This window comes from Coturnix japonica, chromosome 2 (assembly GCF_054131305.1).
Source record: "Coturnix japonica strain WE chromosome 2, WE-NBRP24, whole genome shotgun sequence".
NCBI lineage: Eukaryota > Metazoa > Chordata > Aves > Galliformes > Phasianidae > Coturnix > Coturnix japonica.
This window is the reverse complement of record NC_140664.1, coordinates 94,526,463-94,598,551: the sequence shown is the minus strand read 5'-3', so window position 1 is coordinate 94,598,551 and position 72,089 is coordinate 94,526,463. Positions and strand designations below refer to the sequence as shown.

The 72,089-nt window shown below is 35.7% G+C and overlaps 1 long non-coding RNA gene across 1 annotated transcript; it reads right to left on the bottom strand.

The window, feature by feature from the left end:
- Positions 1 to 27,042: 27,042 nt before the first annotated feature.
- LOC146762057 (uncharacterized) lies at positions 27,043 to 42,097 on the bottom strand. Its single transcript, XR_014943723.1, has 3 exons — positions 42,003 to 42,097; positions 41,071 to 41,219; positions 27,043 to 27,620 (listed from the first exon to the last, which is right to left on the bottom strand). It is a non-coding gene; the product is annotated as an uncharacterized LOC146762057 (long non-coding RNA).
- Between the last annotated feature and the right edge of the window lie 29,992 nt (positions 42,098 to 72,089).

Below are 72,089 nucleotides of genomic sequence, written 5' to 3'. Positions count from 1 at the left end.
GTTTCTCTGCTTTTTGGTGTAGTAATTTTTCCTAATACTTGTCAAAAATAGCTACCTCAGGACAAAGTTGACCATTGCAGGAAAGGGATCCTGTCTTCTGTAAGAAACTTGTTACATCATTAACAGTGTTTATATGTACCATACATATAATACATATGCATAACCTGTATTTATGACTGCGTGTATGTGCTCTTTTTTGTTGTTTTCATTAGTACTATCATCTTAGCAGTATTTTACAATAGAAAAACTGTTAGCTTCGGATTTTCTCCTCCCATATTAGAGGGTGTACAAGATTTAAGTAACTACCAACACTGCAGCATTATTTCCTGAGAAATACTAGTTGATATTACTTGCTACCTCATTTGTCTCTGATATTTATAGATCTGGATTGGGTTTAATTCGTTAACTGGAGATGAAGAGCTGTGAAAACAAACAAACAAACAAACAAACAAACAAACAAACACACTAAGTTACTCTGATCTTGGCACCTTTGATATACAAGAACCTCTGCAACAAGAAATTGCATTCATTTTGAGTTACAGAATCTTTATGGTATTTCTTTGATCTTTCAGTCTAGCAAGTTGCATATTTGCTGTTCTTATAGACATGGCTGCATAACGTCCAGTCCCTTACTTCACCAGTTTTCTTCTCCAAATACCAAAGGTGAACTCCTGACAGCTGTAGCTTGTGCCACCTCTGTGGATTCCACTCCTGGAAGAGCCACAGTTACACTGCAGGTTTTAACCATTATTTCTTTCTCAAGTACTTGTTTAGGGAAATCTCACTCCAGGTAAATTTATTTCACAATTCTAGATATTTATGTTTTAAACTGAATGTAGACATGCTATCTGCTACAGTTTCAGTATAGGCACATGAATAGATAGGTGATCATTTGTGACATTGAAGTTCTAATGGAAAAAAAAAGACAAAACGTTCCTATAGTTTGAAATCCTGTATCATAGAAAGGAGTTCTGAGGAATCCTTATATATTGAGATGTCTTTACTCTTAGACCTGAAGAGAAAGCAATCACCTAGACTGAGTTTTGAATTTAGTTAGGACAATCAGAAAAAAAGCATAAAGTTGAGTTATCTGCACTAATGTTCACTAAGACAAAGGAGTTCAGAGAATTTCCTACATCTGTAATTTTTTTTTTCCCCATGAGGTTTATTGGAGAAATTAGTAATAGTAATAGTAATATTCATAGTCGTAGTCATAGTCATAGTCATAGTCAGTCTCGTGCGGGTTGGAAGGGACCTTAGAGATCTTCGAGTCCAACTCCCGGGATTTGAGCCTCTGTGCTGCAGAGCGGCACTTCTACCACTTGCACCACAGGGGGGATTTGAACCCCGGGCCCTGGTGTTGCAAGGCAGCATTCCTACCACTTGCGCCAACGGGGCACACTATGAGAGAAATTCTCTCATAATGAACAATCTGTGAAAGAGGATTTAAAGAGAGTTAGGTATGTGAATAATAAAAAGTTGCTCAAAAAAGAGGAATTAAAGAAAAGTTTGAAAGGAATTTGAACTTTAAAAAAAATGCTATTGATATGAATTCTTTATTCCTTAAACTGAACTGCCAATTACAAGAAAAGAGAGCATCAAGGTTGAGGCCAGTTAATAAAAAGGACTCAACTGGAGAATTCAGGGATATGCTAATCGTTCTGCAGGATAAGTATGGACATCTGATTTCCATATATGTAAGTCATCAATCAGCAAAAAAATGTCCCTAAACCACAGACTGAGGGATGTTAGATGGGTGAACAAAATCAAATGTCCTTGTTGCCTGGTTTATCACTGTCAGAGACAAAATATAGGGCAAATGGGTAAAGGTCTATTCAAAATGTTACTCCTCTGTATGTTTGTTATCAGAACTGATTTGTCTCTGTAGAATTTTAGACCAACTGAAGTAAAAATATAAATAATTTTCTTGACAGAACTATGACTTTTTCTGGGAATTCAATTCAGTCACTTAACACAGCCTATGTGAATATAAAGGAGAAAACAAATATCCTAAAATCTAGAATTGTGACTCATTATAGTCAATGCACACATGGAATTGTGATTACTAGAGGCAAGATGAAGAATCTGAAACAGATAAAGAAAGATATTTTATTGATGAAACTGTAAAAAGCTTCAGTAGCATTTCAGACCAAGTATCAAAGACTGCAAATAAGTTTCCATCCTAATCAGATTTACCACTAGCTCCACTCTCAAACCACTGAAAATCACATCAGACATGTTTTTCTTTTAAAACTAGATAGTTGGGATTTTGTGATTTGCTGAATTGATTCAGAAAATGATGCTGTTTAAAGTTCCTTTAATCCTAAGGCCATTGAATTTTTATGTAATACTGTTTTACAAAGACAATCCAGTATTTTGTATGAGATCTTATGGAGAACAGTAATTGTCTATGAGCTAACACTTAAACAAATAATTATAATAAAAAAAAATTATGAGGTGGTTTACTGAAGGTTATAATTGGATAAGTTCAAAGAACCTCCTACCTAATAGTCTCTAATTTGGTTCAGGAATAACCATGCTAGCAGATTTGCCACTCTTTTTTAATTCTCTTGCTTAATAGTCTGAACAATTGACTTGCACTGAAAGCTGACCTTGACTGTCAATAAATACATATTTGTTCTCTTCCTTTGATAGCCTTTGAATTTCCTTTGCTAAAAATTTCAGACAAAAAAAGACAATCAGAACAGACATAATTTGCCCAGAAACATGGTTTATTTCTCAAGTGTTCAGAAAACAAATGATATTTCTTATATCTTTCAATATTAATATTCTATAAATTGTTTTATTATTTAAAGGATATAGACATGAACTTTCGCTCACACTTTGTTTGTGTTTTATTTTCCTTCCCATTAGAATTTTTATGGGTTTAATTCTGGTAGACTTAATGTATTCACATAATTTAAATATTAATTGTATTAACTTTATATTATTTACATTATTAAACTACAATTCTAGTAATTTTCATACAAGATAACAATACTACATAAATTACATACTGCAGCATGGTAGCATTTTTGTGTATATTTTGAAGACAAGGAATGGCAGAACTCAAAATAGAACTGTAAGAGCATAGAATCCCTACCTTATTTTATTTTTATTTTTTAAACTCCATGGGGAATATACTGGGAGAAGCTGGCAACTAAAGATATACTTACATGATCTTGTATCCTTCCATCCAGCATAGATCTAGAAGTTCTTAAAAATACCCAAATAAATAACATAATTCATCTAGAGGTATTAAGGTTTTGTTTAGGCCTTATCTCATAGGCTGTTTTCTCTGCTTAGCTCATTTCAGCACTGAAAGGACATTAAAGTTTCATCAAAGAGAGAAACAAGTAAGGAGTTTGTCTGATATTTTCAAAGTGTAAGAGCATTTAAGCAAAGCTTAAGCTTTTTTACTGAGATGGGCTTCTGTCATGACTGATGAAGGATGAAAGAGCTCTTGAAACAGGAAAGGAGATGTCTCAGTTATGTTGTGGAGAGATTTCTTTAAAGAAAGTGTTGAGGAATCAGTGTTATTTTTTAAATCTGTGCTCTCTTCTATGTCATTCCCCTGTAATTTCATTTCATCCTATAGTATTTAAGGAAGTGGAGGGACTTGGATTTTTCCAAAATCTAGGGATTTGCTGGAAAGTTATTTTGGAAACAGACAGTACGACTTGTCATACACAAGTTCTTAAACCTAAATCAGATTAAATAATTCTTTTAACAGATCTGTTTGTATACATGTGATAGGGCTACCAATCACATCTTATATTCTTCTACTAATATCTAAACAACTTTTCTCTTGCATTATGCTCTTTCAAATTTCCTCCTCTGTGGTTTCAGTTTACCAAAGTTGTTTTGCTTTCTTCTCTGTTTAGGTTTGTTTATTCCCTTCTCCTTCTCAGCATTATACTACTATGTGTGCACAGTCACCACCACCTGGTCATCCTCTTGACTAGTGCTTCCCTATTCACCAAAGCAAAGCTAACTCTTCTCCAAACCTTACTCTATCCCTTTCACTCTATAACAAGAACTTCCAGTTTCTGCACACTAGTTAAATAGAAGTACGTGAAGTCTACCTTTTTTTTAAATTTCAATTTATTATTATTATTTTTTTTTTTTACAGGAAAATGCTGATTCAACATTATATATTTACAATAGTAATAACAATAATAATGATTGTTTTTAGTCTTCATAAATTAAATTACTCCAGCTTTTCACCCACCCATGCTTTTGCACAATTACCAACTATATATAACATGAAAGAATGGGTGGAGTTAGCCCAGATTGTTGCAAAATTCCCATGAAAAATAATTCATATGAAACTACCCAGTCTTGAAGGAGCATACTAACAGTTTGCACTCTGAAGATCTCCTTAGTTTTTTGCTGTTATTTTTTTTCCTTAAATTGTTCTCTGTGGTCATGGCTTGGAGCTTGTGTTTAAAACTGTGAACTTCTCAGCTTTACATTACAGTAGCAGACACTGATATAAATACATTGCCTTCAGACTGGTAGGATAGCGAGCCCAGTAGAAAATGCGCATCTAGTACAGAAACGCAAGAAATTCCAAATGCATTACTTCTTCCCTTCTTCTTTCCAAATACAAAACATTCAACTGCATTGGATTCTTTGATTTTTGATAACAGGGATCCGTTTCTAAATGCAATGTGCCCCAGGTTACTGTTTAAGTTTTCTTGGCCTGTGATCAGGAGCACACCTGACAGATGCAGTCTAACTCTCCTGTCACCTTCATGTAATCCTTCATGTTTTGTATCAAAGAATTCCTCTAGCAGTTGAAAGCAAATTTATCCTCAAAGGTATTTATGACAAATACAATAATTCCCTTTTAAGCAAGGATGGTTTAATCCACCAACCTATTAAGTACAGTATACCTCCAGCAAACAACCATTATGTCTCATTAACATATTGCACTTAAAAATACAATTAATCCCTTAATTGGAATCTAAAATACATAGTTTCCTCTGTGCAGCACATCTGCTGATAGTAATCTGCAGAAAGTGGTATCCAAAAGTTAATTAAGAGCAAAGTGTTCTTACATAGTAGGCTTCCTGTTCAGACACACAATGGCTTGATGTTATTGGTGCTTTCTCTGATTAAAAGGATTTACAATACATAGTTTTGGGAAAGAAGCTCCATAATTGCTGCTAATTGCCTTCATTTTTCAATGGTTGGATATATTTCACATAGATCTTGTTTGACTGTGCTAGATATTTTCCAAGGATATATATTAAACTTTTCCTCTTAATAATTCCAAAACTAGCAACAAGTTTCTTTTCTTCCCTACTGATTAAACCCCAAAATCTTTTGGTAAAGTATTTTTCCGCAGCCAGTGATAATTGCACTTAAATAGATAATAAATTAACTGTGTCATTAAATGTGCAGGTTTTTAGCTCAGAAAATATGATCTCTATTCTCTTTTGTGCAACTGATTTGGTGTGTCATTTAGGAAATCATGGGTGTCTCAGCCTCTTTTCCTCCGGTCCTTCTTTGCAGGGTGTTCACTTTTGTACATTTATCCTTTCCTGCCTAATTAAAACTAAGGCCAAAAATGCTATTAGAAAATGAATATTGCAATACAAATATATATGCACACATACATATAAACACATATAACCATGTAGATATAAATATTGTTTATGTGCCTACAAATTCTAGGAGGGATATTTAATTTAGTTAAAGTATCCTCAGCCAGCATATTCTGATGTCTTTAAGTGCCTTATGCTCCTTTTGCCTGTTTTTTTTTTAATGGATGAGAGCAAACATAAGAGGTAATTCTGAAGAAATAACTTTTTGTGTGTCATAGGAGACAAATCCTGGTCCTGGAAGATCTACATTTTAGACATCACACAGACTGATTGAAGCATAATACTAAACTGATTTTTTTTCTCATACAGGAAGCATAGAAAGGGCATTTGGAAATTAAGTTCCTTTCTGCTGAAGCTGGTGTACCTCGTATGTAATGAAGAAATGACATCAGGACTTGGTGGATTTGTATAAATCAGAGAAGAAGACACCAGATAATCTGATTCTCAAAGTCTTCAGGTACACCGTGGAATTACACTTACGAAGATTTCCATGGTGACTTATTTTGAGCTTGAGAGTTATATTTCAACATCTTACAGCATGATATCATTTTGCAAGCTATTGCAGATAGGAAGGTAGATAGATTTTAGAAGTACATTTTCAAGCAAAGTACCACAATAGGAATGCTCTGTGGTGTGAAATAGTTTGTGGCAAGAATCTATGGTCCATATTATATGTGTATTTTGGAGGGTAGAGGGTTACTTGAAGTTAGGTCTAGTATGCCTGTTGAACTGCATGCCCACTAGCAATGGTGTATTTGGTTACACTGTTTGACTGAGTATTACAGTTTAGTTTCATTGAAATAATTCTAGTGTGTGTGCTCCTATCCTGCTCAGTTAGGCAAAAGTTGACAGTAGGGATATTAATTATAAACAACAGTTTTTATCCCAGTTAGATAAATACAAAACAGACTCAATTTCAAAATATAGTTTTTATTATTATTATTATTGTTTCCCAAAAAAATGTTAGAATACTCCCAGTTATTTACTTACTGCTGTATCTAATATAGCAAGAAACAGCAAAGCATGCAAAATGGTAGCAATTAATGAACTCTTGTTCATAATATCCTTGAGAATCCAAGATATATGACACCACAGAGTAGCTATTTCTGTTTCAGTGATTCATATCTTCATGGTATTCATCTGGCTTTGGTTTTGTTACTTTTCAGCCTTAGAAGCCAGCAACATTCAAATGCATTACTTTATTCAGGAATATGTTATTTATTATGAAATCAGTCTGTTAACAGGAAACATGCTAAAATTTGAATATTTTCTATGTTAAGAACCAGACCTCTATGAAACACATATAGTTGGTTGATCTGTCTTTTAAGTTTTAAAAACTGCCCTGAAATTTTCTACCATTTACTAATTTTCAAGACATGTTTATAAAAAAATGTTTTCACCCATTCTGTTAAACCTTCACATTTTAATGAACATACTACATCTTTGGGGAGAAATAGCTTGTAGTATTATTTTTGAATTCAATTTCTAAAATAATCAGAAAATAAAAATTACTAAGCAATTAAAAGGTGCAGATTTTAGCACATACGTAGCAGGTGACCAACAGTTTTACAGAAGGTATGTGTTTCCAGAGAGGTGAGATGTTGATCTCAAGTCAAGTGAACCTCGTTTAGCTGAGAATTGGCACAAACATACTTCTTAGTCCTACTTTTTTTTTTTTTTACCCTCAACATTAAAAACTCCTCATGTTTAACAAATTAATTTCCACCTATGTAATGTTAAAATCTTACTTTGCTTTTGATTTTACAGAAGTAACACACAGATATTAATTCATATCTGATTTGAAAGAACATGTCCATTCTTGCTGAAGTACTCAGATTTCAGCCTTTCCAGATGAGATATCTGAGTGAAAATACTTCTCCAAAAAATGTTGATGTGGGAGGTTTTCCCCTTAGCGGATTTACATACAAATTAGATAAATGCACATCTGATAATATATATATATATACACAATAAAAAGATAAAGAATTGATCTTATTCATGATTTTGGATGCAAAGCAATTACTGTCAAGCATGAATCTGAATTAGTTCCAGTAGAAACTACCAACGGGAAAAAAATGAATGCTCTTCATTCATTTGCAGTGGAACAAAAACATAACTGTAAGAATTTAATCTCTTTTTCTTATACATGGAGTTTGCTATGAAGTTTTTCATATACTATATGTATATTTTCATATACATATAAGTATATGCCTTACAGAAACACCTGATGAACTGAGTGCTTCACTTGGTGTGTTGGAGGCCACATAAATCTCTCAGAGGTTTGATATTTGATTGAGAAATTCTAGAGATTTTCACAGATTTAACTAATTTGATATGTCTCAGTCTTCCAACTTAAAGTTTGGAGTTTCCCCCTCTATTTTTTATTTTATTTTTGTAAGCTTACTCTCTGTGCTATCATCCAACATTTTAATGACAATATTGAATCATATTAAATTAAAGACAGTTTCCTAAAGAGCCCGATTTGGTAACACTCTCCAGGTTGACAGTGAGCCACTGATAGTTATTCTTTAGGTTGTGTCCAACACTTATGCACAACAAACAGTAGTATTAGTTAATCTTTCAGTGGCTTACTTATGAAAATGTCATTTGCAACAATGTCAAAAGCCTTGTGTGTGACTTACTTCCTCTTGTCCTCAAGTCCTGTTAATTTCTTATACAAATTATCTGATTGGTTTGATGTGATTTGTTCATAATCAATCAGCATTGCATGCTTCTCATTTTATTCTGATTTTACAGCACTTTGAAGTGTTTGCTGTTGCTGTTTTCCAGAAGTCAGAGCTTTGTATCACATCTGTTTACTTAACATGTATACTGTGAAAGTGTATATGATAGTATGACTGAGAATAAGGTTTAACTTTCTCTTGTGACACTCAAAATAGAAATAAAGTCTACACCGACAAGGGATTTCATCTAGTTTCTTTTCCATTTATTCCTTGATGAAAGTTCAGGGTTATCAGGATGGACATGTATTTCTGTGTCTCTCTTTGCATCACTAATATTTTAGTTTAGTTTAGTTTATTCTGTGTTGTTTTTTTTCTCTGTTCCAGAAAAAAAAAAAAAAATATTGTGGACAGATTAGTACATTTTGTTCAAATATTTTAAAATTTGCTTTATTTAGTGACATGTTAGTTTAAAGGAGGGAATCAATACTACCACCAGTGCAAAATGTGCAAATTGCATACTGTTTTCTTCTTGACTTGTGTGACGTTAGAATCCATTATCTGTAGCGGGTTTTCAACAGCTCCATTACATTATCCCATTAAAAAGCAAAACAGTAGTAACCTCTCTCTCCTGAAAGCCTTCAAAGATATTAATTTACTAGTACTTGCTAATTACTTAGAGAAAAGAGATGGTGTACATGGATAAGAAACTTGTATGCCTATGTTTTAGGTTTTTTGTTGTTTTGTTTTGTTTTGTTTCTCATAGTGTTTCAAAATCTTATTCCTAGTAAGGGAAACTATAGTATTGCATAACAACCGGTTTTAAAGTAGATGCTCCATGATAAAACTCACCTCATACGCTTCCTTGCTGTATTTTTGTAAAAATAGAGATGAAAATAGTATCAATCCGAATAAATACTAAATATATTCTACTGTATGGGGAACAACTACAGTGTGAGTTTTAAGTAGGTGTTTTGCCAAAAGAAAGGACTGCTGAGGACAGAAGCCAGAAATTGGATTTCCCTCTATAGGTGTAGGCTACACAGTTTAGGTTATAAACACATAGTGATCAGATTGAGAGAAAAACGTTACCCAGCAACATCTCAGCGCACATACTTTAACTACCTATGGTAGACTAAAGTGATACTTTAACAACAGTCTCAACTTTCAGTTAGAACAGGGTAAATGTATACATCTGAGCAGTAATACAGGTAGCATTTTTATCTTGTAGCCACTTGCAGGTAATCTTTAATACTATAAGTTATGTTTATCCCTGGGAAATGTGGTACCACAGTCTAGCATAGCTTCAGATTTACTTTCTGAAGTTGATGGGCTGACAAACTAAAATTTAGTTCCCATATCAAAAGCAATATATATTTAAAAGCCTGAAGATTATAACTTGTATTTTTCCCAAGAAATCTGTTCTTGAGAAATTCATAGTTCAACTGATAAATTTATGTGACTTATCGATAGGCATTCTGCCTTTTTATACATCGTAACAACATAATAATATGAAAATATAACTTTATGTTGATAATTTTCCTATTAATTCCTTAAAACTTTGTTGTTGTTGTTGTTTTTATAGTTACCAGGCTGGGTAAAATTCATTCATGTTTCTACTAATATGACTAATATTCTAATTATCAGAACTTGTACATTAAAAGACTTGCATTGTGTAGAGAGAATATGTTATACTGTCATATTAGTGCAGCCTGAGCTATTAACTTAGGTGCCAAAAGATATCTTCCCTCTTGTTATTTCAGAGTCATCCAGGAATATTTTTAACAAGTATCTGCTTGCTGCATTCCCTTCACTTCCCATGTCATGGACAGAAATTTTATAACAGAATCAGAATTTTTTGAGTTGGAATGGACAGTCAAAGTCCATCTACTCCAACTCTCCTGCAATAAGGAGAAAGGAGAGGAGAGGAGAGGAGAGGAGAGAAGAGGAGAGGAGAGGAGAGGAGAGGAGAGGAGAGGAGAGGAGAGGAGAGGAGAGGAGAGGAGAGGAGAGGAGAGGAGAGGAGAGGAGAGGAGAGGAGAGGAGAGGAGAGGAGAGGAGAGGAGAGGAGAGGAGAGGAGAGGAGAGGAGAGGAGAGGAGAGGAGAGGAGAGGAGAGGAGAGGAGAGGAGAGAAAGATGGAGGGAGGGAGGGAGGGAGGGAGGGAGGGAGGGAGGGAGGGAGGGAGGGAGGGAGGGAGGGAGGGAGGGAGGGAGGGAGGAAGGAAGGAAGGAAGGAAGGAAGGAAGGAAGGAAGGAAGGAAGGAAGGAAGGAAGGAAGGAAGGAAGGAAGGAAGGAAGGAAGGAAGGAAGGAAGGAAGGAAGGAAGGAAGGAAGGAAGGAAGGAAGGAAGGAAGGAAGGAAGGAAGGAAGGAAGGAAGGAAGGAAGGAAGGAAGGAAGGAAGGAAGGAAGGAAGGAAGGAAGGAAGGAAGGAAGGAAGGAAGGAAGGAAGGAAGGAAGGAAGGAAGGAAAGGAGGAAGATTTAAAAAGATTAAAGAAAGCCATTTCAAAATAATTAACCTTTGGGTCTTTTCCAGATATATATTTTAAGTTTTAATCTGAAATTAAAAATAGTACATTCTCTTCATGTCAGAAAATTTGTACTGAGTGAACAAAATAAAGTTTAAAGAACAGTGTCTTGTTTTGTATTTTTCTCTTTTGTTTTTTCTCTTTACTTTCACGTTATCCCAAGTATTGGTCTCATCTTTCTAAACTGTTGTATTTGATCAATAATCAGATATTCAGGTTATCAATGCGTAGTTTGAGGATATATCTGGAATCAAATAATCAGTTAACTTCTTCACATATCTGTTTTGGTACATATAAATGTTCCCATCAGAAAACAAAAGGAAATGTGTTGTTATGTACTCCAGCTGCTGAAAACACTTGATTGTTTGAAAGATCAACCTGTTTTCACAAACCCAAATTCAAAGCTTGTAAATGCTTCTGCAGACTGGTGATATCAAAGCCCTTTGTTTGGCCTTGAATTGAAGCCAAACCACCAAGCTCCTTATACACCTCAGATTCTACTTTGGGGGGGAAAAAAAAGCATTTGATCTGCAAACATAATCAATAGTTTAGTCTGTCACTAGGGAAAATGAGAGTGATTTTTCTGTGTCCTTGAACTGGAATGATATGTCATCAGGTGCATCTGTTACTCTTCATTGGATACTCTTTCAGATTATGCTCAAATTGGCAAACTTTTGCATTGATTGAGGACACCTTTTAAGCTTTGTTGCACCCATGTCTTGTTTTATAAATCCCTGTAAGTGAAGAAGAAGCTTCCTTGCCTTTACTGCCTTTATGCTTTGAATGAATGTTATTATTTACTTATTTTTCTTTGCCTATGTTTATGCTTCTATTATCAGCTTTTGGAAAAGTCTCTTTTTGATAATACTAAAAAAAGTAACAGTACATTTCTGATTGCCATATTCCTGCACTCTGGGAAGGCTGAAATGCTTAGTATCTTAATGATTTTGTTTTATATTTTTTTTCATTATAATTTCTCAAATATGTGACACTTCCATTTAAAATAAAATACTTTAAAATTGCACCATTGCATACTAGAAGAGCTAACAAAAAAAGCAGCAAAATATTGAAAACATGAGCACTGTTAGTACCATCAGACCTGGAGATAACAAATAGAAAAAAAAAAAAAAAAAAGTAGACTTCCCTTAGAAAAAAAGTGTACTTGCGGAAGCCTGTAAAAGAAACAGCAGCAGACAGAGAGAGAAGGGTTGATACGAAAACCATAGTGGAGCTTAAAAACATTAACAAACGACAATGTGTTTCCCACTTTGCTCTGCAGTTGGCTGAGAGAGAAAAAGAAATGGATGAACAAATAAATATATCCCAGTCTTTGCCCATCCTTTGTATTCTGGCACAACTATACAAGACACAAAACACTCAGTTTCCCCACTGTACTCCCAAGGGATATTGTTTTGATAATATCTTCAAGCAATAGCTGTGATCTCTGTATGTTCATGAAAGAGCCCCTGATTAAATAATGCCCAGAATCAAGTCATAGATTGATGCTCTCAAACTGAGAAATGAAGAGTGATTATACTTCTGCTTTGGTTGTGATTAGCCATAGTGGCTATTGTTTTGGTGATATATGAAACATTGTGGACCTTCAACTCAAGCATATTAAGAAATAATTTTATATTGTTCACAAAATAAACTTTGTTATTAATAAAAGGTTCTATGTCTAAGCTACCTTTTCTGTTAATACTGTTGCTAAAAATACAAAGGCAAAAAATTTCAAATGAAGCAGAATTTCTAATAATATACTCTGATAGAGTAGTTAACAATCCATGAAGCTGAAATGTCTGAGAATGCTTTATAAAAATTTTGGTAGAAAAATGTGATTGTATGGAGCAATTAATAAACTTCATTTCAGGCAGACTGAATACTCAGATTTTACTGTTGAATAGGGATCAATATATATGTATTTTTTGAATAGCGTTTTGCTACTATTTTTATTAATTGTTTCATACATAAGGGTTTCTAAAAGTAATTTCCCCCTTTTTGGCAATATTTGTAGCTGTGCCCACTAAAATGCCTGGACAGATCTAGCTATTTATACTTTAAAAACTTATAAACAAAAATAGCTGTTATTGTGAATGGAAATATTTATTAGTAGGTGGCTTTATTTTCTTTCTAATTAAAGAAAAAACAACTAACAAAACCAAAACAAAACAAAAAACAAACAAACAAAAAACAAAGACAGAACTGATTCTAGTTTCTTGATCAGAGTATACAGCAGTGTCTCTTCTCTAGCGTATACTTTAACATAAACTTTGAGAAAGCACTCTCAGTAATACAGAATTTTATACTTATTCAAGACAGGACTACCATGACATTAGGACAAATCTTATTAGTGAATACAGAAATTAAACTGATGAAATTAAACTTTCTTTGTTGTAATAAATTCACTTGGAAACTATATAAAAGTACATTAACTTTTATTCATGTTCATACCTTGTCAAATAACAGTGGGAAGATATGGAAGAGATTATATGTTCTTTAACCTTCATATGACCCCAGCTAGTGAGGTTTGCAATGTCCTGATCTGTGCTGCCCTGAAGACAGTAATCCTACCTGCTTCTTCGAATGGAGGTGATCCTGTTAGTAGGATCAGTGACAACTCAGTGACCTAGGTCACTGATTTCTTCTGAAATAAAGCTATTGGCTACCAGTGAAGGAAATCTATCCCACTCTTTTTGTTTAGAAGTTCCACTGGTAATAAAAATTGTACAATGATTAAAAGCAATGATTGTGTCTGCTGTGCTCTGCATGGGTACCTCCTCATGCATTAGTAATACAGGTATTCAATAAAACCCTCATCTGCTTTCAGCTGACAATTATTTAACTTTTCTTTACACAGAGGCTCATGTTCTTTTTGCAGTATGACAGAGCTTAATGGAGGTGTTGTGAAATGCTTTCATTGGAGATCTTCTTTAATTATAGATGTCCTGTGTGACAAGTTCTTCTTTAGCATATGTTTCTTCACTCCAAGAACATCAGTTTAAGTCAGTGATCAAAGTGTAGTTGAGAGAAACTTAGTATATTAATAAATCCAAATTTGCTCTGCATGAACCACCACCCAAAATCTGGATTTCAGCTTCAGCTTACCTGAATAAATTAATGCATTTCAAGATGGCATTTGTGCAAGGTACAACCTGTTGGATCACTGTATATGTCAAAACTAATTTGATTTTTACTGTTTTTTTACTATTTACTACATGCTGCTTTTTTGGAATTCCACTTCTGATTGTTATCATTTCCAGAGTTTACAGCTATGAATCTTTTTTAATTGATCATTTTCATCAACATTTCAAAATTTCAATTTAAGTACTTTGTAGTACATGTCCGTATATTTCATTCTTTGCAATGCACTTTTATTTCAGAAATTTAGAATGTGTTTAAAAAACAATCCAGGTCAACTGTGAAAATCTCTTCCACATTATTCACTCAGCTATACTTAAATGAATTTAGATCAGTGTAGTTATTTTTACTGCTTAGAAAGTTAAATCTGAAGCATAGACATATTGACAAATACTCCAATTATAGTTATTCCAGCTAAAAATTTTTATTCACATATCATATTAAGAGTCACCCAGGTTAAATTTGGCTTAGATAGAGTGCACGAATCTACATCCGTTCCCTAGACCGGCACAAAAAGATGATTCATGTGAAAATGAGAGATTGCTGTCTTTATTTGCATGACCAGGGTGAGAAAAAGAGTTCTTAGCAACTTTGATTAACTTTCCTGTTTGTCTCAGTGAGGTATCAGTTCTAAAAAGAATAGAAATATTTTAATATGTGTATTCCTCATGCCTATTTGACAGGTTAGAAAGGCTGTGCAAGAAAAGATGGGAAATACTTATGGATGGAAATATATGCTGGGTCACTTTATCACAGATCATGACTGAACTTGTGTGGCTAGAAACTGATCTGGTCTTAGGAATTGTTTAGGATTTTATTTCCATTACTTTGCAGCATGTAGTGCTGACAGTAAAATACAGAATGTCATTGAAGGTCAGCTTTGGAGTTAGTCTTCAGTTTTAACTGCATCTTAACAATCGAACAGAGGTTTAAGAAAGATGTGAATACATTTCCTAATTACAATGTAATTTTATTAGCTCTTTTAGCTGTTACATTTTAGCTTTCACATCAGAGCAGCTTAAGGCTTACATGTTGAATCCACAGCTCAGAATATGCCATATATTTGAATGAGACAGAGTTCTCTGTATGTTTCATCTGTTGGATGATATATACAATTCTGAGCAACGTCAAGCAGACCAAATATTCAATGTGAATGTATTTTTATTTATGTACTTATCAACATGTTTTATTTATATTTAAGTGCTTGTCAATAAAGTACTTGACTAATAAAAGTTGCAAAACATTGACCAAAAACAAAAACAACAAAAATATTATTTCTTGATAACTTTTTGTTAAATTGTTACATAAAGTACTATGAAGTCGCAGTCATAAAAAGCCCTCCCACTCCTTGATTCCATTTTTATAGATCACTCAAAGATTCACATTAAAATAAAGCATAAGGAAGTGTAAAACAGTTGCAGACAATTTGAACTTAACTGGGCAAAGGATTTTATTCTTTCAAACAGTAGAATACATCCTCAGATTATACAAATTTTTTGCTGCTCAGCTGTCATCATCAGAGATGTACAGATTACAAAAACTGTTGCTGTGGCCTAACATTTAAAATACAAGATGCTTTTAACAAACCCTTGATGTATTTTAATATAAAGCTACTTTAACTTTATCTGGGTGTATTCCTTATTGTTGTTAAGAGTTGAGTTGAAAGCCAACATTACTGCTGAATGGAAATTCCGACAACTGAATATTTTAAGTTACATTTCTCACAAAACAAATTTGAGAGATGAAGAAAAATCATGCCTTTATACAGATTAGAAGACTGAGAGAAAATTAAATCTGAAATGCAATGCTGAGATGATTGTTATCTACATATATTTTTTATATCTCTATACATTCACACAACTTTTATCTTCATGACTGATCTGAAGCACTTTCAAGAAACAGATACAGTATCCTCAGGAGCATGTGGTAAAGGGCAATTGTTCAGTTTTGGGTGGAAATATGGGAAAGCTGGAAGGGGCCCAAAGGGCAGCTTCTTTTAAAAGGACTCAAACAGCTTTTAGTGCTCACAAAAGTTTTTGTTCTGCTTCATATTTTAAACTCAGTTTATATTCCCTTTCTAACTGGAACACAGATGTAAGCTTAATCTAGGTATTAAGAATTTTATTCTTTTTTACACAAATATGAAGTCTGACACATTTACATTTTGCTCCTCCCCACCAAACATTTTTCATTTCATTCAATATCACCTAAACTTGTAAGAAGAGGTGAACATGTAAGGAAGGGCAGAATTATAATTGTAATGATAAAAGCTATTCATCAGTCATTCACTCAGTATACCAGGTTTGCAGGAGGAAAGGGACTACAGGCTGAGCTCATTTTCTCTGTTTGCTCTTTCTCGAGACAATTTAGTGTAATCAGTCGGAAAAAGAATATGCTAGCTTTGCCTAATTTGGAAGTAAACTCAATTGAGTTGCCATATGAGATATGGTAGACCATTTGTTTTGTCAGAACTCTTAAACTACTTTCTTATTGATTAAAAACCCATGAACTGTTCACAGGTAATTACTTTATGACTTGTACCAGGAAGAGCTCTCTGTAGAAACAGTGCTTTCTATCCAGATATAGTTTAAATATTTGATCTTTTAAGTTTTTAGACTGTTTGTAATGAGAGAGATAGAGGATTATCTCAAGAGATAAAATAGTAACAAACCTAGTTAGGATATAAAAAACTCATATTTGTATGAGTTTGCCTTTCAGTTAAATTATTAGCAGTGAAGAACACTTGTAAATTTGGTACAGTTGGTCTTGTGAACACTTTTCTTTTTTATATGTATGATCCATCAGTTAATCCTGCAGAAAAAAAAATAATTGAAAAAAAATTGAATATTCTTAGATTCTTTTGAAAGAAAATGCCTTCCTTTAGCTTCTCCCTACACCAAGACTCTCTTTTGTTTCTCTTTGGCCCAAATGAGGAGTCAGAAGAATGCTAACACTTCATATTTCCCATTAAGTATATATATATATATCTACTTATGAAGTATATATATATATATACATATATACATGCTGCATAAAAATTTATGTTGTATTTTGCATTTGAAGAAATAAAATTATGAAAGCAATTAATGAATAATAACTTCTAGCTACCTCACAAAGTTATAGTTAGTCATCATAATATTTTATTTTTTTTTTTCCTGACATGGCTTTCTTTTTTTATAAGACAAAACCAATAGACCAATTTATTCTTGTGGATTAGCAAAATTAAGGAGATGTGAGCACTTTAATTAATTATTTCTCACCTTTGAATGCTGAAATGGATTTCAGCTGTAACTTTTATAAAAATAAATTATAGAAGTCTAAATTTTCTTTTTATATGGTCTCAGCTTGAAATCTTCATTTTTCTATTCCATGTCTTTTATGAAAATATGTAGACATTCTCAGTTTTACATCAGTATAGCAAACCTAATTGAGAGAGTAGTTTTGGCTCTAAAGAAGAGAATGAAATTCCATATTTTCATGTGTTTGCTCCAAAATGTAAATGTTTGAAATTAATTCATAGTTGAAGCAAGAAGTTAAATTTTTCTCTGTCCTATGAATTTCTGATTTTTTTTTCTTTTTTTTTTTATTACACATAGCAGCATCCTCATTTGTCCTTACAGTCTGCAATACAAAGTCTAAACATCTGAAAGAAAAGTACCTCATCTTGTGCATGTTTTCCTTGTTAGTGTTTTTCGTAATTCTCATGTCTGATAGTTATATTAATGCTATTGTGTTGACTTCAAAGGAAAAAAAGTACTATTTTAATAATATTTAATGTGGATAATTAGCTTGCTTAGCACCGCAATATTAGGAAATTTGGTGAGTGATTTGTTTGTATGTGTTGATTACAAATTTAAATATTTTTCCTTGTAGCTCAAATACTTTATTAAAGCTACTTTACATTTTTTCCAAGTTTCATTTTATTTTGTTTGATGAGCAATTATTACTTATGCATTTGCAAAATATTGTCATTAAATACATGATGAAAATATTGTATCTCCTTTGATGTAACATTTGATTCCTCAGATGAATAATCACTGTCTAAATGTTTTAAACTGTATGAGCCTAATGTAAGAGGAAAATGTAAATAAGGACAAGAAAGAAGGATTGGTTGTCTAAAATGGAATAAAAACATACTTGCTTTACATGTAAAAGCATTAACACAGATTAGTATTTAGAGTTTGGGTTTATATTAAAGGGAACTGCAAGCAAGAAAGCTTTAAAGGTGTAATGAAACATCTTTGTGCAGGCAGAAGGAAGACCATTCTTTACAGGTAATTATTCCATGAAGATCTTTTTCCTTGACAACTGTGCTCTGTACATGTATGACAAAGTCAAGTCTACATATTCATGATAAACTGCTTATACACATGAAAACTCAAAGCCAGAAAACTAGGTCAGGGTGAACAAATGAAGACTAGGTGTTACAAGGATTGAATGCTTTAATACATTTATCTCAAAAACAACTTAATATGAAGAAACTTGTAAAAGTCTATTCCATCTTTGTTTACATGCTTACTCTTTTTCAGTTTTAATAAGATTTAAAATTTTAAAACTTTTTGTTTAATAAAATTTAAAAACTTTTTTGTATGCTTGTTTTCCATACAAGGCACTGATAAATATGAGCACTGCTCTGAAAGTAATGTATTTTTTTTTTAAATATTGAATATTTTAAAATATTTAAAAAAATTTTTTTTTTTTTAAATATATTGATAGAAAATCAGAGGCAGATGTTGGTATGGCAGTAGAGGTTGAACCTTCCCTCCAATATTCCACTACATTTTGTTGCCATTCAACAGATGGAAGCGGAGGGTTAGCCTGACAAAATGGCATCTGATGTGGAAGTGTGTATGAAGCAAGGGTGTGTCACTGAATTCCTTCATGAAGAAAAAAATTTGTACCCATTGACAGTGACATTCATTGATGCTTGCTGAACATTTTTGGAGACCAAACAGTGAATGTGAGTAGAGAGAGGCCATATGTGGTGTGTTTCAGCAATGGTGACAGTGATATGAATGACATGTTCTGGATGGCCATGCTTATCCATGTGAATTGATGTATTATGGCCAGAGAATGGAGCTGTGTATTAGCTTCAATACGCTGGAAACAATGCTGGCAGTACTGCAATATCTCAGAGTTTGGGCCAGGTGTATACCATGAATGCTCTCACAGAAAAAGAAGGAACACTGTATACAAGTTTGTCAGGACCTATTGAAGCAGTATGAGGCTGAAAGTGACAGTTCCCCAAATTGTATCATTACTGTTGATGAGATATCACCACTACCAAAACAGCAGTCCATTTTGTTGGTGTGTCAGTTCCCCATCAAAGAAAAGTCCAAGATGCAGCCTTCAGAGGGTAAAGTGTTGTGTAGTGTCTTTTGGGATGGAAAAGGACTGATTCTTATGGATTCCTGGAACATGGACAAACCATAAACTCTGACTACAACATTGTACCTCTGATTAAGCTGAAAGCTCAAATACGGTTTCAGATCACAGAAGATAGTCTTTCTCTTGCAACATGCTAGTGAATAAATATTCTTTAAAGTGTCAGGTATTTTAAAAATATCTAATAAATTTCTTGCACTGTGTTGCAATAATTCCCCGCTCTTGTATTCTACCTTAATACAGGAAAGAGTTTTGCTAGTATTTTATTTCTATAAATTGCAAGCGAAAGAACAAACTGTTTCAGCTTCAAGATGAAATGGATTATGAAAACCACTAGGTGTTTCTACTCCTTAACAAACAGAAATTAAAACCTGAGAAGCAGAAAAGCTTGAATACTTAGAGAAAACTTCTGTACATACCTCTTCTATGTGTGTAAGCATGGATACTGTGAAAGGTTCCAGAGCCTGGGGTTGGATGGACCCTAACTTTGTCTTTGAAGTGAATAAAATTTTGAAGTGAATATAAGATAGAAAATCAAAGTTTGATTACTCTCCCAGTAGATTTTATTATAGTACATTTGTGCTTTTTATAGTCTGTTTGCAGAGGGGATAGAAGGCTCCATCCTCCTATTCCCTTATAGTGGAGTAATTCAATGCTACCCTAGATGGAACATACTCCACAGTCTCCCTTTGTACTCTCCCAGATTCAGACCTGCTCCTTAAGAGTTTCTTCTCCTGCTTTGAACTCTTACACCCCCAACCCTGCAGCACACTTTAGACCAGACTGTTTCTCTCCTACCTTGCTTTGTACATTCAGATCTCAGTTATCAATGGGCACGCAATTTGCCCCTCCCTCCAGAGGGTTCCCCCGCCACAGGGGACTCTGAACAGTGATAAGGAGACATTTTTTCCTTGATTCCTAGACAACAAATTTAACAAAATATGTTTTCTAGAATAGAAAGAGTAAGTATAATCTGAGCAGTTCTTCCTTTCAGTAGACATGCATTTATGAAAAGTAATAGAAAGGATGCTAATTTTTGCTTTGTAAAGACTGTTTTTGTTTTTTTGTTTGTTTGGTTGGTTGGCTTTTGTCTACTTGTTTTCACTGTTCTTCCACTTAACTCTTTTTCCAAAATACTGGACAGAGTTTTCTCTCTTCAGAATATGTTGGAAAGCATTTCAGAGCTAAGCCTAAGGATTAGCATATGTTAAACCACAGTAAGCCATTGTTACCAGTTCCCAGGCATATCATAAACAGAGTATCTTAAGAATTGCAATCAAAGGGGTATATGACATTGTAATTAATATAGGACATTATGAACAGAGAAAGATATATTATGGATATGTTTCAGTAAAAGCCATTAAGAGACTGCAGCCACACACATCCTTTATACACTGCTGGTGTTGAATATTTTAAAGGGTGGGGTTCCCATATAAAATCTGCATTGATACATTTTAGAACACATGAACATAATTTTTACTCTTCAGAGAGAATTTCTGTTTATGTTATGAACACAGTATGCTGTGTTTCTCTTGGATTCACCTCAGCCCTATCAAAATCTTCAGAAAGTCTGTTAGAAAACAAATAGCTCAAGGTATTCACAACTAGCAACAACCTAGTCTTAGGATTAGTAGATTACTAACCCTCAGCTGCTGATGAACAAAAATCAATAACTTGTATCTAAAGTGGTACAGCTGTTGGAGTCACAACGCAGAACATGTCTTGCTTAGATTGCTATGACATTTTTTTTTCTTATTGTTACATGACTTATGAAAGACTATGCCAAATATTTTTTCACTCGGTTCTGTCCTATTCTCTGAGAGAAGCTGTTTGAAATGAAGTGACTACTGTAAATACTTCATTAGGTCTGAGACAATACCATGTCAAGCATTCATAAGTTATACACAATATAAGCTATCATACCTGAAAATCCATTTGTGCCTGCTATTTCCTCTGATTCCTGTATATATTTGTTTATTTTTCAGATTAATTATTTGCTTTGTCTATGCATGCATGGACATTACTACTCATCCAGAGGCCAATGACCATGTTGAAATAACATTTTCTTGAATATACTACTCAGATTAGTCTTTATAGAAGTATAGAAAAAGTTTTTTACAGAAGAGGTGGTGAGGCACTGGAAAAGATTGTCCAGAGTGGTAGTGTATGCCTCACCCCTGGAGACACTCAAGGTCAGGCCAGAAGGGGCACTGAGTGTCACGATCTGCTGTAGTTGTTCCTATTCATTTCAGCAGAGTTGAACTAGGTGACCTTTGAATGTCCCTTCCAGCTCCATTTCCATGATTCTATGATTCTGTTGTGAGAAGAGAAATGAAAGTATATTGGTGACATTACATGACATGTTCCTCCTAACTGTAAGTAGAAAAATCATATATACAAGTTTTATGGCTACCACATGTTGTACACAAGACTGGTAATGACTCAGGGAATACTAAGGAGAAATACATGTTATGTTACAATTTCACTATTATTTCTCACATCAGCTGTCAGCATGTTACACATCCACAGTGATGAATCTTCATCATGTAGTCGATCATAAGTAGGGTAAGAGAAGTGAGTTGTCATTCTTGTTATTTGGGTAACTTTGCCCAACACAGCAATCCTAGATTAGGCCATCTCTGGGTTCCTTTCAGTGTGTTAAAAGTGATAGATTCACAGGTTTGTCTTCCTTTTCACACATGGAACTGCTACCCATTGATATGAGAAAAATATTTTGCAAAAGTAACATCTAAATTGAAATTACGAGCTTACTAATGCAGGCAGTTTTGAAGATGAGTGGTGGAAGCATCCAGCAGCAAAATCATTGTTTGATCTAAGAGGTTTAAGATTTCTAATGGTTTCACAGATTTTTCTCCTTTTTCATCTTTTGATTTTCCATTAACTAAACCATTTTGCCAGAATATATAGCTAGCTGGTCACACTTCACAGCTTTTACCTGAAGTTTGGTGTCACATGAGCTACAACAATTACGCAAAGGAAAGTTTTGTATAGGAAAATATAGTGTGTGAATTTGTTGCTGAATGCTTGGGAGAATTATCAGCTGCCAAGCTAAACAGTCTGAGTTCTACAAGCAAAGCAGGCAAGCTGCCAACACATCCCAAAGTGAAAATCAAGCTCCGATCTATTCTTCTGCCCTTTCTCCTCCACTGATTATGGAGTACATTTTAACACTGGCTAAAGATTTTGCTGTAAGCGATCCCTAAATGATACATCATGATAGATACAATCTGGTTGAATTGATTTGTTCATGATTTATTAATTTATGATACGTAAATCTCTTAATCACCCTAACCTACAATGCTTTGGTTTACATCATGGAACAGTCTCACATTAACTAGATTTTTTTTTCACTGAAATTACACTAAGAAGCACAGCACAAATTCACCTAGTAATTTCCAGCTGCTTGAAGACATCTATTGCAGTAAATTTAACTTAGTTAAATTTAAAAGTTAATTCAAAATGTGAGAGTGGATTTTCAAACTTGAACCAACTGCTTTCTTGAAAGATCTCCTTTTGCAACACAAAATGAGTTAATATAAGCATTTTAGGTTTTCTTTTAGAATCTTATACACTAAAATAAAATGAATTTCTACCCTTGAAAATATTTTTGATAGAATTACATATAAACTGTCTTACTGTTTCTTCCAGCAGTCTAATCAGGCTTTCTGGCTTCTATTTTTTTGAATAATTTTTCATCCTCTTTGAACATTCACACATTTGTTCTGATGCTGTCTACCATTAAAAGATTTCACTAAATATGGAAGTGTCTTTCTTCAATTGGCCATTTGAAGCTGTTGTCCAAGCTGCTTGCATCTGCTTCTGTTTCATATGGACCTCAGAACTGCCAGTCTGAACCAAGAATTCATCATTCAGCAACATTACAGTGCAGAAAAACTCTGAACTAGAGTAGGTCTTGTTGTATTATATAATATATTATTTATGTATTATATATGTATTATATAGTATATTAAGCAGATGCCAAAAAGCCACTAGGACACATAGGAAAATATGAAAGCATCATTTCTTTATTTAGTTCACAGTGTAAGTGGCTTGGAATGACCTGGATGAACTATGTTACAAGACAATTGGTCACTCTGAAATAAGTAGGTTGCCTTCTATTTATTTCCAAGGAAACTACAACAGATACAAAGAACACAGAAACACTGCTCCATAAAGCGAATTCTCAGGTACAAAACACCATCTTTCAGCATAATCACCAGCAAGAAATATTCATTTTCACCAGCAATGGACAAGAGTTTGTATGCTACACTTGTAGACATCTGCATGGCCATCTGGAATGTGGTTTGTCTTTCACATCACTGTCATCACTGCTGAAATGCACCATGCAGCACTTCACTGTACTTACATACACTGTTTGGTCTCCATAAACATTCAGGAAGCATTGGTGAACTTCAATTGATGCCATTTTTTCCACACAAAGGAATTCACTTACACACTTTTGCTTTGTATTCCATGTCACATGCTGTTCTATCAGACTGCCTCACTACTGGCATCTGTCACATGGCAAGAAAATGTAAAGGAATATTGTCAAAAAGGTTAATCCTGTACTGCCATACCACCATCTGCCTCTGATGCTGTGAGCCAACACTATAACATAGGAGGCATTACTTTTGGAGCAGCCCTTGTAGTTTCACAAACTCATATAGTAGCTTATTAATAGAAATTCATATTTTATATTCCTCATTTTTACTACTCTTAAAAACTATTCTAAAAGCTCTATAACTTTGAACTCATCTCTGACCTTGTCCATTTCTTCTCACATTAGCTTAAAGCTCTCCATCACAAATCATCTTTCATCCCTAAGGTTGAAATCTAGTATTGAATGAATGCTTTTATCACAAGTGTTTCAAGATCTGAAAAGTTTTACCTTATTGCTCTACAAAAATTGCTTACTGTTAGTGTTTTTAGTACTGTTTACTTTCTCCATTCACTTGGGTATTTCCAAGTATGTTGGATTACATTTCCTGGTTGGAACAAAGGAATGATAGAAAGATCTCTTAGGAACAGGAGAATAGAAATACTGGAATAAAACTGACTGATTAATGGTGTTTATTTTCGTATTAGAATTGGTAAAGTTTTTAACAATCTCCAAAATATCTTTTCTTTGGACGAATAATGAGTTAAAGAATTGAAAACTAGAGCTTTCATAAATTCCTTTCTGCTCCATTCAATGGAAACATCCTGTGTTCCTAAGATCTTACAGATTCTGGACAAGGAAATACATATTTAAGTGTGTGTACTTGTAAGTAGATTGTACACATGGAAAATGTAATAAGTTATGCTTTTAAAGTTCTGGTTCTTCATAAGGGCATCTTAAGCATTCAGGTATTGGTCTACATTAAACTGACTAGGACGATGCAGACTGACAGTAGCTCAGCTGCACCAGTGACATTTTTAAATTGTTGATCTTACTGTCTAGTCTAATCTTATTTGATATTTTCAATAGTGCTTTAGAGACTCCTTCGTAAAGTTTCAAATCTTGCATCTGGGCAACTTACTGAAAATGTAGCCTGACAGTGAAGTGGAATCTGTCTTAGCTTCTTTTCGTAAAGGGATCAATAGCACTTTACACCTAATCTTTATTTCAGCTTTTAGCCTTTTAATGCATCATTTGCTCCCTTTTGACACATACTGAGAAAAAAAGTGCTACAAAACAACAATATCATTTTTTCTTCAATATAATTGACAGAAAACTTTTTCCTTAGCTCTGTGGAAAGAAAAAAAAATCTAAGAATTAGGGTCACAGAAAGCATTTACTTTGTTTTTCAGAAGACTGGGCAAAGGAAATGACTTTTCAATCAATATAAAGCTAGTCAATCAGAAAAAAAAAAAAAGACAAAAAAAAAAAAAAACCACAAAAAAACAGTGCAGAGGAAATTGAAGGGCCTTTTGCACTCTATGCACAAGGGTGAAAAAAGGGTTTTCCCTAGACTATGCATGAGCAACTGCTCTGCTAGTTGGCATCCCCCATCTGAATCAGCAGGATCCAACATGGGGAGAAAGGGAAACAAAAGATGCTGTGGGTCATTGAGTTAACCAGGCTTGTCATCATTAAAGACTTCTGTTTAGGGTCTCCCTCTGTTCCTGCATGCCACCCTGACCACAGTGGAAGGGATGCTTGACATTTGAACTACGAAAGGAAGTCATGGTCTGGGAATTTTTGTCAAATAAAGGAGTCATAGTGAATATTTTATGCAAACATGTTCTAGCTTTCCACTAGGGCTGTTAAACCAAAGAGGTTGGATTTTTTCTGTGTGTGTGTTTTTTGGAGTATTTTTTTCCCCTTCAATTTTGCAAATGTATATGAGAATAAGGATGTCTTTAATTATTCACATTACAAATATATCTAGATGGACTCTTCAGCTTCTTAGCACTCTTATGAAGTTTGAAACACAGTAGAGCACTGTTAAACTGATGAGAGGGGATGTCAGAAGTTCCTTCAAAGTGAGTAACAATCTTGAAGGAAAGGAGAAACCAGTGCAATTTCTTCAGGAGGCAGATAGGCAAGCATGTTATACTATTTGACCCCCGAACTGCATGATGTTTCTTAATTTCTATAGGGTTTTATTTTATTATTTTGAAATACAAGAAAGTCAAACACTAGGTCTAAGAATAAAAACAATTACAACAGATACATGAGAAAGAAAACAGTGCTTGGGACAAATGAATCTCTCCTCACTACCAAAACAATGTGATAGGCATTTCTGGCCACTTGTTTGAACATTTATGAGATAATTTACTCACACAGAATAAAATAATAGAAATCCAAGGCATTAAAATTAATAGAACAGATTTTATACTTTTAATGTTTTTCTCTGTGATAAACAAGGTTTTCAGTCATTGTATTGGGATGGCTGGTTCATTTCACTAGTAGTCATTCTTCAAATACTCAGTGACATGGGTTTGGAATTAGAGGATTTAAAGTGGAATTATTTTAATTATGAAAGATTTGTTTTGCTCTCAGATTTTGAGGATAGTATCTTGCCATTCCAAATTCTTGGTTTTGCTTCTACCTTGCAGATGCCAGTCAGCTTCCACCTGCTTTAAGTATTGAGGAGATGGAGTAAACCACCTGTTCGGTATGGGACAGTTATACCTTTCCCTTACTGACATATTTATTTCACTGTGCCCATTCAAAACAACAGTAATACTCTTTTAATGAGATCTGTAATCCATACAATAATGTCCATGAATTCATGTCATATAGAGACAGAGTTTTTTAATAATTCTTTTGCATAGCCAGGATTTTTCCTAAATGGAGAAGTGTTATTCTTTTACTGTTCACAGACTAATGAGAAGATGAACAGTGAGCACTTGGGTAAGAGTTACCACTGAAATTCACCTCATTTGGTGCTTCCTATACAGTGAGGAATTATTTAAACTTCCATGTTTTAGTTGAAGTCTTTATAAATTTTCTCTGCTGCTTAAAGAAACTTTGCTAACAAGGAAGGGAAACACTGCACTCTAATAGATTTGTGGGTTTTTTGGTTGTTTTTTTTTCAGTTACCTCCATTAACTAGAAAATGTAGGGAAGTTCAGGAAAAGGTTATGCAAGCACTGATTAACCCTCTATTCACTTACAGGACATTATGTCCTGGATTAAATTGCTGAAGAGAAAAGTGGGAGTGAACTCAGAGAATTTATCCAATTTTATTTAATCTATAAAATAAAATTGAAGAATGGTAGATAAGATACAAATACAAAAATGAACTTTGAAATAGGAATGGGGAATATGATTCAGATAGGGCAAAATGAGGAATATTTATGCTAGTGTTTCAGCATAAATGCTAATCATTAGGTAAAGTTTCTGGCCTAATACAAAATCAGATAACAGGTGTAATTTAAAATACCTTACTATGGAAAAGCTGAGAAATTAAACAGAGCAGTTAATAAATGTAAATAAGCATACCAAAGAGACCGAAGTTCAGTTCATGGATTTAAGCCAATGCTTTCAAAATCACACCTTGTATCCATAGCCATTTCTTTGAAGTTGATCATTTCAGTCCACCAAGAACTTCTAGAACTCTGAATATGCAAATCCTAAACAGCTTGATGTCAAAAGTTGTTGCCCAACCTTAAGGTAAACCTGAGTTTATAGATGCTCAAGTTTCTTAAAACTCATACATTTAATACAATAGGATAATTCAAGAGTGCTGGTGCAAGAGAAATGCTGCACGACTGTCACAAATGGTCTACAATCATCTGTCTGCATCACTCCATTCTTCACAAGGCCACTGCAAGAGAGAGAAAGTAAATTAGAAAAAAAATATTCTGCCTGAAACCAGGAAAAAATACTGACAGCTGTAATATTTGTCTAGAGCAACGATTTCCAGATTATAAAGTAAAAGTAATGATGAGAGTGTGGTGCAAGAGATCTTGAAGACACCATTTTAATATTTCTCAGTCATACTATCTCATAAATTAAACAAAATGTGAAACAGACATCTTGTACAACAAGGCAAAGGAACAAGTCTAATTATTCTTTCATTTATTAACTATCTTCATGAGAGGATTGAGTGTACCCTCAGTAAGTTTGCTGATGACACCAAACTGGGAGGAAGTGTTGATCTGCCTGAGGGGAGAAAGGCCTGTAGAGGGACCTGGACAGACTGGATCAATGGGCAAAGGTTAACTGTTTGAGTTTCATTAGGGTCTAATGTTGGGTCCTGCATTTTGGTCACAGCAACCCCATGCAACCCTACAGGCTTGGGGAGGAGTGGCCGAAAAGCTGCCTCGTGGAAAGGGACATTGCTGTACTGATGGAAAGTAGGCTGAATATGAGCCAGCAGTGTGGCCAGGTGGCCAAGAAAGCCAGTGGCATCCTGGCTTGTGTAAGGAATGGTGTGGTAAGCAGGACTAGGGAAGTCATCCTGCCCCGTACTTGGCACTGGTGAAGCCTCACCTCAGTACTTTGTTCAGCTTTGGGCACCTCAGTATAGAAAGGACATTGAGGTGCTGGAGCAGGTCCAAAGAAAGGCAACAAGGATTGTGAAGGGCTTGGAGAATATGCCCTATGAGAAGAGACTGAAGGAACCGAGGCTGTTTAGTGTGGGGAAAAGAAGGATGAGGGGAGATCTTATTGCTCTCTTCCAATACCTGAATGGTGCTTACAGTGGGAGTGGTGTTGGTCTCTTCTTGCTGGTGACAGGACGAGGGGAAATGGCTTCAAGTTTTGCTTGTGGAGGTTAAGGTTGGATATCAAGAAAAACTTCTTTACAGAAAGCATTCCAGCTAAGGCTGGAATAGGCTCCCCAGGGAGGTGGTTGAGTCACCATCCCTGGATGTGTTTAAAAAATGTTCGGATGTGGTGCTCAGGGACATGATTTAGCAGAGGGCTGTTAGGGTAGAGTTAGGGTAGAATGGTTAAGCTGTGGTCAGACTCAATGATCCTTAAGTTCTTTTCAAACCTGAGAAATTCTACAATTCTGTGATTCATCTTCATATAACATAGAATCATAGAATCATAGAATTACCCAGGTTGGAAAAGACTTTGAAGATCATCAAGTCCAACCGCAGTCTAACCAGTACCCTGACTCTAAAAACCCTACATATAACACTCTTGGGTAGGCACAACCTTCTTCCCATTCCACCTGAAGATCAAATAACACAGATAAAAAGGTACCAGGCCCTCAGGAAAATATACTCATCGGAAGCAGATAGCCTAAAACAACAGCCTAAAACAGCTGGGCTCTCACTCAGTCCTGTGGGTTGTGGGAACTAGACCACGAGCAAGATGAATAATCCTAGGACACAAGGGGTAATGATATGCGTGTACTAATGTAACACCTCAATATATGTCACTCTCTTATTGTTGCTGTGGTTGATTTATAGCCATAACCAGCATCATGTATAACTCAATAAAAACAATTTCTTTCTGTAGAAAATAAGTTATTAATTTTTAACGGTTCTCTGTCTAGATTGCCAACAGAAGTGCCATTATGATTTGTGAAGTTGAAAATGTCATACAAATTTGCGAAGTTTCAAAGCAAGGCATTGTAAATGCAGCAATATTGGTAAATAGCACATTTTGCATTAACACTACTGTACGAATGACCTGGTGTCTTCCTGTTGTTCTTGAGAGCCTATTTCATCATATTTCCTCCTTGTCTCTTCCCTGTCCACAAGGTTTGGTAGAGTAAGTCTTGCCTCACCTCACACCTCTGCTCCTGACCAGGAAGTTCTCATCCAGATTGCACAGGAAAGAACATTCAAACTATCAAACCATTATGTGTTATTGTAAATTGATTTTTTTCTTTCCTTTTTTTTTTTTTTTTTTTTTTCCCACTGGTGTTTTCATTCATTGCAGTAGATAACATGTAGATACCTTGACAGACTTTTTGCAGGACTGCAGTCCAGTCATCTTCTACTCATACACAAATCATAGCTCTAATCACATAACTTGAGTACTCAAAACAGAGATGAAGTTTTCACAGAAATAAACAATTTCTTCAAATCACTTCTGAACAATAATATTTATTTCCTACAGTATAGTTCCTAGAATCCATGTACAGGTATTGAAAACTGAATTCAAGTATGTCTCTGTAAGCACACACCAAAAAAGCCCTTTTAGGGCACTTTTATATTTGTAGATTCTCTAAAAATGATATTTTTTAGGGTAATTTATGAAGAATACTGAACATTCTCTCATTGAGTGATTTTCAGGGTTTACAACTGTTCGTAAAGTCACTTGTGTATTAAAGTCCTTGTTTTTGATAGTTTTAGATCCTGAACTCTACTGTTTATAGAAGTAAATTTTTAGGTAATATCTTTTAAAGCCAGGTGATATTTCTTAAAATAAACTGATCAAAAAAGAAACAAACTCTTCCAGGACAAAAGTACAGAAAACAGATAGACTGACAATCTAAAACAGAAGTTACTGTTTCCAGTCCAAACAATGGAAATTGCTGTAATAACTGTTATTCAATAGTTTATACATTAAGAGGGTATCATATTCTCGCTGGTAAAAAGTCTTATTTCCACCATTAAGTTATCTGAGAGACTTCTGGTTGTCAGCTAATCGATCTCAAACTTTGCTTCCTCAATTATTTTTACACATGAAAATGATAATTTAATAATATTTGTATAATTAAATTAAAATACTCGATATCTGCACATCTTCTTGTGTATTTCACAGCTTGTGAACAATTTTTAAAAATGAACAGTAGGTAGGAAGAATTTAGCATTTCCCAGTAACTGTGTCATGGAGTGAGTTAGTGTACTGGTTTATGAAACTTTAATTTTTAAATGAACAATAATCAGAATCGCTGTCCTCAGAATCAGCAGGAAATGGTAATCATATGTAATCATACAGCATGATGAGGCAAAACAATAGAGCAAAATTTAGCAACACCATTGCCATAGGAAGTCTGAGGACTAACAGGCAATCATAGAGGATGAATTTCAAACAAATGCTGGATATTAAAGGAATGAAACATTCTACACATATCCACACAAGGTTATCTACTTCCAGATTAGCATGTTTCAGCATAGAAATTTTGTTATACTATTCAGTAGTGGACGTTTACCTTCCCATTTTATGGTGGGAATAACTTTGAAGAAATTGTAGGGAAGTGTACTTGAAGAAGAGGCAGCCAGAGTAGGGTTGTATGTGTTAGTCTCCTTTGAAGCCAGGCAATAGTAATGGAAAGTTAAATATTTTTTTATTTTCCTATATGGAATTTCCCATATGCTGGGTTTCTAGAAGCAGACTTATGAACACAAAAGTTGCATATGTTTGACAATTCTCCCACTTTAGTCAATAAAGGTAATTTCATTCATGCCTTCATAGGGAACAAGTTTCTGTAGCTGGCTGAACAGACAAAGGTATTTCATTTGTATCATTCAGAAAATGATCAAACCTGTTTAAAAACAATCCAGCAACCAAATCCGAATGTATGATTTTCTGCAGCAGTCAGTTCTACTTTTAGGAGCAAAACAACGTTCAAAAACCAACAGAATTACCCAATACATTGTAGCATTGTTTAATGTTAGTGCAAATGTGTGTGTATCTAAGCCACCACACAGTTCTTCTCAGAGTTCTCTAGAAAGTTGTTTTGATTTCAATGTATTTAAGAGTTCCACTTTCTTCTGTACTCATCTAATGTCAGCCTTGATTAATATGGCTTGAACTGTGGGACTGTAATGAGATGTACATACATTATAGAGTACTGGTGGTGCAGAGAGGATTGGTTTCTGTTGTTTTATTTTGGTTTTGTTTTTAGTTAGCTAGTTGGCTAGTTAGTTTGTTTTCCCCTTGGTCTACTGAATTTTATAAAATGTTTCCTTAAAGATGCCCAGTACTCTCACTTCAAATAAAGCAATCAGTTCTAAACAGCATTGACTCAGGGGGTAGCCCTCAGCGATAAGCACCAGTCTATTTAGACTGCTCTCTATTCTGTTTAGGCATTTCTTCATTTCAGACTACATGGGGTAAGGGCAGAAATGAGCACAATGATATGGCCTTAGTGCTAGGCCTCAGAGCATACCCTGTGACATGGCCTCAGGCTCTTTTCTATTAAGCTGACCTTATGTCTCACAGCCTTATGACCTGTGACACCACTCAATTGTTATTTAATCAATTCAGTCAAAATTAAAAAGGTGTATTTTTATTTGCCTTAACACCTTTTCTTTCTGGTATTTGTTTTGGTGACCTTTAAGTATTGGATTTCAGCTGTCGATAACACGCTGCATGCCAGATTGCTTTTTCTAATAAATAATGAAGCAACTTCTGAAGATTATTTGGATTGCATTGATGTGGGCTAGAAATAGTCTGCAAACACAGTCCAAAAAGAACAATGCAGTGGTACTTCCTGAGACCATTTCGCAGGAAATGCAGAAGAAGAAAAATGCTGTAGACACCAAGTAAAACTAAAACATCAACAATTCTGATACAGCTGTACAATTGTAACACCTGCATAGAATGTGCATCTTGAGTTAGAACTAAAAACGTGAATTTAAGACAAATTTAATTTTTCAGTTCATTTTGTAAAAAAGAGATTTTAAAAAATCTTTGAAGTAGATTCATTTTTCATACAAATATTTGGGAACAGAACTGTAACTTTTTTCCCTCTGTACTTGACTCAAATACATTTATTTATTTATTTATTTATTTATTCAGTTATATCTTAATCTTAGGTTTTGATAAATATTTAAATGTACAGTTATATACATATGAGACACTTTGCAAATGTGTGATAAATTTCTGCTACAGAAATGTATAGGCCAACAGTAATGAATGAAAGAAAAATGTCTCATGGTTCTTAGAAATGTAGTATTAATAGCCCCCAAGTAGATGAAGTTCCCCAGAGCAGTCACACAGCAGTGCATCTTGTTGACTTTCCCCATAGATACAGGGCAGCTCAAGACAAAGCTAGGCAGTATCATTGGCTACTTAAAAAATTTCATCTTTCTGTTATTTATTACTTTCTGTTTTTAGGTAGTTCTGTGCCATTTTACCCTCTCACCTCAAATTGCAGTTTGGAATTAAATTCATACATTAACTCCTATTAACTCTGATTTAAGTGACAGATAATCTTCATTTCATCGATCCAGTAACTGTGAATTTAAAACCTTTCTGCCCTGTAGCTCACCACATGCAGAAACACACTAATGTTTTTCGGAGATCCCAGCTACACAAAAGCATCAGGAATATGGTTCATCAGTGAAATTTTGATTCTGAGGTACCCAACCCATTATGCTTTCCTCATTTAGAGAGAACCTCAATTTTTATAACAGTAAGAGCAAAGAGTTGGTTCCAGAGCTGCTCTTTATCAAGACTGGACTGTATTGCACTCTATAGGGTAAGTAATATCTGCATATCCTGAGGTTTGGTAAAAGTAAGTTTTAATCTCTTTGAGCATCCCCAGGAACTACAAATGGGAGTGGGGAAAGGATTGCACCCCTGTTGCCCTTTCCCCTTCACAGTCTGTGCTTCTCAGGATATCGCAAGTATTTAGAAATTACTGACATTTATTTAGAAAAAGCCTGAGACACGCGGCACTTTAATGTATTAAAAAATTACATTAATGTAAACTCTGCTCCATACATCACTGAACATTATTAATTGGGTGTGGGATGTGTGGAGGGGGATGGGATAATTAGGACTGTTGGCCTTTTGAATACCTGAAGTGTAAGCAGAGGAAGTAGCACAGACTGAGCTCCTACAAAATATTTCTTGGGGAAAAAATAAAAAGGAAAGAGCTAAAGACACAGTACAAGTAGTGTGTTTAACTCCAGAGGTGTCTGTATATCATTTACTCAGAGAAAGACCAGAGCCTTTGGATTAACTGAGTCAAAGATTCTTCTATAATTTGTGTAGAAAACAAAAATGCTTAGAGTCATAATGTGGCGCAAACTTTATCAAAATTATTTTTTAGTGTAAAACAATTTACAGAATCACAGAATGAGAATGAATATAAGGTTAGGGAATATGCAATAACTGCAGTAAGGTGTGACCATAAGTGAATATAAGCTGTTCTTTGCACTTCAAATGACTGACACACAAACTCTTCAGGTCAAAACTTCCTGCCCTGAATATTTAGTCTGTACAACTCTGGGTTATGAAAGACTATAAGAAATGATAGTAGCTTTTGACCTAAAAATATTCACTGTATTCTGCACTTTTGACAGTAAGTTAGGATACTGGTAAGACTGCTTGCTTAAAATTTGAAAGCAATGCACTCCTTTATGCCACGTATTTGAGTCACGACCTTCTGTTCAATCTCACGTTAGTGCCTGTGTTATTTTTTCACTGCCGTGTCCCAGGCAGTACAAAGGTGTGAAACCACCAGGCAATCTGTCCTATTCCTGCTCTCTCTAGCCAGCACAGATTCATAAATGTCTAGCTCCATATTCATAGACAGAGCTGTCTGAGACACTTTAACAAAGCAATGATTTAAAAATCAGATGTTGAGTAACAACTACAAAAAAAACCAAAAACAAACAAACAAACAAACAAAAAAAAAGCAGACAAAAAAAAACAACCACAGAAGAATCCATTCTTTGCATCTATAGCATTATACAAATGGAAGATATTTAGATATTAGATGTCAAAACTGGTGTAAATTAGAAGACTAGTAAAACTGGTAAAGCTGGAGAAGCTGAAGGTTATCAGAGGAGATGTATCATGTAGGCAAAAGGCTGGTTGAAGTGAGTTCTGACTAGAGTGGTTAAAAAGGGGACTATCAGTCTGGAATATGGCAATTCCTTCTCCTGATCCAGTCCTGAGATATTTCAGGAAGGATGTGGTTGTACTTTCATTAGGAATCTTGCTAGTGCATAGAAATATTGATAACATCAGTGGCAGGATGCATCATCAGTACAGAGGAGGATCAGGATATCGCAATGAAAGAATTAGATAGCCTTGAGAACAACAGGAATAGAAGTAAGATGAAATTCAATAGCATGAAGTACAAGGTCAGTCACTCAGGGACTAATAATACAAATACTTTGCTATAAGCTGAGAGCTCATCTGTCAGAAACCACCAAGAGGAGTATGATCTAAACTCTCTAGCTGATCACAGTATGACTGTGAGCTGACAATAAGCTGTAGCTGGTAAAGAACGCAAAGGCATTTCTAAGATGCAGTACAAGACAGTATTACCAGAAAAGACAGAAGAGCGTTAGTAGCACCATGAAATACCTTAATAAAACCTAATTTTGAGGACCACGCACATAGTAAAAGAAAGATTAACTGCTATTGGGGAAAAAAAAAAAAAAAAAAAGCACAGAGAAGTGCTAGTGATATGATTTGCTACATGAATATCAAAAGGCAGCAAAAGTATTTGGCATGTTTAGCCTAACAAACCAGTGCCTAAAGGAGATTTGATTGTTGTCTGTAAATACGATTAGAGATAAACACAAGAGAGGGTGGGGAACTATGTTAGTTGAATGCCAGGACTGGCATGAAAAGAAGTAGGTAAGTACATTTATGCTGGAAATTACAAAAAATATCAAGCACAGCAATCATTCCCTGGAACTGCCTCCCAAGAATGGTAAGGGTGTAGATGTAAAAGATGAGGAACAAAAACCTAATTGCTTTTATGGTTAAGTTTGATAAGTGTAAAGAGATTATATGATATAGTTGTTTGCCAAAGCATGGAATTAAATTTAGTCCACATGTTCCCTTCCAGCCTTAGATTCCAAAGGTATGTCACAGGTCTTCAGAGCAATAAACAAGAGGTTTATACCAGTGAGAAAGGCAGATTCCCAGAGTTCCATAGACTTCTAGGAAAAAGGAGAAAGTCATGATTTTATTTTATTTTTTACAAAAGTGCTATGGGTTAAAGTCTGTTTTGTGGTTGAATAAGATCATGAACTATGTCTCAAAGAAAAAATAAACAAAAAGCATCTTCATTTAAACTACCTTCATGCAAAAATCAGCATGATCTATGACTATTTATTCAGTTAATTTTTGTCACTGTTTAATAAAATATTAAATAAAAGGTGTTATTAAAGTCTTCCAAGGACCTATATTTGCAACATTTTACTAGGGTGAATTCTTTCTTATGATCTTTTTACTTTTTTCCACATTTCTGCTTACTTATTTAGGTATACTTGCACAAGAATGTCTTGCTTATTTCTCATGCTAAAATGATGGAAAATTCAACACTTTTTCCAAACATGGTGCTGAATATTTGCTCCTTTCTTGTAACGATGAAGGCTTAATTGCTATTAGGAGTGGATGAGCATACATGAATACCATTATCTTCACATAACATTAGACGATATTGGATTTGGAAATCATTACTTAGCTGTTCTTTAAGTGACAAGATTGTTGAAATGCAAAGCATTTCAACAGTAGCAGACAAAAATGCCAAAGTATGATTAACTGCTAAAAACTATAGATATTTGTTGAATGTGATAGCATAGCAACTTGTTTATTATAAAGAATTTTGTATACAGCGGAACAAAAACATTTTGTTCATTGGAGATGAAGAGCCAGCCAGCATTAAGAAAAAAAAATAACTTTCCATTTGAAATACGGGAAGAGAATCTACTGTTGTTATGAGTGTGGAAATAGACTAGTGAGTGTGAATATAAATGACTGCAGATAACTAAAGGAATGCTTTCTTCTTATTGTTGTCATCCATATTCTCCTGTAGGCATGAAGGAGGAGAGTTGTGGTTTCAGCGTCTGCAGTTTGTTCTTTTCTCCTTGAGTACACGGCAGCCTTACCGTGGCCCTCCTGCACTACCATTGAATGTGAGCCACACTGTCCATCTCAGGAAATTCTCAGTAAGTTCATAGTGGGTGGTCATCCACAAATGCACTTAGTGTAATCAGTAGTTGATTTTCAGGAGCCATATATTTTAGTTAGTTACACCAACTACATTTCATAATCACCTGTCCTGACAATCACCACCTTAACTCACAGCAACAAAGGGTAGAAGAATTTATTTCATAAGCAGTAGGACGATTGCATACACAGTTTTACAAAGATCTATTATTGCTTTGTTGGTTTCGTTGTTGTTGTTGTTGTTGTTTTGGTTTTGTTTGTTTTACATCAGAATTACTTTATTTCTACGTGTGAAATTTCCTGGAAAGGTTAGAGGGTGGCTTGGAGCAGCTCTGCCTTACAGTTTTCTGAGCCTCAGAATAAACCTCAAAATTCTCCTAGGAAATATAGTCTGCATAATTGTACTGTACTTGAGAAACGCTAGAAAGGCTAGAAAGACACTTTTTAACAAAAAAAATTATCAAAAAAGGGTGATAGTATTGCCTAACATGCTTTAGAGGAGGATAAATAACCTGTTTTAAAGATCAGGAATTTTCAGAAAACATAGAATTTCTAAAGACTAAGTACAAGGGTAGGAATTGGCTTATGTTAAGAAGAAATTTGTTACTGCCCTGACTAGATTAAACATGGTAATTGGCACTGTTTCTTTTTCTTTTTTTTTTTCTTTCTTTTTCTTTTTCTTTTTTTTTTAAAACATATTGTGCAGCACTTTGCAGGCGGTAGTAATAAATAATGTGCACTTAGCTGCACTATTGGTCATTCACAGTCCTATCACAGCAACCTCCCCCATTCAGGGAAGATAAATGTGATTTAAATTAATAGCCAGTCCTAAATAACTCCTCAGCTGGTAAACGATGCATTTATCAGGCCTAGACAGGCAGTGTCCTTTGATTCATGGTCCCCCCCTTACATTGTGAAGGGTGCGTACAAAAATTGTTATTACTTTTTAATAAAGTGTAGCAGTCAGTCTTCAGTCATTTATCAGAAATTGAGGCATTCTGACAAACAGAAATATCTTAGCAGTGGATGAATGAGAAGGATAAAGGACACATTCCTCAACAAAAATAATCACTGCCTAAATAATCTCATAAAAGTCAACTTCTAAGTACCTTAAATAAATGTATCCAACTGAAAGATACAGACTCCATGCGCTGTTAAACTAAAGCCTAAACCAACCCTTACAATATTCACCTGCATAAAGAGGGGGAAAAAAAAGTCTGTTTTCACCATCACACTGTGAGGCAGAAACTCAGACGCAAATTGTGGTCAACTAAATAGCAGATTTCTCCATATATTTTCCTTCTGGTTTCTTAGCAGTTAACACAATTTGTTTTTCTTGTTTATAATTTTTCAAGTAATTTGCTCACTAATAAAAAGTTTGGAGATTAAAAAAAAAAAGGCACTAAATTTATGGAGGAACTTTTAAGCAAATACAGTATTTAATGTGTTATAATTTATATATATATTTAATATTATTTTTGTGCTTATGATTTTACTAATTCTGGAATTTATGTACCTGCTTGCAAGACAGCACGGCAAGGTCTTCCTGCACAGTGATTCCTGAGGATGCCCAAAAGAAGTAGGCAGGTCTCTATAGTTGATGTGCGTGAACTAAATGCAAGGTGTTTAACCTACTCTTCATCTTTACTTGCTACCCGTGAATGAAATTCAACTCTGCAGATTACTCAGGTTACAGCAGGAAGGCCAGGTTTTGTACTTTAAGTAGAAATCTTTATAGTCACTGTGTTGTGTCTTGATTCCTCTACACATTACAAAGTTTTGCATGGTATTACTATTTTAGAGTGAAGTGTAGCTTAACAATTTAACACCATAATGAACTTTGCAGTATGAGCATAAGAAGAATTTATCTGTAATGTTCTGACTAAAATAAGCTTCTAATAGAATGCGTAGTATATCTTTTAGTCACCTCTTAGTCCAACTCAGTGCCCCTTTTTCTGCTGAGCTCTGCACACACCACCATAGCTGTAGAATATTAGCCCCCAGGTACCACTAGCCTTGTCTTATTATTATTAGGCCCACTCCACTTCCACAATTTCCTCCCCATTAGAGCACTCTACCCCATCTATGTTCTGAAAAATCCAACTGAGTAGCAACAGGATGTGTTTGCCAGCCCAGAGTATGGTAGAGCTGCTTATATCTTCTCATTAATTTTCTCTACTTTTGATCTGTATTAACGTAATTGTAATAATTGTAATGTAATTACAACTACCATATAATTGTCCAAATCCTCCAAAACTCAGTCATCACTTCTGCACCTATGTCATGAGAGATGGCCTTATCCAAAATCATACTTTCCTTAACATCTACAAATTTAGCACACAAATAAAAGCACACAATATTCTTGGATTTTGCAGAATGGAAACAACTCATCAACTTATCCATATGCATAGAAATGGTTAGTGTAGTTGTTCTCAGTGGAAACTGTAGTCCCTAATTTTACCTTATAAACACACCATGGAAATACTTGGAAAATAAGGTGTTTAAGACTAATTTTTCTTTCCTCCCCATTTCTTCTAGACACTCCCACATCTTGATTGCCTTGCAGCCATATACAGCCACAAAACCCAAATACATTATTTGATTCAAATCGATGAAGTCAATCTCTGCAGGGAAGTGAGGAATGGAAATATCTTGGGTGGATCTGGCGCCAATGATGAAAAGTTTTTGTTAATTGGTAAGAAAGTTACTTCAGGAGGTTCTGAACTGAAGCCTGAGCTCTCCCACATCACCAGCTTGCACAAGCATGCACTGAGGCAAGCACATAATTCCACAGGCAAGAGGAGGAGAAAAAGTATCAGAGAAGGAGAGCTGGATTAACTTAAAAAAAGATAATTACTATTTTATAATTGTTGTATTCATAGTTCTGCTGTTAACATTTTGAATCCAAGATCCCACTAGAGGCTGAGAGACTGTACAGGGAGGAGGAACTGTGAAGGATGAGGGAGGTTCTTGGTGGGACACAGGCTGAGGTTCAGACCCAAGTGGCAAGGTGAGACATTACTGCTCTCTACAACTACCTGAAAGGAGGTTGTGATGAGGTAGGTGTTGACCCCTTCTGTGTAACTAGTGATAGGACTAGAGGGAATGCCCTCAAGTAGCACAAGAGTAGGTTCAAGTTGGATATTAGGTAAAAATTATTCTCTGAAAGAATGGTCAGGCAAGCGAATGGGCTGCCAAAGGAAGTGATGGAGTGACTTGTAGCCGTATACAAACACAAAACCCCAGTGTGATCTGAACAAAATCGATCCATATCAATTCAAAACATGAAGGTGGACCTCCTTGGAGGTGTTCAAGAAATGTTTAGATGTTGCTCTGAGGGAAAAGTTGATGGTAGGTAGATGGTTGAACTAGAAGATCTTGGAGTTCCTTTGCAACCTTGGTGACTCCATGATTCTATGATTCTAAGTAAGATTAGATGAATGGGCAGAGAGAGAAGAGGAAAGATGCATGGCAGGAGAAGAAACTGGAGGATATGGAGGTAGGGCAGGAGTTGCAAGGAACCAGTATTCCCTTCCCAAAGCTGTTCTCTTCCTGCACAGTCACAGCTTAGCAAGATCACATGGAGCTCCAATGCAGTATTAGTGTGGTTGTGACTGCACAATAAAGTAAGAACTGACTCAACCTTATTGTCATCATTTACATTCAATACTACCATTCCTGAGGAATTCCTAATCAGAAGCCTGGGTCTCTTTAGCAACTCCTGGGGTTAATTTTAATCTCCAGACAATTCTTCTTATCCTTTTGATAGTTAGATAGAGGAGGTCATTTCTTAAAGGACCAGCAACCCCTCCTCCCCAAAGCGAGCTGATGAAGAGGTGGACATGAAAGGCTGCTCAGCTAAGCACCTTCACCTTCAGGTATCTTCCTTCAAGGTCTTCGTTCTCCAGCAGCACTTCTGGGAAGAAGTCAGATTTTCACAAAGAGCCAGCCCAAGTGCTTAAGATGGTCCTTTCTATCCAGATTTAAAGCTTGCACCCATCCCATCCCATTTCATTCCATATCTACTCATGTTTCTACTCTGCCCATCCCTCCTTTGTCATCGTGGTCTGTCTTTCCCAGGTGAGACATTACTGCTCTCTACAACTACCTGAAAGGAGGTTGTGATGAGGTAGGTGTTGACCCCTTCTGTGTAACTAGTGATAGGACTAGAGGGAATGCCCTCAAGTAGCACAAGAGTAGGTTCAAGTTGGATATTTCCCAGGCTATCTTTCTGCAGTGTACCCAAGAGCTGGAGGCTTTGAGGCTGGGAGGAGCTCCTAGTTAATGGCCTAATGTAACTCCCTCCTTGGGCAAGCAAGGGCACTCCAAAAGATTTCTCTTCTCAGAGGCTGCCCTCAGTGCAGGAAGCTTTCACTCTGTCTGCCTACCTGCTTGACCAGTAATAGAGGCCACAAAAATCCTTGTAAGCAGTAAGATTTTATGCCTACCTTACAAAAATAATGTAGATGAAATCTGGATGAGTAGAAGCTCACAATCTCTCACCAAAGCAGTCCCTAGTCCAATAATTCCATCATGATGTGTCCCCAGAAGTCTATCTGGTTTTGTTTTTCAGCTGACTGTGTCCTTCCTAGGCAGACTGTGAGATCGTAAAATCATAGAATAGCTTGGGTTGGAAGGGACCCCAAGAATCAAGTTCCAACCCCCCTGCCACAGGTAGGGTCACCAACCTAAACAAGGTTGCTAAGGGCACCATCCAACCTGGTCTTGAACAGTCACGGGGCACCCACAGCCTCTCTGGGCAGCCTGTTCCAGCACCTCACCATTCTCTCTGTGAAGAACTTCCCTCTGACATCTCTTGAGCTTAGAACCATTCCACCTTGTCTTATCACTGTCTACCCCTGTAAAAAGTTGATTCTCTGTTTATAATCTCTTTTTAAATACTGGAAGGCTGCAATGTGATCTCCTTGCAGCCTTCTCCTCTCCAGGCTGTACAAGCCCAGCTCCCTCAGCCTGTCTTCACAGGGAAAGTCCTCCAGCCCTCTGATACTCTTCATGGGCCTCATCTGGACCCTTTCTAATAGCTCCATATCTTTCCTGTATTGAAGACCCCAGACCTGGATGCAGTGCTCCAGATCGGGCCTCAACAGGGTTGAGTAGAGAAGGACAATCTCCTCCCAGTCCCTGCTGGCCATCCCTTCTGATGGAGCCTAGGATAATACCACTGGTCTTCCAAGCTGTAAGAGCACACTGCTGGCTCGTATTCAGCTTTTCATCCTCCAAGACCTACAGGTTCTCCTCCTCAAGGCTACTCTTGAGGAGTTATTCTCCCAGTCTGTATATGTATCTGGGGCTACTCCAACCCAAGTGCAAAACCTTGCACGTTGCTATGTTGAACTGTGTTAGGTTCACACAGGCCCACCTTTCTAGTTTGTTAATGTCCCTTTGGATGGCATCACTTCCTTCTAACACATCCACCACACCACTCAGCTTAGTGTCATTGGCAAACTTGCTGAGTGTGCACTCAAGCCCATCAGTGATGTCAGTGATGAAGACATAGAATAGTACTGGTTCCAAGACACTGTGGGACATCACACATCACCAGCTGCACCGACCTCCACCTGGACATAGTGCCATTCACCACAAAATTTTGTCTATGGCCCTTTCCATATCAGTTCTCCTTTCCCATTTACCAAAGCAGGAATGCTCTTTTTGGCCTGCTTCTTCTTGCCAGTATACCTATGTAAGTGTTTTTCTTGTTGTTTCTAGGATCCTTCACCACGTTCAGTTCCATCTGTACTCTGACTTTCCTAATCTCCTCTCTGCAAGTCCAGATAGCATCCCTGTATTCTCCCCAGGTGACATGCCCTTGTTTCCACAGCTAATACAATCTCTACTTTTCCCTCAGTTTGACCAGTAGGTCTTTGCCAAGACATGCTGGTTTCCTACCTTCTCTGCCTGCTTTCTTATTCAGAGAAATGGAGAGCTCTTGTGCTCTCAGAAAGGCATCTTTGAAAAGCAGCCAGCTTTCTTCCACTCCTTGCCTCTAAGGACAACTTCCTTGGAGATCTCATCCAACAATTCCTTAAACAGCCTAAAGTTTACTCCCAAAGTTCAGGCTCCTGACCCCTCTCTTTGCCAGGCTCATGTTCCTCAAAATCACAAACTCAATCACAGAATGTTTGCTGTAGGCTTTCTCCAATCCTAATGCCTTAAATGATCTCCTCTGCATTGATGAGTAGCAGATCCAGCAGCACTTCATCTCTGGTCAGTGCTCTGCAGCAACCAAAACTCCATCTCAGAGCTGGTTTCCTGTGATCTATCACTACCACACACTGGAGATGAGAAGAGGGGGTCATAATGGGAAGAAAGGTGAAGAATCTGTTGCAGAAAAGTGTCCGCTGGAACTTTATCAGACTGTCCACTTGTCTGAATTCAGTGAAACATAACAGTAATTTTTGTTGGAGAGTAGACTGTACTCTAGTAAGGTTTCTGTATGCATACATAAATTCTTAATTTCTCTGCAGAGTACATAGTTACCATATTACTGGCATTTTTACTACTACTGAACATAGTATATATAGACTGAAAATCTATACATTTTAAAACTGTGTTTGCCCTATATCTTTGCCATAGTCCACTTTTCATTCCTGCTTGATCCTTGCCATGCTCTTTTACCTTGGAGTAGCAGGGCTGTAAAGAGTAATCTTCAGCAGATACAGGCTTTCTAGCAGCTTTTGTTAGAAAACTTTTGTTAATATCTGTTTAAGCAGGAGATCCTTTAGTGTAACATAAGTTAATATTTCTGTTCCTCTTCCCCTACTTAATTTCTAACTTTTTTTCTGGCTGGTGTCAACCTTTAAAGAGTTGAATGTGAAGTCATCTGTCAGTGTACATTAAAAATGCATCCCATTAATACATCTAGTCATATAAAAATGAAAGAATATTGCTGTTTGTACCTGATCATAATATAAAAACTCTTCTATGACAAGGTCATAGTATGTTGCTCCTATGGTAGAGGGAATGAATTGTATCTACTGATGGTCACCATCTGAGCAATGACCTGTAAAGGATGTACTTCATTTTTATGGAAATATCCTCATCATACCTGGAGCTGATATCAAACTGGTCAGGCAAGTTATGTGCCAATACATAATCCTGTTTCTTTAAATTCTGTTAACTTCAAAATTTTATTTGAAGATTGGAACATCCAAAACTGTTGTGCTCTGGGATCAAAAGATCCCTCAGGAAAGAGTGACTTTACCATATTTCTGAATGTTGCAGGAAGATTCACGGGTTGCATAAACCTGTGAATGCAAAAATACAAAAATAAATGAACACTGAGGCATTCATTTTTATGAAATTCATCATGTCGTCCTCTTACCCTAGGAAAACAATTACACAGCTTTTATACTGCATTATTTGAGTTTCATTCAACAATTTGTGTCTGGACCAAATGCCATGGACTTGAATTAAAAAGTTGATTTTGATCATTAATTTATCTGTGAGTGTTATGTGAGAGTAACCGGCAGCTTTTCTGTGCTCAATAAGTCAATATTTAAAAAACAAACATGTTTATAAATAATAAAATATAGTCTGAAGAACTAATAATGGTGACTCACATTGGGTATGAATAAGGATTAAAGTTTTTCTGCTGGGACAAATTACCTACAATGAAATTTTACCAACTACAGTTGGTACAAATGTGGGAGTATATCTAGTGAAAATCATTTGAAATAACAGACAGAGTAAAAGAATTTGGATTAGGAAAGAAATTCTGGACAGCAAAGTACATTAATACATTCAGAATAGTCACCCAAGACAAATCCTGGAAGTCCCATGAGAAATTTAAAATAAAATTAGGCAAAACACACCCAAATTAATGTCAGGGAATTCTTCAATACTGACAAGAAAACAGAATAACAGGTCACACTTTCATGACTGTGTTCATATAACCATTTATTCAAATGTCTGTTTTTCAAAAATTGATATTCAAATTTTCTAACATATTGATGATTGCTTTTTTTAGTAATTATGTAATCTAGTAATTATGACTCTGAATTTTGTTATGTTTCAAGCTACAGCTTCTGAGTATTAGTCTGATTTGCCTCTTTTGCTGTTCCTAGCTTATATGTTGATATTGTTTGTTTAGTTTTTCACTGAAAGTATGATTTAATCAAGTAGGAAGTTGACGTTTAAGAAAAAGTCTAGATAATGAAATTGATCATGATGAAATAGCCTCTACAAAGTTCAAAATCCACAGATGGCCTAAATCTGATATTAGTTGTTTTCTCTTCATTTCAAATTCATTTGTCTTCTGTCACTGTTCCTTTTACAGACAACAGAAATAAAAAGAATATATTTACATTCTCTCGAAGATAGAGCAGAATGTTGCAATTCTTTTTGATATTTTGCTTGTATTGATGACAACAATGCATACATAAATACCAAATGTTACTGTATGTTCAAGATAGCATAATAGAAGGAAAAAGGCACAGCAAAAAAAGAAGATAGAATGTATCAGTTTATTTTTCTCTTGAAATTAGTAATCTGCTCATAGCATAGATACATTAGCTTGACAAAATTCTTTCTCACTTTATGTGAAATTTTTTATGACAGATATATGCTACTTTGAAACTGAATAATTAGCAGATACTGAAGCTTAACATATACTTTATAAATTTTACAGAAAGACCTTTTAAATATGAAAGTCTGTAGGAAAGAATGGATCATTTCTCTCTTCTTTTGCTCTTTAGAAAATTCCATTCTTTTTATTTCTGTATGAGCTTGATTCTTCTCAAGCTATTTTCTTTTTTTTAATTTTAAATGTGCTGTAACTATTAAGATATTATGCTTAAGTTTGCTTTCTTTCCTTGACTGTCACTCAGATTAGTCTGTTTAAGATTTCAGTGAGGATCTTAAGCCAGATATGTTATTTTTCTGCTCTTCTTTTCACAAGCATTACTACCTTATGTCACATTGTAGTGGATATAAAAAGCAAATACTTTGAATCAAAAATGTGTCCTTGTATAGTAACGACAACAACAATAGCAGCATCTTACTCTTTGAATCTGGAATAAATTAGCCCTTTAATTTAGTTTCATGAAAAAAAAAAAAAAAAAGAAAAAAAAAAAAAGACAAGCTAGAAGCAATTCTCTTGTGTATTGACCAACATTAAGCCTCATACACAGGTAACAGTCAATCCATTAACCTTTGCTTTTAGCTTAACCTGTGTGTCCCTTGCATCACAGTTGTTCCTCCTTTTAATACCTTTTCCTTAATAGTTGCTCACCCACAACTGAAAAGGGCAGAGCAGCTTCTCATGACATTGACTGTGCCACTGCAATAATAAGCTTCTCTTTTATTTTTTTTCCCACCTCCTGCCTCACTACAGTGTCAGCAACCATTTTTTTTTTTGGAAGGTAATCTAAAAAGAGCTGTAGAGGCAGAGGTCATGTTAAACTGTAACGCAAATGTTATTCCTCGATTATCTACCTGGGGTAAATGTCAACTGCTTCAGGCTAAAGCAATTGGAAAAGCAGAGTGTGTGAATCTAACAAAGGGACAGAGCAGGGGGAGGGGGAATCTGAACTGGGCCTAGCTTGGTGGCTGGTATGTTAAACCAGCTCTTCTCTGTATTTCTTCTCTCCAGCAAACAACGATGCTGTATCAGCTGCAAGTGGCCTGAGTAGAGCTTTCCTCACTCTTTTGTAATATCTGTGTACTTAGCAGAAACTACTGTGAGCTGTGGCAGCTACTTCAATGACATTTAGGTAATTAAGGGATCAGCCTTGTCCCACTTAATAAAGAAATAAATAATAATGTGAGAATAAAGATATGGTAGATATCTCAGAACAGTAAAACAGTTTAAATGTGTGTAATGTACTTTGCACTTCTACGAGGCGTAATATGTATTGTATGTAAAGTATGATATGGCATTAGTCCAAATTATCCTTACATGTAATACAGCGTGAAAATTAAACAAATAATAATCATAATAAAATGAAATACAGTAAGCCAGATATTTTGAAATACTTTCAGGAAATGCGTGGGAAAAAAGTCATCTTTCTTTATTTCTTCACATCTTTTCTCCCCTTTGGATATGATGATTTCTGCTCTCCTGTAAAGGAGTTATGGTTGGTGATCTGAACTGGAGTGAGCAGTTTGATGGCACTGTGGATCAGTTTGGGACAGTTTAAGGGGTTTGTGCTTAACAATTAAGATGCTGAAACCACTGGCATAGGTCTTCACCTTTCTTAATGCAAAGTTAAATAGAGTGATTTAAACTACCACTTTAAATGTACTATTTTAGTAATAATCTAAAGACAATCATTATTAAATTAATTCTTAAATTGCACTCTACAACTTCCTGAAGGGAGGTTGTGATGAGGAGGGGTTTGGTTTCTTCTCCCAGGCAACAAACAGGACCTGAGGAAATGGTCACAAGTTGCACCAGGGGAGATTTAGGTTAGATGTAAGGAAAAACTTTTTCACTTGAAGAGTGGTCAAGCACTGGAACAGCCTGCCCAGAGAGGTGGTGGAGTCAAGAAGCATCTGGATGAGGTGTTATGAGATAACAATTTAGTAGCTAAGTGGATAGAAATGATGACAGGAGGACAGTTGGACTAGACAGCCTTGTTGGTCCTTTCCAGCTTTGTGATTCTATGATTCTAAATTACCTAAGCACAGACTTTGGAAAAAGCCCAGTCTAGCTTGAATCCCAAGGCCACAAGTTGGTTATGACACCAACTTCCTCCTAACCAATATTAAGTGAGACATGGGGTGAAAAGTCTGCTTAGTTCTCACAGATCATAGATGTACATAATTGCAGCTGGTCAGGCTGTACATATCCTAAGATTATTGCACATATTTTCACTTTGCTTGAGCCTTAGAAAAATTAATTACCTGCTGCAGACAATTCTGAAAAACAGAACACCCTGTGATATTCGCAGTTCAACTTGAAATAAACTCCTGTTTCTCATTTATGTAAGCTACTGTCAGCCCATGAAAACAAGTTAAGTGACAGGTCTAGAATTTGTGGCATTTACAATATGTTGAAAACAGTTTTGAGCCATTTCACAAAAATATTCTTAGCTTTTCTGAAGTTTTCAATGATTTTTTGTTTGTTTGTTTAATCTTTAACACATCAAAACACTCTTGTAGAGACACCTTGACTGATCCTGACTTGGTATGAATGTTAAGTTCACTGTGACACAGAGAGCATATCTGAATATAACTAAAGATATGCAGCTGGAGGGAGAAACTCCCTGAGATAGTGTCATGTCTTCCACAGAGACCAGGAAAGTCCTGGCAATCATTCAGGCAGTGTATTTAGAAAGGATTAAATCTGTCCGAAAGTGTCATCTGAAAAACTCAGTTCTATGGGATGCAGAGCACTGGAAGAAGCATGTAAGTGATAAATTCACACTTTAACTCTTTTGTAGCTTTTTGAAGTCAAATGTTAGCCATGGTCTCCTTTATAAATCTATTTTTATGCCATTGTTTTACTTCACACATTACTGTGATCAGAGAAGTAATACAGTAACTTTTCCTACATAAAGTATTCCTGAAAGTTATTTGGTTTTCTGGATTGAGTGATGAGCTCATTTGTGGTGACAAGAGGTAAAAAAATACACAAATATACAGAAATCCATTAAAACTAATTCATCTAAACAACTTCAGTGAATCACTCAATGTCCTTCCCACACTGGGGGAAGCAATCAATTGCTTGATGAAAAAAATAAAGATCAGATGAATGCTTTTTAAAGATCATAATAGTATGATGAAAAATTTACAGTAGTATATACCAGCCTCCTAATCACTTTCCAGTAAGTAAGTATATGCTTCATTAACTTTGCTAATCTGGTATCATCCTTACTAACTTTTTCTCATATTTCCATACTCACAATTTTAAAAAGAATTACCTCATCAGATTTAAGAAATTCAGACAGAAAATTAGCAAGGATTATTGGAACTTATTTGATCTTTGCTGTCTGAAACTTTGGATGGAATAATAGATTCAGTTTTAAAATGTCTGACATTAATTCCTTTGTCTGGCAATTTGTTGTTAATCATTTAAAAAACTATTTTAACTTAGGAAAGCATGACTGTTGCAAATGGAAAATAGTATTTAATGAACTGTCTAGAATTATTAGGTCTTCCAAATTTATTACATTTCAATTCATGAACTTATCAAAGAAGTGTAAGATTAGGTGTGACATGTGAAGGGAAAAAAATTATTTTATAATGTTTAGACTTTAAAGCTTGGGAAAAAAACATACTATGGTGGAAGAGTTGACTAGATTCCTGGCAGTTCTGCACTGAAAGTTTTCTAATGTTTCATGACTCCTTAATTTAAAAAGAGAAGATGAAAAAAGGGAAAAAGTGGCAGTTAAAGTCTGATGAATATTGATGAGAAATAAGGTACACTTCTGTTATCTAGTAAAAATGTTCTAATCCAGTAAAAAAGATTTTTCTTTCTTGTTTGGTTTAAGAATCATCTGGTAAAATTTTATAACCTGAGCTGGTCAGAAATTCTGAGTAAGTACGATTTCTGAAGAATCTGTGAATCAGAAGATTTAGTACCTGTATTAAACACACTACTGAAAGATCCGGCTAATGTCATTGCAAGACCTCTCTCTTATTTTTCAGTGGTCTTGGAAATCTGAAGATGTCCTAGTGCACTGGAAGAACCTGGCAACTTTCAAGAAACTTAAGAAAGAAGACCATGATATTTACATATCTGTTAGTCTCACTGGTAAAATTATGGAAAGAATTATTTTCAGGTTTATTTTCTGGACAAAATACTCAACCTACAGCTAGACAAGTATGCAATATGAATAGTAAACAATCAGTGAATAGGTCAGACTTTAATGGTTGTAGTAAACAGTTACAACAAGCTGACCACCAATCAATAATTGGGTTCCCAAGTGCTCTTCAATGTATTTATAAATGATCTGATTGCAAAGCTTGAATACAAAAGTACATTTGCAGATACTGAATTAGGAGGAGAAGATGACTCCTTTTGGGTGGAGATGCCTCGCAGAGAGATCTTGATAAAATAGAGATCTGGACAGTCATCAATCATATGAAATTTATCAAGAGCAAGTAAAGATTATGGATCTGTGATAGTACTACACTGGTTATATGGACAAAGCGGAGGACAAGAGGCTCAACAAAACCACCACAGAAAGAAATGTAGGAATTCTGTTTGATGGCAATTTGAATATAAGTCAACAGTGTACCCTAGTAGCCAGAAGAGCCAATTGTTCCCTGGGACACATCAGGCACTACGCTGTTAGTCAGACAAGGGAACAGATTGTCCAGCTCTGTTCTGTGCTGGTGTGGCTTTACCTCCAGCACTGTGTGCAGTTTTGGGCATTACAATGCAAGGACATAAAAATATTAGTGTCAAAAGGAGGGCTAAAGAAATGATGAGAACAAGTTGAATGAGAAGGGCTAAGTTCACTTGGCTAGTTCATAATTTTGGTTGTGAGGAGAGAGAGGGGAGGCCCCACAGTGGCCCACAGCTCCTCGCAAGAGGAACGGGGAGGCATCACTGATCTCTGCTCTCTGGTAACAGCAACGGTACCCATAGTCAGTTTGGGTATTGGGAAAAGGTTCTTCACCTTTAGTGGGCACTGGAGCAGGCTCCTCAAGGTAGTGGTCATGTAATCAAGCCTGTCAGAGTTAAAGAAGCATCTGGACAATGCTCTCAGATGTAGATTGATTTTTGGGTGGTTTTGTGTTGAGCCAGGATGATTCTTGTGGGTCACTTCCAACTCTGAGTATTCTGTTATTCTATGGTTCTATGAAACTTTGCAAAGCTAAAAGACCAAACCTTGACACATTTTGATCTAACACTATGACTGAATTTTTCATTATAGCAGTTGATATAATAAGCCAATATAGTAATTGCCATAATAATCTTGCACACCTTAAAACGTTGTCATTAATATTGTGAACTTCACAACAGGACAATAGAAATATTTATGAAACTCAGACAGCAGAGTAGTTACATTTTATCTCTTCCTTCACCCAGCCCTAGTAAAGCCTAATTGAAATACAATAATTATAAATGAGCTTAGCTTCTCAATTTAATTTCCTTGTGAGTAGTTTCATTTATTTTTCTTAGGCTTTGTTAACACGTTTTAATTAAAAGATTTAGCAAAGCTGAAGATACTATGTGCTATTAGGTATGGGAACATAATGGGCCATATTTACAGAGAACGGGTGAACTTTTTTATATGAGTTTGCTAATTTTTGCAACTGAAAGAGTAAATTCACTCATGAATCCGGGGAATGTATTCACGTAGAAATCCAGGTGCCAGAAACAGGATTTTCCATGACCAGTAGAAGCAAAATTTGACAGAAGGACTTCTGCTGCCTTATCACTATGTTTTATTTGATTTAAACATAAATTCATGTCATAGAAAGACAAATGTAAACTATATTGGCCATGATAGTCACACTAAAAATACTTTTTCAGCAATTAAAAAATGACATCTGCAAAACTAGCCTCAGATCAACAAAATACCCACAAACACTCACTCATAGTGAAGTAGGTAAAAAAGTCAACAACTTAGCTAGAGGCACTGAGGGAGGCATTTCAAACATCAGCATCTGTGCATCACAGCTGCTTCAGTCTTTTCAACCCATTCCTAGAAAATGTTCAAATGAAGTATAGAACTTGCCTTAGTGAGTGAAAAGTGTAAAGACAGGGGGAGCACTGAAAGCCTTGTTTTTGGGAACAAGTTAAAGACACCAAAGGAAAAGAGTCAAGCAACCTTTTGGAATTTTCATGGATTCTGTGCTTTTCCTATTTCAAGTAAAATTGCTTAGCTGAATAAATACTCATACTCTGGAAGGGAGAAAATGTTTACTATTTAATCTTGCAAACACTGTAGAAAAAGGCCTAGTACAAACCACCATAACTCCTTTTATATTGATACGATTATTTACAAGTTAAATTTATTAAGAACATATACACTAAAAAGGAATGTCATGTAAAATTAAAGAGCCAAGTTCCTCTAATTTTTCTTGCAGCAGCTCTACAAGAATGTAACATACTCAGTATTTTGTTGTAGCTATACCAAACATACTAACCACTAGATAATGCACTGTGAAAGAAAAACTTATGATAATAAAGATGTGTATTATTTATTCTTAAAAAAATTATACTATATTTCCAGGGGTCGCATATTTGTGAACATTTTCTGGTTTTGGTGATCCACTGAAAAGTCTTGAATATGTAAAAATACCCATGCATTTTTTTATTTTTAATGTCTACTTCGTGTGAACTTGTATTGTATGATAAGAATTAGGGTACTGTCATGCATGACTCATTCAAAATGTGCAGAAATACTAATCTTTCCATTTGCTAAGCATATTTATTTATTTGAAATCATACATGCATTCCAAAGAAAAGAACAACTGCCCTTTGCTCTAATCAGTCTTTTACACATACAACAAAAATATGACTGAATTTTTTCTTTTTAACCCTGATTTGCCTCATCTCCCATTTAAATTAATCAAACTTAAATTTTTGCAAGTGTTCTTTCCCTACAAAAGATTATGCTTATCCCACAGAATGCTTCAAAGCTGCATATCTGTGACTTAAATTTCATTTTTGGGGATTTCTTTAACTGCAAGGCTTGGGCACTAATAGAAGAAGTCAGTTGTGATTGATGGTTCTGTGTCAGGATGGAGGCTGGTCATGAGTGGTGTCCCTCAGGGGTCAGTCTTGGGACAGGTGCTCTTCAACATCTTCATCAATGACATAGACAATGGTACTGAGTGCATCCTCAGCAAATTTGCAGATGACACCAACCTGAGTGGTGCCGTTGATACACTGGAAGGAAGGGAAGTCATCCAGAGGGACCTGGACAGGCTGAAGAAATGGGCTCATGTAAACCTAATGAGGTTTAATAATGCCAAGTGCAGGATGCTGCACCTGGGTTGGGGCAACCTCAGGTATTTATACAAACTTGGGAGAGATCTCCTTGAGAGCAGCCCTGTGGAGAGGTACCTGGGGGTCCTGGTGGACGTGAAGCTGGACACAAGCCAGCAGTGTGTTCTTGCAGCCCAGAAGGCCAACTGCATTTTGGACTGCATTAAAAAAGGGGTGGCAAGCAGGAAGAGGGGAGTGATTGTCCCCCTATACTCAGCTCCTGTGAGACCCCATCTGGAGTACTGCATCCAGGCCTGGGGCCCCCAGTACAGGAAGGATGGAAGGATGTGAAGCTCTTGGAGCGGCTCCAGAGGAGGGACACTAAGATGATCAGATGTTTGGAGCACCACTCCTGTGAGGAAAGGTTGAGGGAACTGGGCTTGTTTAGCTTAGAGAAGAGAAGGCTCCTGGGAGACCTCATTGTGGTCGTCCAGTATTTGAAGGGAGCATTTAAACAGGAGGGAGAACACCTGTTTATGAGGTTGGATAATGATAAGACAAGAGTTTTAAACTAAGACAGGGGAGGTTTAGGTTAGAGATTAGGAGAAAGTTTTTCACACAGGGTGGTGGCACACTGGAACATATTGCCCAGGGAGGGCATGGATGCCCCATCCCTGCAGACATGTGTTGAGGGACATGGTCTAGTGTGAACTAATGGTGATGGGTGGATGGTTGGACTTCATAATCTTGTAGGTCTTTTCCGACCTTGGTGATTTGGTTATTCAGTGATTCTGTGATTAATAACCATTTCTATAAACAAGTTTTTTTCTGATATCCAAACTAACCTTACCCTGCCACAACTTGGGGCCACTTCCCCTCATCCTGTCACCTGTCCCAATGAGAGAATGTGTGCCTGTTTCAGGTGTCTAGCAGAGCTCTGACACCTCTCAAGGTTTTCCTGGATTCACAGCTTATTTTTCCCACAAGGGCTATTTTGGATATCTAATCTGCGCTCTTATAGATCCACTTCTCTACAACAGGACACAAAACTTCAACAGAAATATTTGAACGAAGACCCCCAAACATGGTGCATGACCATCTGAAGTATGAAAAGTCAGTGGATTGTGTCATTCATATGCTATTTTTGTTTATATATTTTCATGAAATATTTTTGGATAACTTATGAATAGGATCACAAAGAATTGTAGCTGTTAGCTTGGCAGTAATGTAGGCTATTTTTCATGTATATTTTCAAAAATATGGACAAGTTATTGTCGTATCTGAAACCTGTTTATGCTGATATAATTATACATGGAAATATATCCCACCTTAAGTAGAAACAAAGTATTAGGTAGAGACAAATCCAATGAGTTCTGTCACACTGCAGGCACAAATTTTAATTTCTCCAGTTACTTTATTGAAAAGAAAAAAATATCCAATTATTTCTGAACGATAAATCAAAATCTCACGGATACTTTCCTGTGTGACATACTACGGGGAACCTGCTTTAGCAGAGGGGTTAGACTAGAAAATTTCTAGAGGTCCCTATCAATCCCTATAATTCTGTGATTATCTGACATAAATTTAATAACAGAAAGTCTCAAGAGAAGAAATATTTATCAATACAACTTTGTGCATCTTCTCAGCGAAATACTCAAAACTAGTATATGAGGCCTTAGAATATCAAAGTTGGTGCTGTATATACAACTGTTTTTGAATGAGATATCATGATATTTTATGTGCTCAGATATGCACCAGACAGAGTACATTTCCTGCTTTATCGTCTTCCAGAAGGATAAGCACCCTGATTGTTTATCTGCATGAATAAATAGGCAGATGATTAAAGTGCATACATTTTTATTTTTATTTTTTTTTAATAGTAATACGCAGTTGCAGTGTTTTGTCTTGAAGTAGCCTTCATAGGATGGTGTACAGTGTATTTAATGAAAAGGGCTGACTTGAATGACAGCTGAATACCACAAAGAAAAGGGCAGCCCTGCATGGGTCGTGACTGAAATTGGCTTCTACTGTGATTTAGTAAGAGCTTTTCAGTTGGGAAGTAGATATTGTAACTCACAAGAGGTAACTTTCAGCAACAAATTGAGCTGAATAGAGCTCTGAACTAATTCATGGTTTATTGAGTTCCCCTCTTGTCAGTGATAGCCAACAGTTAACTGAAGTGATTAGTTCAATATTCGTTCACAGTGATGTACAACTAACTTTCTAGCTTAAAGAAATCCTAAAGGTTTTTGAAGAAAAAAGTCCTTGTAAGTAACCTAATTAAAAGCAAGCAAACTAAAACCATGCACACACACATATGTTAAAAACAAACAAACAAACAAAAGCAACAAACCAACAAACAAACAAAAACCCTGTAATTTTTATCATGGAAGAGGAGAGTTCAGCACAAGACAAGGCAGAGACTGACATTCTTGAAATGGATCATAAAACACAAAGCAACAGTGTTCAGCCCTATAAAAGGAGTATTAAAACATGACTCACTCTGTTAAACACTGTTATGATGGGAAAACATGAACATGAGCTTATATCAGGGAACAGCTTTGACCAATAGGATTTATAAAAAAAAGTGGAAAGACAATTTTTTCATGCAATAGAAGATTTTATTGCTGCTTCAGGTTTCAGTGTGGTATAGAACTATTTTTCCTTCTTTGTTTACAAAGATGGCTGCATCCTGATCCTGGAGGAAAACAGCTGGCTAATTCCCATGCTCAGCAGTAGACAGGTATGTGTCTGTGTTTTGAGTTCTACTCACCACTGCTTATCCAGATTGTGCAGTGAAGTATGTAAAGTCATACTCTGAAATACAGAAGACACTTAGAAGTTCTTAGCAATGTGCCCCGGTGGCGCAGTGGTTAAAGACGCCGCCTTGCAACATTGGGGCCTGGAGTTCGAATTCCCCCTGTGGCGCAAGTGGTAGAAGTGCCGCTCTGCTACACAGAGGCTCGAATCCCGGGGGCTGGACTCGATGATCTCTAAGGTCCCTTCCAACCCGCATGAAACTATGAAACTATGAAACTATGTTACATAAGGAGCTCCAGCTGGAAAGAGTGTAAGAAGTTCTGATAGAAAATGTATGTCTTGCCAATAGAATGGGGAGATTTGAAATGAAGCTGCCTTTAATCCTGGTTTTAGGGAAGTTTAATGTGATGTTACTGGGGCGACTTGAAGGAAATGGGTTCCTGCCTTAGGCTAGAAGCACGCCATGCCTTTGCAAAGACATAGACAGCAATCACTGTTATTAAGAAGGCTACATACATTCTAGCCATGTAACTGTAACATGAAAGGGTCTTAAAGGGGGCACTCTGTGAAAAAGACCTGAAGGCAATGCAAGTGGGTGTTCAGGAAAATGCAAAAATGAATTTTCAAATTGTGGGTTAAAAAAAAAAAAAAAAAAAAAAAAAAAGGCTTAGGAGTAATATTACCAGAATGACTGGAGTTACATCAGAACGTTAGAGAATATATTAAAGAACAAATGTCAAAAGGCTTTGAACTGTCCAAGTATGTATTTAAGTCATAGGAAACCAAAAGCATGTGATCATATTTTTCCCCAACTTACTTTAAAATACATAAGAAAGAAGAATATGGTGGATGAGTGTCAATGGTTTACTGGCCCGGTTCCATGACTAGTGGGGTAGAGGGATTATGCAAAATCTGCATCTCCAGAAAAAGGAAACAGGGGGCCCCAAAATAATTAAAAGTAAGTCCAGTTGTCTATATTTAAACCCACATGCAGTCATAGGATACAAAATCAATACTGGAAACCTCAACTTGTTTTAAAATAACAAATGACTAATATTCATTACTGCAACCACTCATAGTCAGTCTACTAAGTTAAAAAGAAATGTCCAGTAAATCAATTGAAGTAATTAATAAATTCAGAAAATCATTGCCACTGATGTACTGCAAATAGTAAAATAAATTACATTTGTTGAATAAGTAATTATTTCAGATTATGTATTAAATTCTGCGAAGCAGCATATTGGACACAATCAGGCTGAACTCTCAGGCATGTGATTAACTTGAAGAATGTGGATGGGTTGAGTAAACTCAAGGGATTACACCTACTTTTTAAACTCAAAATCTTCTTAAGCATTTTGTATTGGAAGTAGGAGACTTTTAAATGCACCCAGTGGAAATGCTTCCTTTCATTTCCGCAGGAGCAGTAATAAAGTCCTAGAGGAGAACTGTTCTTTTTAACTCCATGTTTCATTCCATATAGTTCTTTTTTTTCCTTAATTACACATAATTAACATTCACTGCTATATCTCCCCAGCTGCTTATCTTTCTACACATCTCTTATTATATCTGAATCATCACGTCATATCCCAAAGGTGGGGAAAATAGGTTTTCCCTTTGAATCCAAGGTTTATAATTGCTTCATCATGGTTGCAAGGCAAAAGATGTGCATTTGAGGTATTACTGGTGGCTGCACAAAGATCTCCGTAAAGCCCTGAGCTGTGGATTTAAATGAGTGCCATAAAACCTGAAACAGTCTTAAAGCATGTGACAGTCAAGTAGATTAGTGAAGAATCATGGTCATAGTGAAAGCTTCTAAACAGAATTAATTCAGAGTGAACAAATGGCCAAAATACTGAACACCCGCTACTTGGCATACGATCTAACAGACATTCTAACTTCAAAATTATACAGTTGTGTAACAGAAGTATTTTACTGGAGTATTTCCTCCTGAATCCAATACTAGAATGGAAAACAAAGAGGTGATTGGTGACCGCCAACATGGTTTCATTAATAACAAATCATACCTGAAATATTTTAGTGTCCTTCTACAGTGAGTTAGCTGAGTTGATGGGTAACAGAAGAGCAACTTACATCATCTACCTGGCCTTGTGCAAAGCATTAGATAATGCTCCACACAACAGCCTTAAGTAGAGGGACGTAAGGGTGCTGTTTGGTGAAAAAGTCAGCATGCCCCAGTGATGTGCATTTGCAGTCCAGAAATACGTATTTATCCTGCACTGCATCAATAGAAGTGTGACCAACAGGTGAAGGGAGGTGATTTAGTGATTCTCCCCATCTACTCCATTCCAGCGAGACCTCACTTGGAGTACTGCATTAAGCTCTGGGGTCCAAGAATAAGAAGTGTAAGAAGGATGTGTATCTGTTGGAGTGTGTCCATGGGAAGGCTATGACAGTGAAGGAAGGGCTAGAGCACTTCTCCTATGAATAGAGGCTAAGGGAGCTGGGGTTGATCAGCCTGGAGAAGAGGAGCCTCTAAGGAGAAATTGTAGTGACTTTCTGGTACTTAAAGAGTGTGTATAGGAAAGTTGGAGAAGGACACTATCAGGAACTGTAGTGATAGGACAAGGTTAGAAATAGATTGCTTCTAAGGTCTCTTCTAACCCAAAACATTCTGTGATTCTATGATCCTATTGTCCAGAATTATATCAGAGGTTTTCTCTAGAATTAAATGGGGTGGATCTGTGCTGGCAAGAATAGTTTGGATCAGAAGTGATTTTTTCTCTTTGTATCCTCTAATTGTATTTTATGGTGCTCTTGTTCACACTGAACAGTGGCCACAGCTACAAACTGTTAATTTTAGATGGAACTCAAAAATAAGCCATGCTTCAAAAGGGAACCTGTCTGTACTTTACCTGCCCATGAGGGTTCAGTTCACTGGACTACACAAACCTAGATCAAAGAAGTCTTCAAGATGCAGAGTTGACAATAGCATCCAATGCAACCACTATTAGTGTATGGCACTGCTTCCTAGTTTAGTTGTTGCTCTTTGTGTCTAAATTGCTTCAGTATTATCAGTGGACCTACTTTAGCTCATAGTAGATGACGACCTGGACTAATCTGTTTTGGAGTGTAACTTTTGACAGAGGAATATTTTTAACCAAAGAAAAATGCAGGAAAAATTAGAATGATTAACATTCCAAAACTGCACAGCAATATTTCAGCCATAAAAGTCAACTTTTTACTTTTTCCCAAAACCATTTAATGGTCAAAGATTAGTTAAATTTTTTGTAGTGTTAATTGTTCTCCTCCATTATGTTAGTGTTTGCTGTTTTTTAAAAACTCAAAAGCACCTTAAATGGATTCTCTCATTTTTGGTAGTCATGAAACATCTCCATAACAGGAAGAGGAATGTGTAATCATTTCAGCATTATCTGATGTGTGCGAAGAATAGGTTTAATCGCTTCATTAATCAGCCATCCTTAAAGATTAAACTATATTCAGTCTTCCCTGAAGATTTTATTCTATGATCCCTATGAAAAAGTAAAATGGTGAACAGGAAATTGAAACTGTTATTATACAGGAAATAACAGCACTCTGTCAAAATCTACAGAAGAAACATATGTTCAAAGTTACTGTCAACATCTAGCATATCAGATCAGATAGAAAGAAAAACTAAAATTACAAGAATCATGATAATATCAATTCAAGGCAGAGTTCTGTGTGAAAATATACCCTCGTCAGCTTCACAAAAAGGAGCTGAACACAGAGTATCTGATGGAGCAAAGATTCATGGAGTTAGAAATGTAATACTTTCTATGTATAACAAAGTATAGCAAAGTATGCTTTTATTATATCTTCCTAGTTTGCAAAAAGGGTTGTGGTGTTCATTACCACCGAGGAATTTCATATAAAGTCTCTACTATGGTTCTGCTACAAAGTATATAGATTTATTTGTAAATATGAATATGGTTTTACTAATCATGTTGGAAAATGGAACACAAATGCATTAAGGTAAAGTGCACCATGTTTTGTGAATTAGGGTCAAGATTTTTCAACTTTTGTAAAGGAAGTTAAGAAAATGTACCCTGTGATGATCATTACTACCTCAGTGTTTAACAGCAAGTTCATCATTATTTGTTTAAGCTATCTACCGCACATAGAGTAGTTACTCATCATGTGAAAAAAATGTTCTGCATTCTGAGGGCAACCTGTATGTAGGACTAGATGGAATAAGAAACCTACCCACCCACTTAGTATCCAACATTTAAACACCATCCGTAACATGTATTTTCCACATTTGGCTCATTTCAAACTCAAAGACAAACTGGGAACAACAAAACATCTGAGATTTATCACACTCAAAGTTTCCACGCTGTTTATATCCTGTCCTTTCTTAGCACTTCACCAATTACAGCACCTAGAACTAAGCTCACAATTCAGAGTAATTTGAATGATGCTCAGAGCAGCAAACTGCTTGCAAGCCATGATTTGGTTTGGTTAAGTGCTGAAATCTCTACAAGTTACTGCATCAATTGTGCTTACTTAAAATAAATAAATAAATCTTCTGATTGCAATATTTGAGTAGGTCCTTGTTAAGTGTTACTCTGAGGCCAGGTGCTCTTCTCTCCACCAACATCTGTGAAGCGCTATAATCCTTAAGTTCTTAGGTTTTCTCATGTAATTGGAACAAAACCTTATGCTGAACAAAGTTGACAATGAGCAAGATCTGCAAATTAGTAAGAAAAAACTTTGTGCTAACAGAAGTAGGAGGAGACTTCTAATGGATTCTGATTTTTCTGTTAAAGACTAATGGTCTTAAACAACAACTTATGTAACTGCATTAATCCATTACTGTCTGATTGATTAATGAATACAACTTTTTATTGTCTTTCTTTTTTCTCTTTTCTTTTAATCAAATTTTCTATTCTGAAGACAACTGTATTCTCTGAATCATATTAAAAATCTACTCCATGTCTATCACACAGTATCACAGTATCACAGTGTTGTGCAGGTTGGAAGGGACCTTAGAGATCATCAAGTCCAACCCCCGGGATTCAAGCCTCTGTGTAGCAGAGCCGCACTTCTACCTCTTGTGCCTCAGGGGGGATTCGAGCCCGGGCCTCCGGTGTTGCAAAGTGGCATCCTTAACCACTGCGCCACCAGAGGCACACAAAGACCTAGTGTCTAGGTTTCATTTTAGCAGCGAATTCCTGGTGTTTTAATAAGTTCTAAAAGTTGAGGGAAGACCTAGAACACTTCTTTATTCCACAAATAGTGGCCTAGCTTGAATTTAAGCATAATATTGTTAAACTACTAGTAAGGTTAAAAGCTGAGTATATATTGCTTCCCACAGTGAGTGGAAGGTAATTTTAAAAAGTAATGTTGGATTTTAAACCATACAGGATTACAAAAGGACAAAAAGACAGAACATGTTAATGACTTCCGTGAGACCCTCTCAACCCTCCTTTCTTCTAAATCTGGAGGATCTCCAAAGAATTCACATCACAGATTGTATACTGGCTTTACATTACTCTGTACTCTTTGCATGATGCCATACAAGACTGAAACAGTCTGACATCTGGATTCATGGCATTAGCCATTATCTTTACAATTTACTTCAGGTAGGAGAAATGGAAAACATATTCCACAACTCCATTTCTATTTTTGTAGAATTAATGTGGTCCATAACTTAATATTGAGATTGTTAAGGGAGCATGGAAAGGAAATGAGAAAAGTAAAAGAGTAAGTGGAAGTTCTTCCACACAAAAGAAAGGATATTTAAGTTCTGTATGGGAACTGTTGAATCATAGCCTGAACCTCTGATCGATCAAACAGAGGCAAGCAATGAGTCAGCTGTGGGAGTACAGGTGAAGGCAATTCACTTGTGTGACCAGAAGGGGTGGAGCCTGGCTGTACCTCTCCTAGACCCCCTTTGAAGGGCTGACTGCCACCGGGAAAAGATCTCTTTCTGGAGATCACTTGTCTTGGAGTTTCTCCTGCAAGTCTACATTGGTGAGTATTTTTTATCTATTTCTGATTATCCCTTTCTAACCTGATAATCTCTCTGGCTATACAAACTGTGGATACCGATCTAATTATACCATTCTATTCTTATTGATTATACAGGCTTACAACACTAGGCAAGTGTATTAAGGGTCATAATCCAGAGACAACATTTAGGTAACAAACCATATTATTCTACCATTCAAAATTAGGTTATTAAAATTTGCACAAAAAGTTGCATTTGAAATAATAAATTTGCCACAAGTAATTGAGATATACATGTTGATAAAACCCTCAAATTTTGCTTTGATGGACAGTGCCTCAATGATTAGAGTGACTACCACTAGCTTACACTAAGAAACTGTGGCATTGATTCCATCATGAGCACGACATTTGCAATAGATAAATTTGCTATTATGCACTGGCTCATAGGAAATTACAGTATTATCAACATCATGCTTCTTTTGAATTACTTCTGGAATACTTCTCTTAATTTTGACGTGTGAGACATTATGTCAGCTCCATGAATGGTGGGCTTACTCCTCTTATCTAACTTTCAAGGTAGAGCCAGTCTTTTCTTCGTTTCTTATATTTTTTATTTTAATCTGTCAAAGGCATTCCCCACTTGAGCTATAGTACAAAGCAGTGGATTGCACGCCACTTAAACTGTGATAAAGAGAATATTGGAATTCACAAAATCTGCTGGAGTTTATGTTCTTTCTTTCCTGACCGCAGTCTGTACAAAATGAAATTTGTTATCTTTAGATTGATTGTTGTGAAATATGCCAAGCTCCAGTTCTCCTGAGTCTGACCACCTTGGGTAATATATGTAAATGCCTTTCTTTAGGAATATACCTAGTATAAATCTTACTACCATCGATGAGAGAAATAAGTTTTGTTAATGAAATATGATGTAGTCTTTCTGGTGCTCTATTTAAACATCACCTAGGAGTAGATCATGTTTTTAGAAGTCAGGAGTAGCCTCAGGCCTTCCATAATTCTAATTGATGTAAATGAAGAAAATAATGAAAGCTTGTGTGTGCTGACCCTGTTATACAGGGTGGTTTCACCTCAATTAATCAAAGAACCTTTAGAGATGTTGCAGGCATCTGGCCTGAATAGAGAGTTCTTCAGATTCTGATACTAAACTGGCTGCCCAGGTTTCAACAAAAGCTGCTTAGTTTCCAAATGCTGGCATGCTTAAAGAGACCTGAATGTTTAAAAACAAGCTCCAACTCTCTCTCCAGAAAATATCATCCTTGGTTTCAGATAAATATCTGAGAAGCAGCAGCTCCTCTTGGAAAGCTTATGTTTTTGCTCCAATGCTGAAAACACAGAAAAAAAAATCTCATTCTGTAGTTGAAATTAAAAATATCTGATTTGACAAAAGTAATACTACATAGAAAAAATCTGAGAATAATGGTTGCTTTTCTACTAAAACTCATATTTGTGAAAACTAATGCAGTTCAAATTTTTTACTCTGTAGTAGCTTATTCTAGTATTTTCCTTGAAACTCAAATACTTTACTAACATGTTAGCTTTGTCACATCTGATAGGTGTACTTTCCATAAAATAACCTTCACACGATGCAGCCAATAATGCTCACAAAAGAAAAAAAAAAAAAAAAAAAAAGTACAGACCTTCATTTGTCTTTAAAACACACTGGAATGTTATGTTTATTGATTATAAGGCTGAATATTTTGTATATTTATATTCCTTTCTTATGAGAATGTAATATGCAAGCTGGTTTTGTTGTTTGTTTTTAAACTGGAAGCATTTACAATTTTTTTACAGATGTGGTTATTTAATTTTTCAGTGAGTTCATAGAGTGTTCAGTATCAAAGCAGTAATTCTAAATACAGATTATGTACCGAATGAATTAAAAAGAAAAAAACCAAAACCTTGGGGAGAGGATCCACCCATATGCTGCTCATACAAATTTAAAGGCTGCCTTGCTTCTTGAATTGTAAACACTGGATAATGAAATTTCTTTAAGTTTAATGTCTTTCAAATGTGTAAACATAGACTTGTTTTTGCAGATAGTGAAAGGTGCTTTTAAACAAAAAAGAAAGAGGCAAGACTGGAAAAGTGTGAGGGTGTGGTGAAGATTAATAATAAGAAAAAGAAAAGAATGTCAGGATAATGATCTGATTAAAAATCAAAGGACCAGATGAGTTGTTTCATACTCCTTCCCAGGATTTTTCCTTCTTAGAAACGCAATTGGAACTGAATACCACCTATTATTTATTTATTTATTTATTTATTTTTCAGTAAATATTTTATTTTTCTCAGAGCCTTCTTTCTGTTGGAAAACAAAAACAAAAACAAAACAGACAAACAAACAAATAATTTCCCATGCTTACTTATTTATCCATGTCAAGATTTTTCTTTTTTTCATTTATAAAAAATTCTTGCAGTTTCCTGAAACAATCTGAAGACTGAAGTATCAAGGCACACAAGGAAAAAATAGCACTCTGATGTTCTTTTTTCAGGACTTTCAAAAGAGTGTTTGCATTAATCTAAAGGTAGGACTGCAAATCTTCATACATCAACAAAGATCAAAACCATAGATTCTTAGAATCATTCAAGCTGGGAGGGATCTTTAAAGTTTACCTATTCCAACTCTCCTACAATGGGCAGGGACACCTACAGCAGCAGAGCAGTGTGCTCAGAGCCCCATCCAGCCTAAGCCTGAATGTCTTCAGGGATGTGGCATGCATCACATCTCTGACCAATCTGTTCCAGTGCCTCAACACTCTTACTGTGATCTTTTCCTTATACCCAGTCTAATTCTCCTCTCTTTTAGTCTGAAACTATTTTCCCTCGTCCTATCACAACAGCCCATTCCTTCTCCCTTTAGATACTAAAAGGTCACTATCTGGTCTCCCTGGAGTTTTCTCCTCCAGGCTGAACAGCCCCAACTCTTAACAGCCTGAATATGAAGAGAATCACCCAAAAGGCAATTCACAGAATGCTGTAAAAAGGAAAAGTATCAGTAATGAAATCAAGGCAAGGATGGTAGTAAAGCTCTGCTGGGCTGAACACTCCTCTGTGTATTGCTTTCTGACAGTTGATTGTGCTGTTCTGGAAAAAAGAATTAGAAGACCAGACCAAATCAAATCTTATAATTCTCACTCAAAATAGAGATCACCTTTCTAAAGCTAGTATGTATCTTTTCTAGAGAAAGAAGTAAATTTAGGCAGCAAGAGGAGGGCCTTTACCATATCAAAAGAAGCCCAGAACAAGGAAGAGTTGCACAAAAAGCTTATGAATATATCATTTATCCTCTCTCTCTGGGGAATTTAAGCTTCCCTAAGGTCACTTACCTGCGGGATTATTACAATTGGTTTAACTATGGTCAGTTTTACCACAGCAAAGTGAAAGGAAAAAAAGGTAATCACTTGCACATACCCTTTTAAACTGTATTATAGGGTGAATGTACAAAGGAAAAAAGTGAAAGGACCACTACCAGCCTGTGTGTTTTCCCTTTTAAATCAGTTTAAATAAATAAATAAATAAATAAATAAATAAATAAAAAGGTAGTACTTTTCTAATACAGTCTCTATAAATTTTGGCTTCAAGAGGTTTTTCATTTTGTAGAAACTGTAGGATAAATTAATATATGTGTGGGCATGGCAAGTTATAAATGTACAGCAGTGATTCAAAAACAGAAAAGTCCAGTGGGTTTCTGATTTCTCTTCCAATATTTGACTTCCATCACCTTATTAATAACTAGCTTGACAAAAGTCCTGAGAGTTGCTTCTGGAACCTAACTGAAGTAACAACTCTTTGAGTGTTGTACTCTGTGACACTGGCAAAATATAATAAAGATAAGAGCATTATGTTTTCTAAGGAAAAATAAAATTTATAATTTTTGAAGAGGAAGAATAAGTTAACCTAGGCCTCTGGTGCACTCTAGAACATTTATGTCTCACAAGAAGAATCATAGTTAAAACAGGATTATAATTCACTACTCCAAAGTCTTCCTTAAACAAAGCAATGATTTGCATCATACTGCATGGAAGTCCAACTTTTTTTTTTTTTTTTTTTTTTAATATAATGAAATGGGGCATGTTTATTTAGGACAGGAGGATGTTCGTATTTGATTTCAGCAATTTATTCTGATTCAGCCTAACATAATTGCTGCACTATTTTTTCCAACATAGACTGCAAAAATCTTCTTGCACCTAGAACTTCTGGATAATTATAATTGTGATGACCAAACGGTTCTTTGTACCTAAGTAAGAAATTCAGTGAAGAGGATAAATCTCAATAAGGAATGATAAACTGGAAGAATGACATTGACAAAATATAATCAATATTCATTTAAATATAATAAAAATATCTGATTTTTTACATGAACTGAAACTGTGCTAACTAGCACTTCTTTATAATAACTCTATATAAATAAAATGAAGATGCTATTTTGTAAAGCATCTGTTTATTCCCAAAGAGCTTTCTTGTCTTCTAAGTGTCTGAAAATAAAGTTCTATCAAAATAATTTACATACATACTCCAATGACCACTTCAAAGTATTATATTGTTTTCTCAGGATAAATGTATGGGTAGAAAACAATGCAAATAAATAGCAACAATAAAATAATCTGGTTACTTGGTGCCTATAGCAATGCCAAATCACTGAAGATGTGAACTTCTATGTTGCTATAAAAATACTCCAGTGACTCTTGGCTTTCAACCCTCTACAGAAATCTGTTCACAATTGATGTATTTTTTTCAAAGGTGAATATAATATTGTTTTTAGCTGAATTATGTCTGTTTTCTGCTATCAATTTATTTCTTATTTATCTGATTCAGAACACACCTCTCTTCTATCCTTACTACACTTTCCTGAAGAAACAGACTGAGAGGTAGACAGCCCTTTCATAAATGATATGGAGGAGACAAGCTGAGTGGACAAGTGTGGGGTCCTGTTGCGATAATACTTGAATAGATTTCTCAACATCTTTGTGCAAGGGAAATCGGCTTTGGAGGAAATTAATGTCCAGGCTTTTTCTTGGGTAAGAAACACAAAATGCTATACTGCAGGATGTTTTCAGTCTATTTCATTTAAAAAACAATACAATTGTAACTTTAATACCTGTCTCCGTGACAGCCAAATGTTTTTTTAGAACAGGAATTCTTGATTTATTTTTCCAAAGCTACTTAAATATCAAGACTAACACTTACTTGCTTCTAGCCTTATTTAAACAAGTTCATTATAGAACTGGAAAGAGAAATGATAAGAATTAAAAACTCCACTTTTGCATATCTTGAACAGTTTAAGCACTAACCAACAGCAAATGGATGCCATTTGTATTTTACAAGCTAACAAAACCACATTATGTTCCTACAGTACATAATGACATTAAATCAAATATTATGACAGGATAAGAGGTGGATAGAAGATGGCGCAGTGTTCTGTAACTCCTGGTTTTAGTACATCCTTGCTGTTTGCAAGGGCCCTGGCAAAGCCCAAAGCTCTGCTTAAGTAAAAGCCCACCTGGCAATAAGAGGTGTGGTGCAATATGAACCTGTGAAGACATGGGTGTAGATTAATACTGGATTTATTTATGCTTTATTATGTATTATGCTGAACATCACTATTACAGAGCCTTGTTCTTTCCATTCTGTGTTTTTAGTTCATGAATCTTTCATTCTTTTGTGCACAGTGAGCTGAGCTCTACCAGGATCTGTGAAGGGATAAGATGAAGACAAGCTTTTTTATATAAAATGCTCACCATATCATTCTGACTGTTTAATTGAAGTATCTGAGGCATTTATGATTAACCTACCTGGTGTAGGTTATGTGTCTTCTGAATGTGTCTCCAGGGTCAAGGCTCAGATGTCCAAAAGAGCCTTCCCCTTCTCCTTCCACACATTTGTTAAAGGGCAAAAGCAAACAGAATCTGCTTCAGTTTCCCACATAGTAAGGTTCTCTGCTAGTGACTGAAAGGCATATATCATTATGATAGTTGGAATACATAACTGAAAATAAAGTTTTTATCCTTTTAAGTTCTAATATGTACCATTTCTATTTCATAATACATCTAATTATTGTCCAATTAACTGGAACAGCATTCATACACTGTTCATACACAGAGGTGATAAGATCCACACAGTATACAATTGCATGATTAGATCAGGATCCTGTTAAGCAAAATATCCTTTCTCCGGTACTTGTCAGAAGCTTGAAAGGTAGTAAAAGTTTATGAAAATTCACAGTGGTGAGACAGTGGAATAGGCTGCCCAGAGAAGCTGTGGGTGCCCCATCCCTGGAGGCACTCAAGGCCAGGTTGGATAGGGCCCTGGGCAGAGGAGCGGGGGCAGCCCTGACTCTGGCACAGGGCTGGAAGTAGATGATCTTCCATTCCAAACAAAGGTCCCTTCCAAACAAAGCCATTTTTTGATACTATATTTCTATGAAAAGGTACCCCCCCTGCTCATTCTTAGAAAATATTTTTCTCTGGTTAGAAGATATGCTGAAATATTAAACTTCTTCATGACTATGAAGATGTCTATCATTTTGCACTTTTTCATCAGTGAATGAAATCGCATTTTTTCACCATGCTGTTTCTCTCTCTCTATTTTTTTTTCTTTTTTTTTTTTTTTCCTTTCTCTTCCCACAGATCACTGAAGCAGTTCATTAACTCTGCAAGAGAGTTTTGCATTTCTGGTATAAGTCGTTCCCTTTCACTGTGCTCCTTAACATGTTTGAAACATGGCTGTACAGTAAAGACAATACCAAATAGTGTGTACCTTCTTGTTAAACTTAGAATGATTACTGCAATAGCTGTTTTTGTGCTCAGAATGCTTGTATATTTTAATTATTCTATTGATGAGAATGACAACGTATTGAAATGTGATGCATTTAGCACAGAAATGAAAGCTTTTTGTATCTGTGTTAATTTTTATCCTCCAGCTTCTCCCTTTAACCTCTCTTGAAATTCCATTAAAACTCACAAATGCTAAAGCAAACAGTTTAATTAAATGGCTATCAGCTGAACGCTATTTTTTGAAAAACCATTGGCTCATTCTTTGCACAGCAACTGCCTAATCCCTTACTGACTCTTTCGTATGAACTAGCAAATGACACTACTACTGCTGTTCAGAGGGTTGCTAATGGTTCCTTTTTTTTTTTTTTAATTAAGCGTTTCAGAATTTACTCTCTGGTCTTACAACTGGTGTGCTCTTTTGGAGTGATTTTTGTGTTCTCAATAAATAAAGACATACATAAGTTCTTCTATCTGGATCTCAGTGTTTGCGCTTCACAAATTTGTCTCAAATAGAGTTTAAACCAAATAAATCTAGTTTCATAGAATGAGGAATCAGGCTCATGAAAACCAGCTACTGCAGAACAGACAGATAAAAAATATAGATAAAATAATACAAAACAAAAAATGAGATATCAATTATAATTTAAAAAAAAAAAAAAGTATGAGTCCAATTCTGAATGTCAGAATATCAGAGAAATGTCTAAGAAGAAAAGTGAGAGGGGGTGAGAGGAAGGGAAAGAGTTGGCAAAGGAAAAAGGGAGGGAGGAAAGTTTGTCTCTGGCTTGAGTTTAAAAGAGTGTACAGTTACACCAGGGTGCCTTTCCTAATAATGAAAAGATCGTTCACTTCTCACATCTGTAGGGAAAAAAAGAAAAAAAGAAAAAAGTAAAAAAAGGGAGAGAGAGAGAGAGAGAGAGAAAAGAAAGAAAAAAGAATATATAAGAGAAGATGGAAAAGAGTTCCTGGAATGTACCAGCTGTTGATGTTGCTCCTCCCTGCTGAGCCCAGAGCCTTGTGCCCTTACTGGAAGGCATAGCAATCTGTTGACATCTCCAGCTCTCTGCTACTTCGCGACACTCAGCTGAATCTAAGACAATGATCATCTGGCTGAGTGAACAAAAATCAGTGCCTACAGTGAAAAAGTGGGACTAACACACAAAGCAGATGGCTGGAGGCCTACTCAGTCCTGTCTCTGGAGCTATTTACATTCTTAAGTGACTAATTTTGACATGTTATACTACTGACTATGGGTTTTTTTGTATGACCCAGTAAATTGTATACAGTGAAGTCTGGGACCACTTTAATTTGACTTTTGAGGCCCAGCATAATTTTTGTCAATTAGAATTGCTTATGCCTTCATGGTCAGTGAACAATCAAAGCTGAATTTTAAAATTTTAGCTTTTTTCCCATATGTAGTACTTGTAATCTAACTTGTAATCTAAAGATTTACACATATTTAGCTAAAACATCTTCTCAGTATGTAATACAAGTCTTTAATATTTTGTCCTTGTGGAACTGAGATGAAGGCCATTGCACAGAAGAAGATGCATAGGTCTCCAAAGCCTTTGTTTAAGTTACCATCTAATTGTGTCTCCCAGACCTAGGAGCTACTGGGATTACACTGACTAATGCACAAATCCTAAAACCAAAACCTGGAGCCAGTTTTACATATCCCAAGTAAAGTACATGTAAGTACAGTTTAGTTGAACATCATGGACAGTTTTGGGTGAAAGTCTTTTCAAACCTGAGCTGTTGTTCTTAACTTTTTCCTCAGAAATCTATGATGTTTATTAAGTATAAGAACCTCAGATATTCTGCAGTTATCTGAATGGAAAAAAATCACTGTTCCCTAGTCAACAAATATATCTAGCCTATATCTTAAACTTGTTCACAGTTCTGTGATAACAGTTCCATGGGCACTGAGGATCAGTAAGTCATTATCCAGCTAAGTGCTCAAAACTAAAAATAAAGCATACAAACAAACAGTTTAAGGTTATTCTGGAGCCGTTAAGGGCAGGCACTCCAATAATAGAAGTTGTTTGAATGACAGGCTTTGTTCTGTTAAAAACTAAAGAGCCTGCCTAGTCTGGAAGCATTTTGCAAAGGGATTGAACTAATACTAACAAAGAGGAAACAGCAGTTGTTTTCCAGAGACCGGATATAGATTTACCTTTTGCACCTCCTGCTGCAACAGACCATTCTCACACACATCATACAACATTCCTCAGCTTTTTGGTTACAAAGGCTTTTTGATTTTAATCAGGACCACACCAGTCTAGCCTTTATCCCAGTGTCTAGAGTAACCAGAGTGCTCTTTGGATTTTTATTTGCCCAGTGCTACTCACTATCATTTCAAATTTGGATCAGCTTTAAGACTAATTCCTAGTTTATGATGACCTGCAGACCTCCAAGATAATATTTTCTGATAGATGTTCTTATCAGAAGCATCCATCATTCTGATAAATTGTGATCTATGAACAGCCTTAATATCAGTAAAAAAATAAAAAAAAAAAAATAAAAAAAAATGCTGGGCTGCTAAAATGGCACAAGCCATAACATAAGAGCTCATCCTTACTATGTTTTTTTGCACGGAGAGTGCCATTGAATTTTGCAATAATGAGTTTAAGCAGTATCTCTCCTTAGCTCAACATAATGTTGCCTAACAGTCAAGAAAAGATACTCCAGTAATTTGGTAACTGTCCATCTACACATTCATTTCACTTCGAAGTGAATGCATTTGTGACAACCATGGTAAACACCTACCAACAATACAGTGTTCCTATGCACCTTTGTAAACTACTTACTGTTGATGACAAAAAACAAACAACAACAAACTAAAAAAACAAAACAAACAAAAGAAAACACCCCACACTTCTGTGTTGGTATTTAACATCTACTGTTTACATAACTAAATACAAATGGGCCCAATATTAATCTTTTACTGGGTGACATGTCATCCAACTGTTGTGTTCTAATAAGAACTAGTCAGCCAACTAAAGAAAATACTTCTGCTGTGTAGTGCTAACCAGTACATAATTATCCAAACTTTACTTCATGTGGGATTTTTAAGTTTTCCTTATTTAAAACAACACATATTTTTTATTCTTCATGTATGTCCTTTAATCATGAGAAGATATTTTCTCATTTCAAACATTCAGAGAACAGAGACAGAAAAAAACAAAAAACAAAACAAAAAAAACAAAAAAAAGGGAACAATACTCTCAGATACCCTTTTATTTTATTATTCAATTCTCTCACCACTTAGGCATTTCTTCATTTCTGACCTGATTTTTTCAGATTTTGCTACAGATCCATATACTTAATCCATCTTTCCTCCATTTTTTTATTCTACCTTGTTCTGGTGCTGCCTATTCATCTGTAAAACTTGGCTGTAGCTCTTGACAAAGAATATATATATATGTTTATCCATAAACTAGAGATAGGTTTGCATTTTCACTGTTTCATGTAAGAACTTTCCCTAAACTAGACAGAAGCTTCTTAATAGGAAGACATTTTACAGTCATTTTGCAGCCAATCATTTTACACCGCAGCAGTCAAAGGCTCCAACAGACCACAGGAGAATAGGATTTTTTAAAAAAATGTATCAAAATATCAAAAATCTAAAGATCCAAAATATAAGAAAATTCAAAATATCAAATTTTCTACCTCTGTTTGCATACTAATGGAGTACAAGAGGTAGAATAATGAGAGGATTAATAGTAACAGCTACTGATGCCATTTGTGGACAGTGCTGGTTCCACATACTGCAAAGCAGAGGTAACATAAATGTGTTTCTTTAGAAATTTTGAATAGTACTAGAAAAAGTTTTATCCTGAGTTAGTTAAAATGTGATAGAAATCTCAGACCTGACAAGTTAGTAGCTTCCTGATGGGCTGACAGCTGTCAGAATTGTGTACTACTCTGCGCTTCTCACAGGCACATGTATCTTTATCAGAATTTATTAATCTATTAAAACTTCAAAGTACTGAATCTTCTGTGGGACAGTATCTCCCATTAAGTACTTCGTATTAATAATTCAATCTTATTTTATTTTCTATTGTGAAGAGAAGAGCAAAGATAAAGAAGGGGAATTCCTAGTGTATGTGAATTGGAAACAGTGTCA